This window comes from Cannabis sativa, chromosome 5, assembly GCF_029168945.1.
Source record: "Cannabis sativa cultivar Pink pepper isolate KNU-18-1 chromosome 5, ASM2916894v1, whole genome shotgun sequence".
Taxonomy (NCBI): domain Eukaryota; kingdom Viridiplantae; phylum Streptophyta; class Magnoliopsida; order Rosales; family Cannabaceae; genus Cannabis; species Cannabis sativa.
Window position 1 is genome coordinate 52,471,272 of NC_083605.1, and position 72,089 is coordinate 52,543,360.

Consider the following 72,089-nt stretch of genomic DNA (forward strand, 5'->3'; position numbering starts at 1 on the left):
AACAAGATTAGTAGTGCTTCTAAACATATGGAAATAAAGTATCTCACTATTAGAGACTTGGTCTAGAAAGGAGACACTGTGATAGAATATTGAAAGACCAAGTTGGTGTTTGTAGATCCTCTAACCAAAGGATTAAGTGTCATATTGTTTGATAAATATATTTTTAATATGAGCATTTTATAATCTTTTGTTCCTTTGGGTTAGTGGGAATTTCTTGTTTTATCTTTTTGAGATTACATTTATATGTACTTTACTTGTTGATGTTATGAACTACTTTGTGGGCCAATAATTTTTATTATTGGATGTTTATGCTTTCAGTTAGGCTTTGTTATATTCTCGAGAATAATTGAATTGAAAGCATGTAGTTCATATCTTGTTGTAATCATTGTATTTTAAGTATATTTACTAAAAGACAATGATATTTTGTTGGCTTAATTTTTTAAGCAAGTTTAGTGACACTTACTTATTTATTAAGTAGTGTATGTTTAATTTCACTGGCTTATTTATTAAGCATCACGGTATCAGTGAAATTGAGGACTGATAAGGATATTATGTTATTTTAAATTGATCACATGTTGAACATAATTCCTTACCACACTACTAGACTTATTGACCATGTCGATTTAATACTTTGGTATTTTGTGATTATGAATGTCTTTTGTTGAGTTAAAAACAATATGACTGTCATAGTTCATTATCAAAGGTTAAATTGGACCGGTATGTTGAGATGCTATCAGAGAACTATCATTTTTTAAAGTGGCCACAAATGTTTTCCTGTTGTTCAACCCATGAGTCGTTTTCAAACAAAATTATTTTAATATAATATATATGTATTAAAATCAATGTAGCCCAAGTGGGAGAATGTTAGACTTTGTATTTAGGCTTACATTAAGTTTTATTAGTTTTATTAAAACTTGGGTTGATTGGATAGTTCTTTGCTGTGTTAGCCCATATTGTTGGAAATCACTTGTTAATGGGCTTAGCATCTGTGTGTAAAGTCTAGGTGAAGCAGAAGTGTGGGCTTTTCTAGTTGATTGAAGCCTTTGATGAGCAGGCCCAGCCCAACTAGGGTTTTGTAGCTAAGTCCCCTCCCTAACTCTATAAATACATATTGTCTCATCACAATTGTATACCTTTTGATAATCAGATAAATAAACTGCTTCTGATTTAGAGATCTAGGGAGGAAGACTTAGTTGATAGTATTGTACTATCAAAGTGGAGTAACTGCTGTGGATCAAACTGAGATAATTGCTATGGATTAATCAGGTACGCATACCTAATTATTATATATTATTATTGTGTTCTATGTTATATACAAATTGATCTTGGGTTTATATTAATTTATCTAACAACACATACATACATACACACATATATACATAATCCCACATACACATACATATACATACATACATATATTTATACACATATATACATTTATACCCACATAAATATACATACACATACATACATATACACAACTATACACTATTAAACACATACGTACACAAATCCATACATATAAACATTAAAAAAAATTAAAATTAAAAAATTAAAAATACCTTAAATAAATTAGAGGAGGTGGAGTTTGGTGGTCTGCGGTGGTGGCTGGCGTAGCTCTGCCATCGTCGATGGTGGTGGTGGTGGTCTTTTTGAAGAAGAAAAGAGAGGGATTGACAGAATGAGATAGAGATTGAGAGAGATTGATAGAGAAAGAGAGAGACTGAGATGGAATCGGAGAGGGATTGAGAGAGGGCTTGAGAGGGTTTTTTTTTAGAGATGCAAAAATGAAAATGGGGAAGAAGGGGGCTTCGTGCTCGACCTGATAGATATATACACTTTTACCGGCGCATCGGCGCAATTGGATGCGCCAGTAAAAGTTTTTTTAAAATTTTGACCCAAGTCAAAACGTGCGTTTCATTTACAACTTTTACCGGCGCACAATTGTGCCGATAAAAGTATCCCCACTTGCCACATCAAAATTCACACGTTTAATTTAATACTTTTGCCTGCGCAATTGTGTGCCTGTAAAAGTATCCCCACCTACTAAGGAAATTCACGCGGGAAGTTTCCCTCTCTTTTTTTGGGACTTTTACCGGCGCATGGATGCGCTGGTAAAAGTATATAAGCGCCAGAATAAATGAAATGAAAGGCAGCAAACTCGCGCCTTTTGGCGCTTCATTTTTTACTTTTACTGGCGCATATTCATTATTGCGCCGGCAAAACTTATTAACGCCGGTAAAAGTAAAGCCTAAATGCAAGTGGGATTTCAATTTTTGCTTTATGTCGACAACTTTTACCGACGTATTTGACGAACTGCGCCGGTAAAAAGGCCTATTCTTGTAGTGAAGACCTTTTAGCAATTAATAATTATAAATATTTTTTTATATAAATCCCTACTAAAATTATTTTAATAGTTAAGCCATTTAATTATAATATTTACAATAAAATTTTATTTTTTTTAACAAAAATTAGACTTTTTTTTTTTACACAAATTAGAATTCTCTTCTTGTAAAATAAATTTTCAAATAATTAATTATTTTTAAATGATATTGAATTATTATTTTTTTATTAATAGAAGAACTAAGTATGAGTTTTTCTATTCGAGTTTGAGGTTACTTCGTTTTTTGGGGCAGCTTGACTTTGCTTTTTGAATAAACGACTCCTTATCAAGAAAAAAAAAGATGAAGGAGTTTAGCCATTTTTTAGAATATACATTCAACTTATTTTACTTTTTACTTTTTTAATATTTTAATAAAATAAATTAAATAATTAAGTGTAATAATTTTAAATTAAAGTTATAAGTATAATAAAATTTTACTTATGAAATTATATGTGTATAATTTTAAATTATAAAGAGTTGCTATAAAAATTTTAATAATTTAAGGACAAAAAATATTGCTAAAAGATCCTTATTTAATAATAGATTAAGAAAAAATAATTAATAATTATAATTAATTTAAGGGAAAAAAATAGAAAAATACAAAAAAGGAAAAAAAATTACAAAAATACTTTGAGCCGGCCCATTAAACATTTATACAGTCCACATACAAATATTTACAAAAATACCACATGCACTAAGCCTTCAGCTATACAGAGCGAACCATGAAGATGAAAATACCGCGATCGTTTCAAAACCGCAAAACAACTAAAATGAAACCAAAACGAGGAAAATACAACTATTAATTCTGGCGAAATCAACTGGAAAAGAAGACCTGCAATGATCTAAACAGAAAATGACAAAAAAAAATCAGAAAAACTATGAAGAAACTGAAATTACACATTTATTTTCTGTTTTATTCGATCAAAATAACTCCCCCTAATATCGAAATCTATATTCATGAAATGTAGATCTGTAACAACAAGATCTGAAGCTCCCACAAAATCCAAAAAAATGTATGATGTGAAAAATTTAAAAAAAAACCTCATGAATAATACATCTACGTTATATACAGTTGCATTTTGATTGATTACTGGTTTCCAATATAAATATATTTTTTTAGAAACACAATAAGAAGAGTAAATTCGAATTAAGGTACAACTAGTTACGTATAAGTTTGTTTATTTTTTGTTTTGGTTGCCTTATAGTTGCATTATCGTTTTATGATAGTTTATATATTATGCAGGAATTTAATTTGACGGGGACTAAGAAATAGTAGTTATACATAGTAAGTTTTGTGCAAATAGTTGCATATTAGTTTTATAATGAAATAACATATGCAAGTAGCAAAACTATAATAAAACTACAAAACAACTGTATACAAACAAAAATATAGGAAAAATTCTTTGAACATCAACATCCATGATAAATCTCATTGTTACCCATTGATGATATAAAAATAGACAGGAAACAACTAGATAAAAAACATATTAAAAAAAATACATACAGAAGGTGTTTACACTATTAAAAAACTATGAAAAAACTATTACAAAATGAGAAATCAATAAACACGAAACCCACAAAAGTTGAATATGAAAAAATTTCAAAAATGGGGGAAAACCAAAAAGAAACCGAAAACAAACCTGCGATCGAAGAGGAGCACCATCCTAATCAATTTTTTTAGCAGGAGCATGAGAAATTTTTTCATGGGCAGTAACCTTTGATTTCTTTTTAGGAGGAGCTCGCTCACGTTTCGACAATTGAGGAGCAAAATCGGAGTCATCGTCTTGAACAACAGGACGTTTGCCCTTATTGCTATTAGCTACAGATTTCAATCCCATTTTAGAACTTTTCTTTGGCACAGGGGAAGGAGAAGAGTTCAGCTATGGAGGTTTTATTTTAAAAAAAAAATTGAAAAGAAATTGAAAAATAATAAAAAAAAAAAGAAGAGAAAAAGAGAGGGAAATGATGTAAGGTATGATTGATATAAGTCATCAATGGAGGTTACAAGATATTTTAAAAAAAAATGAAAAGAAATAAAAAATCAAAGGAAAAAATGAAAAAAAGAGAGAGAAGTGATTGATGGTTGATTGAAGAGGGATGGGGGAGATGCACGTGGGGAAGTGTGCATGTGGTATATATGTAATAAAATAAAGAGAAAAATTAAATATGTTTAGGTAACCGTGTGTAAGTATATATGTAATAAAAGTTCCATTTTGTATTTTTTGTGTAAAAATTTCTTAATTTAATTTTAAAATATAATTAATCTTAATTAAAGCTTTATAAGGAAATAAATTATTAGGTGATTATTAGGTTATAAGTTAATTATTATTTATTTTTATTTAATTTCCAAATAAATCACAACCATTCAATAATAATCTAAGGGCTAAAAAAATGTAACCATGATGGTTACATGTTTATAATGTAACCATTGGAACCTCCTCCATATATGTACTCACCTTCAGATTTACAATAAAATATATATGTATCCATTACTAAAATAAATAAACTAGTATATATATTTATATATATTTAAATTTATGTGTATGTGTCTATGTGAATAAGAATAATTTTTCTCGTGTCTTCCATTATAAAACAAATAAAATGCACCAACTCAATATATTACTAGAAAAGATTAAGAAATTAGAAGTTGGTGTCTTTTTTTAATACTACTAGAAAATGAATATATTTAATATATTATAATTTTTTAAAAATATATACAATTAAGTGCTAATTGGATTGGATCAGTTACTTTTTGAGGTCAAATAACATCCAATCCGCACAAGTGCGGATTTTAGATTTTTCAATCCAATCCAATCCGCGCAAGTGCGGATATCCACATTTTGCGGATTGGTTTTGGATTGGATTGTGCAGATTGAATTGGATCGGATACTTTATGAACAGCCCTACCATCGAAATCTTCTTTATTGATTGAGTAAAAATAGGTACAATCGAGTTGAGATTGATTCTCTGATGAGTTCTCACCCAAGAATCTTCTTCTTTTACAGAAGATTTTTCATACAAACCTAAACCTATTCTCTCTCTTTTCTCTGTACTCTCTCTACCTCTCAATCTTCTCTCTCTCTCTCTCTCTCTCTCTCTCTCTCTCTATATATATATATATATATATATATATATATATCTCGAAACTCAATCTAATCGTCGTACTTAAAATGATAAGTGTTGGAGATATTTATAGGCTTAGGATCAAGATCTTAAAGTTGATGGCTGTAAGAAATTAGGTTGTTAAGTTAGTTAGGAAATAACTAACTTAGTTAACTCTCCTTTGAGCAAGTTCTCCACGTCAGCATAAGTAAGAGTGCATCTGGGAGCAGATATGAGGGCTTCTAGAAACACAGACCGAGGCACTCACTGAGGGAACTTCTCAGATAAGAAAGAGCCAGCTAGAGTCGACTATACGAGACTCCCTTCCAAGAGGAACAACTAGCCATCCAGAACTCCCTTCTGGAGGAGGATTAACTTTCCTAAAATCTACACCCAAAGTGGACATAATAGTCATTCGGGAACTCCCTTTCGGATGGCAATTATCATTCTACGAGATTTTTTCCAGAATGAAAGTTAGCTGTCCGAGAACGTACTTCTAGGAGACAGACAAATTTGTAGGAAAAACTTTTGAAGCATTTCGTTTAGATGAACTACACCACAAATTCCACCTAGTTACTTGAAATTAAAAGTATGATGATGAAAAAGAAAGAATGCAACCATTATGGTTGGTGTTCCACTAACTTTTGAGATAGATAAAGTTCAAGCAATGCTTGAACTTGTTTACTATTAAGACTTTAGTCCCAACATCAACATGATTATCTTCTCTTCTGACCATCTCCAAATCAACCAGCCCTTCTTCTATCTTCTCTCTAATCTATTAAAGCCTTATATCTATATGTGTGCTCTTTTCATGATAAATCAGATTCTTACAAAGATGGATGCATGACTGGCTATTCGAACACACAGTCACTCCCCTTTAGATTTGTTTCAATTCATAAAGAATGCCCCGAAGCCATAATCTTAGTTTCCATGAATTCTGCTTTCGTGGTGGAAAGAGCAACCACAGAATGTAATTGGGCCTTCCATCTTATACAGTTTCAGTTAGTGAAGAAAATATAAGAAGTGGTTGATTTTCTAATATCTCAGTTTGACACATAATTAGCATCCAGGAATCCTTTTAACTACAATTCTCCTTTTGCTTTCTCATAGGTCAGAACATAATCCCAAGTTCCCTTCAAGTACCTTAATAACTATTTGAGGGCCTTCTAGTTCAGTGCCTGGATCAGACATGAACCGGCTTAGGATGCTTAGAGCATGAGCGATATCTGGTCTGGTGCTCACCATCACATGCATTAAAAATCTTAAGACCATAGCATAGGGTACATCCTTCATTTCCCCCTTTTCCTTCAAACTATTAGGGTATTGGTCGTTTGACAAAATGAACTGTCCCCCTAACAGAACAGATGTACTCTTTATGTCTTCAATGTTGAACTTCTAAATAACTTTCTTGATGTACCTGGTGTTGGGTTTTATGCCCTAAATAAAACTCTATTTCAATGTAATCCGTTTTATTTAACATCAATAAAGAAACATAAGTATTTTTCATTCATTTGTGTATGTTTTGGTTCATCTTATCAATTGCTTGTCTATTTGATTTATAAATTCATTTCAAACCCTTTTCACATACTTGATCATGTTTATTGTGTTGTCAACACATTGGAAAGTAAACATGACTATGTGAATAAAGATTCCTAGATTTATCAGACACAGGGTTTTACTGATATGATAATCTACAACAGAGTTTACTTGCATTTGGAGAAATGCTATGTTCTTTCCAGAGCATTGGTTAAAGTAAAGCTCAGGTTGGGTGCATGGAGTATGCATCGGAAGGGACCGATATTGAACTTTGACATAGATTTATTAAACTTACCGTAATATCTATTCAAGTCAATATCGCCTAGTTGATCCTAGATCAAATGATCTAAATCCTGATATGATTAGGTTCAATCTCAAGAGTGTTAGTCGTGTTCTTTGATTTGTTAGTTAAGCCTACTTTTGGGTCAGGGTGATACGTACATTTTGGGAACGCGGTAGTGCAATTGAGTGGGAGCGCTAACATAAATATGGAATCTATAGCTTCTATCTGGCGAATAGAAAGTAAAGGATGATTTCATTCGAGCTTGACCAAATGAAAAATAAATGGTGGAGTACTCATTTCACATAGCTGAAATATCATTTATACGGGGTTAAGTGTTTTAAGGATAAAATATATTGTAGGGTTTTACGGTAATCTAATCCCTTTACAGTGTAGATCATTCATATAGAGGATCATTGATCAAATTAGGATTATAACAATGGATAACTAATGATGTGTCTATATGGTGGAACATATAGAGCGTTCTATATATTGAGAGTGCAATTCTAAGTTCTATGCGTGGATTCAACGAAGAATTAATAAGTTAGTGAATTTAGGTTATAAATTCTTGATCTGCTTATTGGAAGCTCGGTTATATAGACCCATGGTCGCCCCACTAGTTGAGACTGTTGGAAATTTATTTTACCAGGATCTTAGATCTACTCACAAGTATGTTGATTAACACCCTAAATATGAACTTTCTAAAACGATGAAATAAACACGTATAAAGTTTAAGAAACCTTACATTGGGTGCAGCAGAATAAATGACTCTTTCCGTTCAGATCTCTAACCCTTGTATCCTTTCTGTAGCAGAGTATTATCAAGATCTGAACCTGGATCTCTTTCTCTGAATCTTTGATGCTGAAACTCCTTCTTGCTGAAAGTCTTTCTTCACGATCTTCCTCACTATGGTTGAGGTATCACTTGCTGTGTGTGGGCACTACTCATACACTAAGAATTTCGAAATTTAAGAGGAAAGAAAGGGAGAGGGAGTGGTCAGCCAGATAGGGAGAGAGAAGGCTCAGGTTTTTCTCTGAATCAGAAGTGTCAGAAGAAAGTGTTATTTTCCTGAAGCCTTCACTATCTATTTATAACATTCCACTAGGGTTAGGTTTGAATTATTTGGCATTAAAATAATGAAAATATCAGTTTAAATTGCCTACAAAAGTGGCCGGTCATGCTTAGTGGATTTGGGCCTCACTTTTTGCAATTTTGTAGTTTTACCTTTTCTGCATCTGATTTTCTCAAAAACGCAAATTTTCTAATTCAACCATTTAAATGGCAATTCTAACTATTTAATAACTATAAATAATTATTAAATAATATTGTCATTTTTCATATTTATTAATTGAACCATACAAAGTATCATAATTGACAAATATGCCCCTAAAACTCTTTCTTTACAATTTCGCCCTTACTTAGTGAAAATTTCACAAATAGACATAGTCTAATTTGAGAATTATAATTGATTAATCAAAACCAATTACATGAGTCTTACAAGCAATATTATCTCAACTAGTGCGGGGACCATGGGTCTATATAACCGAGCTTCCAATAAGTAGATCAAGAATTTATTACTAAAATTCACTAACTTATTAATTCTTCGTTGAATCCACACATAGAACTTAGAATTGCACTCTTAGTAAATAGAATGCTCTATATGTTCCACCATATAGACGCATCATTAGTTTTTCATTGTTATAATCCTAATGTGATCAAAGATCCTCTATATGAATGATCTACACTGTAAAGGGATTAGATTACCGTTACACCCTACAATGTATTTTATCCTTAAAACACTTGACCCCGTATAAATGATATTTCAGCTTATGTGAAATGAGTACTCCACCATTTATGTTCGTTTGGTCAAGCTTGAAGGAGGTCATCCTTTGCTTACTATTCGCCAGATAGAAGCTATAGATTCCATGTTTATGCTAGCGCTCCCACTCAATTGCACTACCGTGTTTCCAAAATGTATGTATCACCCTGACCTAAAAGTAGGCTTAACTAACAAATCAAAGAACACGAACAGCCTTTCAAGATTGAGCCTAATCATAACAGGATTAAGATCATTTGATCTAGGATCAACTAGGCGATATTGACTTGAATAGATATTACGGTAAGTTTCATAAATCTAAGTCAAAGTTCAATATTGGTCCCTTCCGATGCATACTCCATGCATCCAACCTGAGCTTTACTTTAACCAATGCTCTGGAAAGAACATAGCAATTCTCCAAATGCATGTAAACTCTGTTGTAGATTATCATATCAGTAAAACCCTATGTCTGATAAATCTAGGAAAGTTTATTCACATAGTCATGTTTACTTTCCAATGTGTTGATGGGACAATAAACAGGATCAAGTATGTGAAAAGGGTTTCAGATGAATTTATACATTATGTACATATAATCATGAAATGAATCATGTGAACCATGCAACATTAAATATTTTTTCTGATCTATATTGATAAGTAAATCTGATTATATTGAAATGAGTTTTATTTAGGGCATAAAACCCAACAAACTCCCACTTGCACTAATATAAAACAAAAAAGTGCGTTTCAAATAATCTCAACACCTCGATATACAAATTAAGTGTAGTAGTAGTAAACTCCTCGTAATAGGATCTGAAAGGTTGAATTAAACACAACCTTTTCTCCACCATTACTCTTCCTTAATCACAAAATCATTGATAATGTGAAATTCCTCTCTATATGTCTACTCTCTTGGGATACTGGATTCTATACCTTTGGCAACTACTTTTGGTTAATCAGGAAATAACACTAGTAGTTTAAGGCAATTTGCAATGGTGCCAAAAATGTATAGAACTTTCCTTAGACTGAATAAGTACCTTTCCTGCAACTTTTAACATTCAGTCCCTTTCTGAAAGACCTAGAGACTTTAGATACGTTTTTACACTTCTCCGAAATCACTATTCCACCCCCAGAGTAACCACCATCTTATCAGAAAGATTTTCTAGCGCAAAGGCAAATTTCGAAATCTAATATGGTGTAGTCTAAGAGTTTTAAACACACTCTTATAGACTAACATATAGTTCCTCTTCTTAATCTTAGGATTTACTTGATTGTCTTCCAATGTTCTTCTCCTAGATTAATCTGATACCTACTCATTACTCCCACTCAACAGCAGGTGTCTGGTCTAAGGCATACAAAAGCATATCTAAGACCTCTCGCTGTTGATTTAAGAAATTCTTTCATGGCTTTATCTTTTCTGGAATAGTTAAGACTTTTCCTTAGATAAATAAAATCTATACCTAAGAAGTTGTGAAGCTTCCATAGATTGCCATTAGAAAGAAAATGCTTCAGCATCTTACTAAAGTAAGTTGCTTGCATTAGAGTAAGTAATTACCAGGTACACCACAAGCCATAGGTTTAGATAAACTCAAACCTATAATACTAGGAACAGGAAGTTTTGTTAAGACCATTGAATGGACTTATTAACTAAAATTTCCTTTTATGTCCTTGTACTAGAAAACTTTAGGTTATTCCATGTGAATGGATTAAACCATAGTTCTATTGGCTTTTCTTCTTAGTTTCTTATCTTGACAATCCATTACTTGTTTAAACTTACACTGATTTTAATCACTAGTGTCTTCCAAGTCATAAGAAGGTGAGTTCCTAGAAACTCTCCCACTACGACAAGGTACCGTGAATTATGTCTAAGAAAACTAAATGGTATTGATCTCTTCGGTTGTGACTAGACAACAGAGGAAGTGGGATCATCATATGTCAAATAAGATGATAGAACACTTTTGGAATCAAGAATTAAATATCTCCTTTATTTTCAGAATTAGTCATTATCTTAGAAAAGTAGTATTTGTTTAAATAAACACTTTCTTATCTATTGACTATGGGATGGTCCACCCCTAATCACTTAGAATAGCTAACAAACCATGGTTAATAGTTCTAGCTTTTCTTAAGATTTTGATTAGGTCATCCATGAATCTAGTAATGATTTACATTAAGTATACAACCATTAAATCATTCTGAAATTGTATTACCATAGAAGGATTTAGGCAACGACTAGTAACTAATCATCAATATGCAACTTGAAATTTCTGGGGAGGTAAGTTTGGATATAATTCAAAAATCAATTTAATGATCTTTGAACTGCATATCTACTAACTATTTCTCCACCCCTATCAGTTCGCAAGATCTTTAACCACTTACCTTAATTGTTTTAACCATTGCTAGAAATTAATGAAATTTTTAAACATTTCAAATTTCTTGCTAAAAGGTATAATCTAGAGTTATCGTTTTAAGAATACAACGAAAAACTCATATCCACCCCTGAATGTACATCCATCTGCGAATGAGATGAACTACTTTCAGTGGATATAGGCGCATTAACTCTTTGCACAGATTGATCTTGTCAAATCCACTATGAACAAGATACAAATGCCATAGATTAAAAAAAATTTGGTAGTGTCTTTTGATGACATAGGTTTAGTTACATCAAAGAGTTCTTAGAATACTGCAAGTGGATCTTGGTCACAGAATACCTAACTCATATTCCATACAGTTTTAATCCATTAATAGAAGATGGATATTAAACACTTGAGAAAGTGTAACTATATTGTATTCTGGAATTAGAAATATAAGAAAATTTCTATTTGGAATCTAAAGTTAAAGTCAAAGACTTAAATTTATACCAAATATAATGAGTAATTCTATCTTGGACCACCACTACTAATTTAATTCTAAGTCTGATTTGCCCATACAAGAAGGAGATTTCTAAGATTGAGGATTTATATCAATTAGGAATAGAATTTTGGGATTATAATCATATGCGTCATTTAATTTCTTAAGAGAAAATATATAATGACATGAAATGATTTATAGACCATTCATCCAATGATATGATATTGAGCTAATTCGAAATGAATAAGCTAAGAGGAATTAGGATAATTTCGTTTAAAAAAAGAATCCAACGATGCTTCGATTAGCGAAAGTCAAAGTAATCTTATTTATACAATCTTCTTGTTTCATATCGTAAAAATACTAGTCTAAGGTGTCATCAATTGATGAACAGCGAGATGTCGCATATACAATATTTATCTTTTGAGATCTAAAACTATTATGTATGTCTAATGGTGAAAATCCACTAGGGATTTATCTCATTAGATAAACAAGCCAAGTTAGACCAACAATGAAGATTCGAAATTAAACTACAACTTAATAACAGAAAATAACATGGTTCAATATAAATTCATACACAATTCAGAAATTATAAACATATAGCAAGTAGGAATGACAAGTGAAAATACTAAAACTTACAATCCTAAATAATTTCCAAGATTTTTCAACAAACTGATACAGTGTCCCGTTTAGGCGAGAGTCAAAGCATCATCCATTGAATAGAGTTGTCAGCCCATCTAAAATGAAAACCATTCTAGCAACCTTTTATTCGATCAAGATTGGAATGCAGCGTTGTCCCGTTTAGGCGAGAGTCAAGGCAATTCTATCTTAAGAGCTTCCACCACTGTTTCATAATTTGCAAGTCAAGTATGGTCGCCACCATTAGGGTGATCTATACCATACAAAAAACTTACAAACTACTTATCATTCAAGATTAAACGTTGCGAAATTGCTAATGAACGTTCCTCCATTAGGGAGGATTACTCACTAAAACAAACGCGGTGTAAAACCCACAATGGAGATTTAATGTCTTTTAATTAAAAAGCTCATTATTTAAAAAGAGTTGTATTTTCTTTGATTCTCTTTATTTATTCTAATTATTTTTAATATATATTTATTTAATTAAAATTTCCAATTTAGAATGAAAAATTCTAAATATAAATTTTAATTTAATATTTATAAATTTTACTTAGATGGATATGAAAATAACATGAATTATTTCCATCTTAGTAATAATTTCCAATAAATATTTAGAAAAATATTCAATTTAAGTTGTTACAAAATTAATTTAAATTAATTTACAACTCAAATTTAATTTTCTATAAATATATATTGCAATTTACATTCCAGTACTTTAATTGCATTATTTTTACAAAAATATGGTGCTGTCATTTATATATCGAAATGTACCGTTTTTTATACCGTTATCAATTTAATTCATTTTTTTTTAAAAAAAAACTGAATGGGACGTGTGATGTGTGATGACGTCATCACATCACGTCCTGCACGTCTTCCATTTTGCAGTGATCAACTGTTCACGCGCCACTTTTTTTGCATGTGTAATTCAAATTATGGACGGTTTTAGAGGATTGTAATCATTATTTTTTTTTTTATTTTTGTATTGTATTTTACCATTTTTATGGTTTTTTAAGTGTTTGTATAAATAGGTAAAGTTTGTTTTATAAATATTCATTTTGAGCTTTCGTTTCTCTATTTTCGTTTTATACAGAGTATATGGGTTAGGGTTTCTTCTTCTTGGGGTGGTTTATTTTCGTGTTAGCAAGAGAGTTTGAGTGCATCATTTTCGTTTATTGCCTTGTTATTATCATCTGTAAACCTAAAAAATGGTTAAAACTCGTTCTTCAATTTCTCCTTCGCATTACATGAGTAGGCTGCTGATAAGAAGAAAATGGAAAATGTCTCTGATGATGGAGATCGTGATGATTCTGATCGTTCTGGTGGTTCTGGTGGATCATCGGATGGTAGCCGTGGCTCGGCATTGCAAAAGAGAAAAAGAGTTGTTGATAAAGTGAAGAAAGAAGATGTTCGAAATGTGAAAAAGATGAAGCAAGTTGCTGAAGATTTGCCTGAGGATTATGATAGTGAAGACTTGGAGGTTGAAGTTCGTAATGATTTGAAGGTATTTTTATGATTTTTAATTTTTTATTTGGTTGTATTGGGTTTACGATTTTTAGGGATTTAATTTATTTTTAGATTTTATAGTTTATTGTTTTATGTTTTTAAATGTTTTTGATGTTTGTTTGTAATATTTTTTTTGGTTTATATGGTAGTCGGTTTTTATTTGTGGTTTTTTGGGTGTTGTTTTTGTTTTGTTATTTTTCATGATGTTTGTAATCTATTTTGTTGATTATAGGTTTGATTATTTGTTTTTAGGTTACTGTTTATGTGTTTTTTTTGGTTTATTTGTTAATTTGTTTCGATTTTGTTTATTTAGGTTATGTTTAAGTTTATTTTGTTTTATTTCTGTATGTTTATGGATTATTTTTGTGTTTTAGATTTTTGATGGGTATTTTTCTTGTTTACTATGGAAAGTTTTGGTTTACAAATATATTTTCTGTTTTTGTTTATTATAGGGTTTGATTATTTGTTTTTAGGTTATTGTTATTGGTTTTTTAGTTTATTTGTTAATTTTTTTTCGATTTTGTTTATTTAGGTTTATGTTTAAGCTTACTGGTTTATCTTTGTATGTTTATGGTTTATTATAGTTTTTTAGGTATTGATGTGTATTTTTTTTTGTTTACAGTGGAAAGTTTTGGTTTACAAATTTAAATGATTATTGTATACTGTGAAGTTGTTTATTGATGTTTATTTTTAGTTTAATGTGTGGATTTCTTTGTATATCATTTTTTTTTACAGGAATGGGATTTATATTTCAAGCCTGGTGAAAAGATTCAGGGAAAAGTGATGTTATTCCCTAATCAGGATAACATTGTTGTCAAAAATATTAATTCCAAGTTGACTAAAGATCAACGTAAGTTGTTTCGTGGTACTTGTTTTGGTTATTTTTTGGATAGCCATCCTGTTGGTTTTTAGTCTCAACTAGTTCATAATGCCTTACATAGGGAGGTATATCAGAAAAATAAAAAAGAAATGTGGTTTAAGTTTGGTGATGAGAATTTCAGATTCAGTTTAGCTGAGTTTGCTGTTGTTTTGTTTACGGTTTCTTTGTGTGTTGGTGATGTCGATTTGAGTAAGTATACACACAGAGAAAATGCTTTTGTTGATCGATATTTTTGTGATCAGACAGTGACTGTTAGTGCTGTTGAGCATAGGTTTATGTATAGTGATTTCAAGTCAGATGAGTATCTTTGTGAAGATGGTAATTTTTGTACCTTGTTACTAATTGTTTGATTAGTAGCGTTTACTCAAAAAAAGTTCCTGTTGAGATTTTGAACATAATTGGGGTTAATGAGTATGGTAGTTTTCCATGGGGTATACCAGTGTTTGAATTAACTTTGCACAAATTAAAGATTGGTTTGAGGGGTGTTATGAAGGGAAAAGGTGTTGCTAAGCCTCTTGCTAAGGTTAAAGGGAAACATTTGGAAAAGGGTCCTCGATCTTATAAACTTCCTGGTTTACCTTTTGCATTTTTGGTTTGGTTGTATGAAACCATTCCTTTGTGCTTGAAGGCAAAGTTTTGTTCCTATGATTCTGGTAAACCATATAGGTTTTGTAGATGGAAGAGTATTGGAAATCCAAATTCAAGTGAAGTTGAGAAGAAAGTTCTATCTTCAAATAAGGTATTTTTTATATTTTGTAAATTGTTTATTTGTTATTTTTATTATATTTTGTAAACTAATTATTTTTTTTTGTTTTGCTAGCTGAAAGGAAAACATATTGCCTGCGAAAATGAAAGGAATGGTTTATTGGTCCTTACTGGAATGGAGTTTATTGGCCGAGAAGAGTCAGATGATGACTTTGATGATGTTCCATTCTCAAAGTTTAATGTTGATAGAGTTGGATCTTCTGGTGTACAGAAGGAGTTTACTTGTGGGTTTGATGTCGATGGTGTGATGCGTAAGATGAAGGAGTTTATTTCTAGGCAAAAGAAGACTGATGAGTCTATTGAAGTATTGAATAATGTGTTGGAGGGTAGATTCAAGGAGTTGCAGTTAAGTCTTCAGTCATATATTGACTCAAAGATCAGTGAAGGCTTGGTTTTTTTTATGGAATTGAAGTTTAATGAGTTGAAGGAAGCTATTGAAAATGCAAAAATTTCTAAAGATGGAAATGATAGTCCTGATGAGAGCGATGGCAAGGTTTGTTTTTTGATTATGTTTATTTATTAGTTTATTAGATGTTTCTTTGTTTTTTCATATGTTATTTTGATTTTCTTGGTTTTTTTTTTTGTTGCAAGAATGATGATTTAAATGATGTTGAAGTTTTTGATGTGAAAAGTCAAGATGCAATTGAAACTGTTGGACTCGATGAGAATATTCAATATACTCAGGTTATTTTTGTTTTGTAAACTAGTATATTGTTTTTTGTTTATTGAATATTTTTTGTTTTTTGAATATTTTTTCTTTATGTTATTAATGTTTTTATTGTTTAATGGGGTTTTTTTTTTGTAGGTTTTTAATGATGATGCTCCTTCATTTGATATTATGAGTTTTATTTCTAGTAAACCTGATTGGTTTACTGAAGAAAAAAAGAATACTGATAAATTGAATGATGAAGAACAGGTTGTTGATGATCATGGCCTATTTAAGGATGCTGTTAAAAAATCTAAGGAGGATGAAGATGATGGTGGAGATGACCAGGTAAGTTTATTTATTTTTTAGGTTTTTCATTATTTAGATGATTTGTTACTATGTTGTTTTTTGTCTCTGTCAAATGTTCTTTATGTTTGTTTTGTATATTTAGAGGGTTTGGGGGGTGGTGATGCTGTTAAAGCTATTGGTTCAGATGGGACAAATAAAGACAATGTTGAGGGAAAGAATACTGAAGAAGCAAAAGATGTTGCAGATGGGAGTAATAAAGATAATGTTGAGGGCAGAGCAGTTGATGTAGATGCAAGTGTAAATGATGTTGAAAGTGTTGCTAGTAAGGGAAAGTTGTTTGATAGTCAAGGCACTAAGGATAGTATCACTGTGTCTGCTTTGGAGATTATAAATGAAAAGATTGATGCCTATGAGGGAAGCATTAAAAAGGTTTGTCATTTTTTGTTTACTGTATACTTTTTTTTTATTTAGTTTATTTTATATTTTGAATCATTTTGTCATGTTTAATTATTTTTATTTTTTGTTTTTAGGATAAGTCTTTAAATAAATTAGAGGCAACAAATGCTGATGTTTTATCTACCTATGGGTTGGACAAGGTTTGTTTACTTTTTTTTTTTTATTCTTGTTTATGTTCTGAGTATTGATTTTTGGTTTACTATGTTTACATATATTTTGTTTTTTTTTTCATGATATTTTAAGACTGATGTTGTTGGTGTTGAGAAGAAGCATGGTTCTCAAGAAAGCTTTTCTGTATCTACCATGGAGGTTGTTAATGATCATTTGGTTTCCTATGAAGACAGTTTGAAAAAGGTTTCTTTTTATTTTGTTTATGTTATTTGGTAGTTTGTTTTTTTTTTTCTTTTCACTTACTTGTTTTTTTTTATTTGTTTGTAATTGTTTTGAATGTTAGGGAAAGTCTATAAAATTGGAGGAAGTAACTCCTACAGTTGGAAATAGAGAGAGGAAACCTAGTTCTGTATACAACAGTCCGTATACCACAGAATTTGGTTCAGGTAGTATTGGTAAACCAAAAGGTGGACGTCCTGGATCATGTGCTTTTGGATTTGGCTTTTTCAATGTGATTGATGATGTGCAAGTTAAATCTTTTGATCAGTGGTTTAAGATTGGGTTTAATGATAAAAACAAAGTGAAGAAGTTTAAAGAATGTCATAGGAAGCTTAAGGTTCCATTGGATTTTGTGGTTTGTCAAATTGATGATAAGATGTGGTTCTATGATTTGCTTACTGTTGGGAAGAACTTGTCATGCTCGGTTAGTGTGTTATTATATATTTTTTTTTGTTTATTGTATACTTTTTCTGTATATTTGTTTATAACTTTGGATTGTTTTATGTTTATTGCAGCATATTGATGTTTGTTTCTACTATTTGAGAAAGAAGTTAAAGTATGACCAGTCTGTGAAAATTTCTGGTAATACTACTGATTGCTTCTTTGCTTCTCAAATTTTTGATTTATATAATGAGTTTGTTGCAAGTGGTAAAAATGTTGATTCGATTAAGAAGGATTCTAAGGCAGCTGCATACATAGCGGGTTTTTATATGTTATGCAATAAACCCTGGGCTGAGCTTGATTTCGTACTAATGCCTGTTAACGTGATTGTTCTTGCTCATTGGATATTGTGTATTCTTGACATTAAGATGAGATGCTTAAAAGTGTTAAATTCTATGAGGTTTGGGAGGTACAAGAACAACTCAGAGAGTTTTGTTCGTGCATTTGCTGTAATAATTCCTATCTTACTGTCACATGTTAATTTCTATGAGGGGAGAAAAGATATTGACAGGAGTAGTAAGCACTGGCAAGGTAAAAAAGATACTGATGCGTTTGATATTGTCGTGGTTGATAATTTGCCACAACAAGAGGATAGGTAACTATCTTTGTTTTTTTTTTTTATATTTATGATTCTATGTTATTGTTTATTTTTTGTTATCTGACAATTGCTATGTGTAACACCCTAACTAACTTAGGCGTATTACGTGATTTTTAAACGTACTGTGCAGCTCGTTGCTAATCAACGAGGTTTATGGAAAAACGTGATTAATTAAAATTTTGCTTTTTAATTAAACTTATAAACCATATTACAAAAGACTCGGGATCCCGATTATAAAATCATTTACAAAAGTTTAACTGTTTAACCATTACATAAAAATAAAAGTCGTCTAACGACCAGTTACAAAAATTCAGCCTTGCTGTCCCGAGGATCGTACGCTCCACGCCTAACCGCCCCGACATGTACAATCTCATAAGCTCGCTCACGGTCCATCAGCTATAGCCTTGCCTTTACCTACACATAAACGTAAACTGTGAGTCGACAGACTCAGTAAGAAAAGCATAATAATATCATACATAATTCTAACTGTCGTGTCCAACACGATACTGAGTCCCGCTACTGCCATGTCCAACATGGTGCGAGCCACTTACCGCCATGTCGAACATGGTACGCGAGTTACGAACGTTCATAGGGACGGTACTATTGACACGTAACAACCTCGATCGGTCGAGCCCGGTCATACTCCATTGCTGGTCATACTCCGGCTGTACCGACGTGTTACTATATCCTCCGATCGGTCGAGCCGGTCATACTCCTCGGCTTCGTCGGTCATACTCACTGTCACCGACGGGATACATCAATAGCATGGAACCACCAACCAAGTGTCGACGATCGGTCAAGCCGGTCATACTCCATGTTTGGTCATACTCCGGCACGACTGACAGCGTGACGGGGTTGGATGGTTCGAAGCCAACATACAACTAATGTAATCTAATGGGCTTCCTACATGCACGCTAAACATGTAATCTACATATGCATCTTGTTATACTAATCTTACACGGATTCCGATTTCAGTGTCTTAGTCCAACTTGTGGACCGGCGAAGCCGAGCGGCGGATTGCGGCTCCTAAACCATAAAAATCACAACGCTATAAGTGACACGCTAAATCACTTCCCGGGGACTAAAACTAGAAACTAAAAGTTTCCCTATCGATAAAAAGCATGGCAATACCCCTAAAAACATAAAAACGAGGAAAACTAGGGTTTCTGAAAATTCCCCCCAAGTAGACCAGGTTGCCCAACCGAATTCCGGTTACGGGAATTCTTGGACACCCATCCGGAATTCCGGTTACAACCGAATTCCGGAATTAGGTTCACGGGAATTTTTCAAAAATTCCTAATTCAACCAAATCAAACCCAATTGGTTCCAAACCTTCCGCACCTGCTCACAAATACCCCAAAGAACAAATCTAAGGCATCAAACTAACCCAGAATTCACAGATACACAACTTGCCATTAAAGCTCAAGCTTTGAGTTCTAAACTCAAGCTTGAGCAATTCCCACAAACATGCGTTCAAACCTAGTTAATTCTACTCAAAAATGCATGAATAAACCTCTGAAATCAAATAAAATCATACACAACAACCCATCAACAGACTCAATCAATTCTCTTTGAAAACCATATTTTGAGCTAAAACTTCCAAATTTGAGCAAAGCAATTAACATTCTTTTCTAACAACCTAAATAATCACAAATCAACATACTTAAATCTCAGAAACAACAACAATATTCCAGCAGCAACAACATCAAAGATTCAAGCATGCAACAACCATTTTCATCATAAATTTCAAGAAAAACAAAGTAAGAAACTAAAGCCAAGAAATACCTCAATGAAAATCACTTTGATCTTGCTAAACCACTAGAATTAACCAAGCAAAACCCAGCCCTTGCACAGCCAAGCTTTGGCCGAAAAGAGAGAGAGAGAGAGCTTTGAGTGTTTTGAAAATTTCTTTTAATTTTGACTAAGTGTTGAATTTTTGTGAAAAAGGAATATAAGCCACAAATCACATTTTATTTCAGCCAACAAATTAAAATAAAATAACCATTTAATCCATTTAATAAATCACATAAGACAAAACAATAATGGGGCAAAAAGACCATTTTGCCCCTCCACCATAAAATCACATAAATCATACTAAAGGGGTATTTTTGGGAAATTCTAAATTCCCGGCCATTCCCGACATTCCCAATGTCTAAAACCCGTCCCAAACTAATAACATGCTAAGTTGTGATTTCTACTGAGCCAAACGCCGAGTTCCAAAATACCGGACACCGGAAATGCAAAATATGCAAGCTACTGAATAACATAAATAACAGTATAATAAATTATTTAAATAGCTATAAATAATTTCATAATTAATCATAAACAACTGCTAATTTCCAAATTAACTAAGCGGGCTTTACAACTATCCCCCCCTTAAAAGGATTTCGTCCCCGAAATCTAACCTGAATAACTCTGGATATTGAGCTCTCATATCTGTCTCTAGCTCCCAGGTGGCTTCTTCCACCTTACTGTTTCTCCAGAGAACCTTGACCAATGCTATGGTCTTATTCCGAAGGACTTTATCCTTTCTATCCAGGATCTGCACTGGTTGTTCCTCATATGTCATATCTGGTTGTAGCTGAAGGCTCATAGCGAGTATATGAGAGGGGCGAAACGTATTTTCTCAACATCGAGACATGGAATACGTTGTGCACCGCCGATAAGGCCGGAGGCAATGCTAACCGATATGCCACTTGACCTATCTTCTCGAGAATCTCGAAAGTTCACAGTAAATCTAGGGCATAACTTGCCTCTTTTCCCGAAACGTTTAATCCCACTTCATCGGAGATACTCGCAAAAACACATGTTCCACACTTCGAACTCAACGTCTCCGCGTTTCGGATGACGTAACTCTTAATCTCTTTCTGTGAGGCAAGCATTCTAGCTTTTATCTTCTCTATCGCCTCATTGGTCCCGAATCGACTGCTGGACCTAGGTATTTCCTCTCTCTTTGTCTCATCCCGGTGGATAGGGGATGCATTTCCTAGTACAACGGTTCATAGGGAGCCATCCCTATCGTACTCGATAACCGTTGTTGTAAGAAAATTCTATCAACGGTAGATACTTACTCCATGAGCCTTCAAAGTCCATAACACAGGCTCTCAACATATCCTCCAATATGCGAATTGTCCTTTCGGGCCCGACCATCCGTCCGAGGATGGAATGCTCTTGAATTTTAGCTTTGTACCCATTGCCGTTGCAAACTTTGCCAAAATTTGGAGGTGAACTTCGGATCCCCGTCCGAAACTATAGACTTCGGTACTCGTGAAGTCTCACTATCTCTCTCGACATATAACTCGCCTAACCGATCCTTTGTAAATGTTGTTCTACTTAGAAAATGAGCGAATTTCGTAAATCGATCCACCACTACCCGGATGGAATCAAACAAACCCATGGTCCTAGGTAACCCGACCACAAAATCCATCGTAATATCCTCCCATTTCCATTCTCGGTAGGGTTAGAGGCCGCAACAACCCGCCGGTCTCGATGTTCAGCCTTAATGCGACACGTGAGGCATCTCGATACGAATTCTACCAAATTCTTCTTCATACCGCTCCACCAGAAGTACGGTTTCAAATCTTGGTACATCTTGGTGGTGCCGGGATGTAGAGAATATGGGGTAGAATGAGCCTCTTCAAAGATCTCATTTCTAAGTTCCACACTGTTCGGAACACAAACTCTGGCTTTATACAAAAGCATTCCTTTATCTCGACACTCGAAAGGTCCTTGGCTTGACCACCCAATACCTCATCTCGGATTTTCACTAACTCCGGATCTGTCATACGAGCGACTTTTATTCTTTCCAACAGATCGGATTGCGGCGTCAAGTTGTGAAGGCGGACCTACCACAAACTCAATCTTGGATCTAACCATATCCTCTGCTAGGTGAGGTGAGATGCGAACCATACTAGCTACTTGCCGGGACCACTTTACGCTTGGGGCATCGGCCTTACATTGGCTTTTCGGGATGATAGAGGATCTCACAATCGTAGTCCTTCACTAGTTCCAACCAACGCCTTTGTCTCATGTTCAAATCTTTTACGAGTAAAGAAATACTTGAGACTTTTATGGTCGGTATAGATCTCACACTTCTCCCCATAAAGGTAATGCCGCCAAATCTTCAGTGCAAAAACCACTGCGGCCAATTCTAGATCATGAGTCGGGTATCGCTGTTCATAATCCTTTAATTGACGGGAGGCATAAGCGATAAACCGATCGACCTGCATCAATACACACCCCAAACCCTGTTTGGATGCGTCGCAGTAGACTACGAACTTCTCCTTGTCCGAAGGCAAAGCTTGCTTAGGACGGAAATAATCAACCTCTCGCTTTAGCTCTGAAAGCTAGCTTCGCATTTATCCGACCAAATAAATCTACGATGTTTCTTTGTAAGCTCGGTTAGGGGCATTGAGATTTTGGAGAACCCTCCACGAACCTACGGTAGTATTGCCCTAATCCCAAGAAGCTTCGATCTCCGTCACCTGTCTTCGGTCTCGGCCAATCCCTGACGGATTCAATCTTCCCGGGATCCACCTTGATCCCATCTTTACTCACAATGTGCCCTAGGAAGGACACCTGAGATAGCCAGAACTCACATTTCTTGAACTTGGCGTAAAGCTTATGTTCTCGAAGTCGTTGCAGTACCATTTGAAGATGTAACTCATGCTCCTCTTCTGATTGAGAGTACACGAGGATGTCGTCGATAAACACAATCACACAGATATCGAGGAAATCCTTGAATACTCTATTCATCAGGTCCATGAATCTTGCGGGAGCATTGGTTAGTCCGAATGACATAACCGAAACTCGTAATGTCCATACCTAGTGCGGAAAGCCGTCTTCGGAATGTCCTCCTCTCGAATTTTCAACTGATGATAACCCGAACGGAGATCAATCTTGGAAAAGACCGTCTTCCCCTGAAGCTGATCGAACAAGTCATCGATCCTAGGTAATGGATATTTATTCTTCACCGTCAGCTTGTTCAATAACCTGTAGTCGATGCACATCCTCATAGATCCATCCTTCTTCTTGACGAACAAAACCGGGGCTCCCCAGGGTGACACACTGGGCCGAATGAACCCTATGTCAAGCAACCCTTGGAGCTGAATCTTTAATTCCTTAAGTTCAGCTGGAGCCATCCTATATGGGGCTTTGGAAACCGGTTCCACCCCCGGTGCCAAGTCAATCACGAAATCAATCTCCGTGAGGTGGTAACCACAGAGTTCTTCGGGAAAAACGTCCAAAAATTCCCGAACCAACTGCGATGTCCTACGGCCCAATGGTGTCTGGCCGAGTGGTGTCCACCACCACGGCCAGAAACCCTAAGCAACCGCCGTGCAACAATTCTCTCGCTGACATAGCCGAGATCACTGGGATCCGAGATCCCTGAACCGAACCAACAAATACAAATGGTTCTTCACTTTCCGGTTGGAAGACCACCATCTTCCTTTTACAGTCAATGCTCGCCGAATATTTAGATAGGAAATCCATTCCTAGAATAATATCAAATTCGACTAAACTCATCTCTATCAGATCAGCGCTTAACTCTCTACCATCTATCCTGATCGGCATAGACCTAATCCACCTATTGGAGATAACCAATTCTCCGAGTAACGGGGTTCCAAACCCTGATTCATATCTATCAAAGGATCTACCCAATTTACTAAAGACTCTGGCCGCCACATAAGAATGTGTAGCCCCCGAATCAAACGACGCGAATATAGCGAGTTGTTAATAGAAAGGCGACCCTGTGACTGCGGTGGTGGCATCGCATCGGCTGCGTGATAGCGAACACCTGGGCCAGGTGGGTATCGCTGGAGCTCGCGGTGCCTCTGGTCGGAGCTGGGGACATTCCCTCTTGAAGTGTCCGGGCATGCCAAAATGAAAGCATCCCTGACCTTTGCACTCGCCCCGATGGTGCCTCTTGCAGCTAGGGAACTCGGGATAGGAGAATCGGGTCTCAGTACCACCAGGACGACTCCCTCTGTTCTGGTTCCCCCGGAACCTCTTGTTCTGACTCGAGCCACCGAATGCAGTGGGTGCCCTCTTCCTCTGATCAATGGCCGAACCACTACTCCCCCTGCTATAGCCTGATGCAGGAGGGGTAGGAGCCCCGCCACTAACCGGAGTACTCGCTGATTCTGACATGCACCCCACTGCGCCCTCAGCTCGCAGTGCCTTCTCCACCATCTGAGCATAGGTGGTGTTGTCGTCTGTGGTGATCATCAGGTCATGCCTGATCTTGGGGTTCAACCCGTCTAGATACTTCTCCTTCTTGCTGAAGTCGGTCGGCACAATTCCCGAGGCTAACCTCGCCAACCGATCAAACTGAGTAGTATACTCAGTGACGCTCATGTTCTCCCGCTGGGTCAGGTGAACGAACTCTTTCCTCTTGGCGCTTCTGACCGCCTCATTATAGTATTTCGCATTAAAGAGTTCCTGGAACCTCTCCCAGGTCATGGTGGTGACGTCATGGATCTGAGACACCATGTCCCACCATACCAGAGCGTCCTCCTGGAACTGAAATGTGGCGCACACCACTCTGTCGTTACCGGTGACACCCATAAAATTCAGTATCTTGGTGATCACCGTCAGCCACTGCTCGGCTTTCATTACATCCGGACCTCCCAGGAATACCAGAGGTGCTTGCTTCCGGAACCGCTCATACAATGGTTCCAATCTATGGGCCGCCACCACTATCTCGGCCGGGGCAGCAGGGGCAGGTGCCACTGGAACTACGGGCACAGGAACTGGAGGAGCACCCTGCTCTCTCAACCTCTGAATCTCGAGGTCTTGTTCTTCGATCCGGGCTTGCATTTCCGCAAACCGCAACTCCCAATTCGGGGCTCCCTGATCGGCTGGGGGAGCCTAGGCAGCCTGTGGCGGGTTCTCATCACCCCGACCACGAGCCCTGCCTCGGGGACCCCTACCTCGGCCCCTAGCAGGTGGGGGAAACTGAGCTCCCTGTCCTTTATTCGACCCCACGGAGTTGCCCTGACTCCTGGTAGTCCGCCTGGCGTCCATCTGATTAGAACCACCTGCGAAACCAAGAGTTGGCATATCAGGTCGTATTCAAGGCGAGCTTACTAATGCCGCTTAATTTGGAAATTAGAAACGAAACATGCGCCTATTCTACTATCAGGCTACTAACATGCTTCCTAACAGGCTTTTCTTTTTCATAACTGAATAAAATAAACTACTAAAGCAATAAAGGCTTACTGAACCGTGAACCGAGCTAACTGCTGATGATGATTGTACATGTCGTGACGATCTTCGGAAGACAACACGCGGCTCTGATACCAAATTGTAACACCCTAACTAACTTAGGCGTATTACGTGATTTTTAAACGTACTGTGCAGGTCGTTGCTAATCAACGAGGTTTATGGAAAAACGTGATTAATTAAAATTTTGCTTTTTAATTAAACTTATAAACCATATTACAAAAGACTCGGGATCCCGATTATAAAATCATTTACAAAAGTTTAACTGTTTAACCATTACATAAAAATAAAAGTCGTCTAACGACCAGTTACAAAAATTCAGCCTTCATCCCGAGGATCGTACGCTCCAGGCCTAACCGCCCCGACATGTACAATCTCATAAGCTCGCTCACGGTCCATCAGTTAGCCTTGCCTTTACCTACACATAAACGTAAACTGTGAGTCGACAGACTCAGTAAGAAAAGCATAATAATATCATACATAATTCTAACTGCCGTGTCCAACACGATACTGAGTCCCGCTACTGCCATGTCCAACATGGTACTGAGCCACTTCTTGCCATGTCCAACATGGTACCGAGTTCCGAACGTTCATAGGGACGGTACTATTGACACGTAACAACGATCGGTCGAACGGTCATACTCATTTTGGTCATACTCCGGCTGTGCCGAAGTGTTACTATATCCTCCGATCGGTCGAGCCGGTCATACTCCGCCGCTGGTCATACTCCACTGTCTGTACCGACGGGATACGTCAATAGCACGGAACCACCAACCAAGTGTCGGCTGATCGGTCAAACCGGTCATACTCCGCCGCTGGTCATACTCCATGTACCGACGTGACGGGGTTGGATGGTTCGAAGCCAACATACAACTAATGTAATCTAATAGGCTTCCTACATGCACGCTAAACATGTAATCTACATATGCATACCGTTATACTAATCTTACACGGATTCCGATTTCAGGTGTGCCGTCAACCTGATCGGAATGAAGCCGAGCGGATTACATCGGCTCCTAAACCATAAAAATCACAACGCTATAAGTGACACGCTAAATCACTTCCCGGGGACTAAAACTAGAAACTAAAAGTTTCCCTATCGATAAAAAGCATGGCAATACCCCTAAAAACATAAAAACAAGGAAAACTAGGGTTTCTGAAAATTCCCCAACCCAGAGTGACGGTTGCCCAACCGAATTCCGGTTACGGGAATTATCGGACACCCATCCGAATTCCGGTTACTGCACAACCGAATTCCGGTTCCTCAGAATTTTTCAAAAATTCCTAACTCAACCAAATCAAACCCAATTGGTTCCAAACCTTCCAGACCTGCTCTAAATACCCCAAAGAACAAATCTAAGGAATCAAACTAACCCAGAATTCACAGATACACAACTTGCCATTAAAGCTCAAGCTTTGAGTTCTAAACTCAAGCTTGAGCAATTCCCACAAACATGCATTCAAACCTAGTTAATTCTACTCAAATATGCATGAATAAACCTTTGAAATCAAATAAAATCATACACAACAACCCAGCAACAGATTCAATCAATTCTCTTTGAAAACCATATTTTGAGCTAAAACTTCCAAATTTGAGCAAAGCAATTAACATTCATTTCTAACAACCTAAATAATCACAAATCAACATACTTAAATCTCAGAAACAACAACAATATTCCAGCAGCAACAACATCAAAGATTCAAGCATGCAACAACCATTTTCATCATAAATTTCAAGAAAAACAAAGTAAGAAACTAAAGCCAAGAAATACCTCAATAAAAATCACTTTGATCTTGCTAAACCACTAGAATTAACCAAGCACAACCCAGCCCTTGCACAGCCAAGCTTTGGCCGAAAAGAGAGAGAGAGAGAGAGCTTTGAGTGTTTTGAAAATTTCTTTTAATTTTGACTAAGTGTTGAATTTTTGTGAAAAAGGAATATAAGCCACAAATCACATTTTATTTCAGCCAACAAATTAAAATAAAATAACCATTTAATCCATTTAATAAATCACATAAGACAAAACACTAATGGGGCAAAAAGACCATTTTGCCCCTCCACCATAAAATCACATAAATCATACTAAAGGGGTATTTTTGGGAAATTTTAAATTCCCGGCCATTCCCGACATTCCCAATGTCTAAAACCCGTCCCAAACTAATAACATGCTAAGTTGTGATTTCTACTGAGCCAAACGCCGAGTTCCAAAATACCGGACACCGGAAATGCAAAATATGCAAGCTACTGAATAACATAAATAACAGTATAATAAATTATTTAAATAGCTATAAATAATTTCATAATTAATCATAAACAACTGCTAATTTCCAAATTAACTAAGCGGGCTTTACACTATGGGTTTATTTTTGTGATGTAGTGATTGTGGTGTTTTTATCATAAAGGATGCTCATTTCTTTATGCATGGATTGATTGATAAGATTCCTAAGAAGTTGGACATTGCATTCACTCGTAAGAAGTTGTGTGTTGCTCTGTTTGTTCATGCAAAGAAGAAGGAGTTGGGTGGGTACGAGTCTACTTCGGAGCATCCAGGAAGGATGCCATAGATTTCTGTAATAGAACAACATGTTGGAAACTTAGTTTACATTTTTTTGAACTTTATGTGTATTTTTATGTCATGTTGTTTTGTTTTTAGGTTTATGTTTGTGTTTGTTTAAGAAACTGTTTGGAACAGTAATATTTTAGGAGACTCTTGCCTATTTTAATTTTGAAGTAACCTTTTGGTTTACTGGCACAGTATGTTTGCAGTTTTTATGTTATCTATTTCTGTGAGACAATATGTTAATTTTTTGGATTTAGAAATTAGTTTTAGTGTTCTGGCTTTTTTTATGTGATTTTTGTTTAATTTTGTTTGATCTTATAAACCAATGACATTTCTGTATACCATTCTAAGTGGTATAAACCAATGTGATGGTTTATTAACCTTTAAAATGGTTGTAAATAAATTACAGTTAGTAACTGTACATATATTTGGTAACTTGTTATTTTTAACATATTATTTCATATAGAGGAGGCAAAAAAAAAAAAACTTACTTGAATCTAAGCGAATTGTAATCATTTTATTAAAAGTTTGTATTAATACATTGAAAAGCTTTATCAACTAACAATTATCATTGTAAATTGTTTTTGTATACTGTCTATTTAGTAACCATGTTTGATGGTTACCAACATTTATTTATTTTACCTCAGGATCTTATGATCTTTTTCTTTTTCTTGGTGGTTTTAGTACTGGGTCATTTTTACATGATCTTTTGTTGTGTCCTCTTTGGCGACATTGACCGCATACCACTTGTGCTTTTGCTTCAAGTCCATTTTTGTATCGTTGTTTCTTTGGTCTTCCGACAGCTCTCTTATGTTTAGGTGGGAGGACTACAATATTTCTTATTAAATCTGGTATATTCCATGATGTTGCCTCACCTAATGCGAGTATACTGTCTTCATATGTTGCCGTAAAAGCTTCTTTCGTGTAGTAGTATGAGCAATATTTGTAGCAAGACAGGTTCCTTTTGCTTAGTACAGCCATTGCATGAGAGCAAGGCATTTCATCATATTCAAATCGTTGGCAGCTGCATGTTTTATTCTCCAAGTTTACTATGTGAGATCTGTTGTTGTCGTGTACTTGGTATACCAGAAGGTTTGATGTTTCAACCTGTATTAATCAAGTAAACGATTATTAAGTTTACAACAGAGTAAATATGTTTGTAAGCAATTTTTATTTTTCTGTATACATAATTACCTTGTACTTTAAACTCATATCTCTTTGTTTCTTTAATGTTTTTTCAGGTATTTTTGCCAGTGTTGTTGTAGTTTTTTGGGCTCTATTCTTGTTTTCCCAATACCATCTTTGCACCAATGAATGTAGGCATTCTAGTAGAGTTGCGATGGGTAGGTCTCTTACTGCTTTCAAGGCTGCATTGACTGATTCGACAATATTTGATGTCATTGTTTTGTATCTCCTGTTCATGCCATATAGTCTTGTCCACTTTTCGACACCAATTTCATTCACCAAGTAATCTCTTATTCTTACATCTATATTGTCCAAGTCTTGCATGCTCTTTTCAAAATCTTCTATGTTGTAAGCTTTAGATGCACTATTAAATGCAATCTTGAGCTCTATCACCTCCTTTTTTGAATTTCATTTTTATATTCTTCATCAAATGGTAACAACATACCCCATGCATTATATCTTGAAAGGTCTCTTTTACTGCTTTTAGTATACTCTCATGTCTATCTGATACGATGCATTGACCTTCTCTTTCGCCATAAGTTTCCTTTATTTTGTGAAGAAACCATTCCCAAGAGCTGTCATTTTCGGAATCTACTACTGCAAATGCAAGTGGGAATATATGTCTATTTGCATTTTGTGCACTTGCTATCAACAAAGTGCCTCCATGTTGGTTTGTCAAAAAGGTTCCATCTGTGACTATTATTGGTGTACAGTGTTGCCAACCTTTTATTGAAGCACCTACTGCAAAGTATAGATATTTGAATTTGTTATCTTCATCTGTTACTAGGTCTGTGATTGTTCCTGTTTCAAAAGTAACCAATTAGTTTATAGTATATATACCTATATAGCATATTAGTACTTTATGTTGACGAAGTATTTTATTACCTTGGTTTGATATTTGCATCATGTATAAAATTGATTGTATCTCACTGTATGATTCTTGTGGGCAGCGACGAGCATCCACAATTGCCTTTTCTCTAGCTCTCCATGCTTTTTGGTAAGATATAGAGACACTGTAATCATCTGCCATGTCATCCACAATTTCTGTTGGAGTGTAATCTCTTTTTGGGTTTACAAACTTGTTTTTTATAACCTTTCCAACCAGGTTGCTTGTAGCTTAAGGATGATCTCCAGAAGTGATGTCCAATGAACATGTATGAGTATGCTCTATTTTTCTTATGATAAACATGTCAGTCTTTCCATGTTTTGATGCTAAGAATGTCCAGTTGCAGTTATCATCAATACAGACTAGTTTATAATCTAGTTTTGATGATCTTTTTACCTTGAAAGGTTGATTGTATCTTATTGAGTGAAGGCTTACTGCTTGTTGGAGGGTTTCCTTGTTTGCAAAAACTTGGCCAATGTGTATTTCAGCAACTTGAGGATTTAAAATTATTTGATTTTCTTCGGAGCTTTCTTCCATCGATTTTTGAGTTTGTTCAATCACATAATCTGCCATCTTTGTTGCATATTCTGTTCTTGTTGGTAGCAGTTGCCTTGTTTGTAAACTAGTTTCCCCATTGTAGGTATAGTTTACTCTATCATTGTGTTCATTGTCGGTTGTGGATGTTGAGATGTTAACACAGATAGGATATTTGGTCTCATCATCATTTTTCCTTCGTATTTGTTCATAAAACTTGCATCCACTATCGTCTTTGATTCTTATTGGTGGTATGCCTTCAGTTACTTGAAATTGAAGATCAATCGTATATTTGTTTCTGTCCAAATTCAAAGCTTCGTATACTATGTGAGAAAGCTCATAATGTGAACAATTAGTTGGAATTAGTATACCTTCGACTTCATAATCAACGTATGTTGTTTTGTCAACCCAAGTTCCATTGTAAAAAAGAATCACTATTCTAACATCCATATTCCTGCGTGATTTGTTTAGTTTAATCATGTTAAGTATTGTATACAGTAAACATTATGTATATACAAAAATAATAAACATGTAATAGGTGTGATGTTCATAAACTAAATTTTATATTTATTATAGTAAGGTTTATATGCAGTTTTACGAATTAGATGACTATATGTTGAACTATAATGTTGGAGCGATTACAATTACGAAGGTTTATAGTGTACTGTATTTTTTAAAGTACTTAGTATTGATTAGTTTACTATCAGTTATGATTACAACTGGTAAACTATCTGATTAGTACTGATTAATTGTCAAATAATCATGTTTAACAAAATTAACAAACATGATGGATTTTTAGGTATTTTCAGGAATTGGAAGGTGTAATGTGTTATAAGCAGTAGTATGTATCGTAATGTATAATAGGTACCTTATTCAGATTTAGTTTTCGATGTTGTAGTTGACGGACTTCTTCTTCTTCCTCGAAGCAACGATTTCTTGTTTTCGTTTTTTGTTTGTTGTGATCAGCTCATAGGTTTATTGATCGATTGAATTGTAGGTCGAATTAGAGAGACGATGATTTGCTTGTTGTATACAGCAACAGTTTTGAGAGATATGATGATCGATTCTCTAATTTTCAGATTCGTCGAGGTCTCTATTTTCCGTCAATGGTGTTTTTTCGTTCAAGGTTGGTTTGGTTTCTGTTTTTCGATTTCGTGTATTATGCCTATAGTATTTATAGCTTTCTGTTTTAAACAGTAGAACCATGCGCAAAGATGGCCGAGAAATATGGAATTGTGGGCGCGTCTCCTTCATCGCCGGTGGTTCCAAAATTATTGAAGCTAATCACGGTAAGCTTGATGACATGTCACGGCATACCCATGGATTGTTTTTATTTAACGTTTTTTCTGTAATATTAATGTATATAATGTATATATATATAAAAATTTCCCAAAAATTAAAGTATTTAAGGACACAATTTTCGAAAATGCATGTTAAAATAAAAAATTAATCCTGGAAAAATTATTCTAATTTAATGTTGGCTCAAAATTAATTAATAAAATTAATTTACAACAAAAAATATAATTTTCCTATTTAATTAAATATATAAGAAAAATTTCAAATATTTAAGTATGATGATAAAAATCAACTTAAATATTAATTTTCTATTTAATTAAATACACTAGAAAAATACTTCAAGCAAAAATATCACCTATCTAGATTTTCCTTTGACTAATTAATTCAATTTCTAATAATATACTTTAATTCAATTTATTTTAAATTAATCAATAAATGAAAAAATCATTGATTTTAGTTGATCCAAGAATTAATTAAAATAAATAATTAATTTACAACTTAATCTATTTTTCAAGATAAATTCAAAATCATCTTGCATTATGAAATGCAATGTCAAAAATTGATTAATAAAATAAAGAAAAATATATTTTACTTCATTTATTTTAATTAATCATTAAATGAAAAAATCATTGATTTAAGTTGGTCCAAAATTAAAATAAATAATTTACAACTTTAATCTATTTTTCAAATAAAATTCGAAATTCTAGCATTTAGGAAATGCAATTTTGAAATTTGATTAATAAAATAAAGAAAAAAAATATATATTTTGAAAATTATTTAAATTTAGTTGAAAAAATAAATTTCAACTAAAAATAATTTTCTATTTAATTAAGTGTCATGAAAAAGAAATATTTAAGTATCATGATGAAAATCAACTTAGATATTTAATTTTCAAATTAATTAAATGTATTAAATTCAAGAAATAAATAATTAAGTGTAGAGAAGGCTTAATTATTAATCTCTAATTTAATACTAGGAAAAAATATACTTAAAATAAATTGTACCAAAATTAATTATTTAAATAATTAATTTAACAATGTATAATATTTTCCTATTTAATATTAGAAATAATAAGTAGTCTAGAAATAACTATTTAGAAAATATCTTATTTGACTAAGTATCTTTCCACAAAATTTGAAAAAATATCTAATTTAAGTTGTATTAGAAAAAATCTAGAACTTAAATATTTTTAAATTTAAATTTAATTAAATATCAAAAATTAAGTTGTAACCACTTAATTTAAAATATTCCATTTTAAGTTAATATTCGAAAAGATATTAACTTAAAAAATATCTAAAGAATCTTAATAACCAATGCCTAAAATTCCTCAACTTAATTTTGAAATTTGAAATTCAAATGATATTGAGATTTAAGTTGATTAGTTATAGATAACTAAATATCAACTTAAATAGGAATATTTAATGAAAAATTTAAATTAAGCTTCAGAAAAAATCTAGATGGTTATAATTCTATATTTAATTAAATACAAGAAAATACATATAGTTTAGCTTAGAATAAAAATTCTTTAGACTATATTTTTCTTAAATTAATTTCAAAATAAATGAAATTAATTATGTTGCTAATCAATTTATTAGGTTAAACTAGTTTAATTAACCTAGTACAGTTATTCAAATCACGCAAATGAGCCTTCACAATTGGGGTGGTTCATGTGAGGGGGTGCTGGGTTCATCTGTGTATGACCTAGCAACATGATAGGATCCATCCAAGTGTGTGCCTGTGTGAGCCTATATGTTTAATTTTGTTATAGATGCATATAGGTTGTTGTTGCTAAATAAAATATCATAGTTTTTGATAGATTTTATTTTGGCCCATTTAGTTTTTGGGCCTATTCAATTAATAACAGTTGTTCATTTTAAGGTTAAATTCCTCTCTTTTGGGCCTTGTGTGAGAGTTGGGGGCCATAGAAGTGGGTACGACATACTGAACCCAGCTCCCCCTCACATGAACTACCCCAATTGTGAAGGCCCATTTGCCTGATTTGGATAACTGTACTAGGTTAATTAAATTAGTTTAACCTAATAAAATTGATTAGCAACATAATTAATTTCATTTATTTTGGAATTAATTTAAGAAAAACATAGTTTAATGAATTATATTCGAAGCTAAACTATATGTATTTTCTTGTATTTAATTAAATATAGAATTATAACCAACTAGATTCTTTCTGAAGCTTAATTTAAATTTTTCATTAAATATTCCTATTTAAGTTAAAAATTAGTTATCTCTAACTAATCAACCTAAATCTTAATATCTTTTGAATTTCAAATTTCAAAATTAAGTTGAGAAATTTTAGGAATTGGTTATTAAGATTCTTTAGATATTTTTTAAGTTGATATTTTTTCAAATATTAACTTAAAATGGAATATTTTCAAATTAAGTGGTTACAACTTAATTTTATATTTATTTAAATCTAATTTGAAAGATACTTTGAAGTTGATTTTTTAGATTCTTCTAAACAACTTAAACAAGATATTTTCAAATTTGTTCCATTATTTTCGAATTTATTTTTTGAATTTAAATAATAATTGAAATTTAATTAAAGTTGATTTTTTATTTAAACCAACTTTAATTTGTAATTTTTCATTATTATAATACAGAATAAATGATTAAATAAAATACATATTTTAAAATAATGAGCTTTAATCAAGAGACATTCGATCTCCATTGTTGGTTTTACATAACTTTTGTTTTAGTGAGTAATCCTCCCTAATGGAGGAACGTTCATTAGCAAGTTAGCACCGTTTAATCTCGAAAGATAAGTAGCTTTGTAAGTGTTTTATATGGTATGGATCACCTTAATGGTGGCGACTGTATTTGACTTACAAAATATGAAACAATGGTGGAAGCTCATAAGATAGAATTTCCTTGACTCTCGCCTAAACGGGACAACGCTGAAATCCAATCTTGATCGAATAAAAGGTTGCTAGAATGATTATCATTGTAGATGAATTGACAACTCTATTCAATGGATGATGCTTTGACTCTCGCCTAAACGGGACACTGTATCAGTTTGTTGAAAACCTTGGAAAATGAACTATGTTAGATTTAGTATTTTTATAACATATGTGATTATTTGTTATTTTCTGAATTATGTATGAATTTATTTGAACCAAAACCTTACTTTTGTTTTATTGATGTATTGTAGTGCCAATATGAATAACCCTCACCCCGATCCACTCCTAGTTAATATCTTAGCAAAAGAACTCTATAGTGGGAAAATGCATCCTGGTAGTTGCATAAACTCGCACCTGTTGATGATGAATCTGAAGTTCCAAAAGGCAAATCTACTAGGAATTGATTTATCAAGAGAACAATGGTTACAATTCATTCTTAATAGTCTTCCTCCGGAGTATAATGAATTTGTTGTTTCTTACATGATCAATAATTTTAACTCCTCCGACATGGACAAGCTCGAAGCAGAATTACGAGCCCATGAACGGAATCTGATTGCAATGGGACCTCCTGGGTTTGCAAATCTTAATCAAAGGAAAAGGATTAAGCATGAAGGCTCTTGCAAAGCTGCTTCTTCAAGTACAATTATCAGACATAATCTTCTATGTTCGAATTGTAATGAAAAGGGACATCAAGAAGAACGATGTCCCCGGCTTCTAAACAATTCAAACGAAGGTAATGCTTTTGTCTTTGAATCAGGTGTTTTAGAGAACGACAAATCCACTTGGATTGTTGATTCTGGGTCTACTAACCATGTATGTTCTTCATTGCAGGTGCTTGAAACTTGGGAAAATATGCTTCCAGAAGAGTTAAAGCTTAAAGTTAGGAATGGCGAGTTAGTGTCGGTCAAAGCTAGAGGAAAAGCCCGCATCAAGTTTAAACAAAGATTTTTAATTTTAGAAAATGTTTTATTTATTCCAAACTTTAGTAGAAACTTGATTAGTGTCTCATGTTTGCAAACACAATCTTATATATTGAATTTTTTGAGTTCTTATTGTTCAATTTCTCGTAATGGATTTCAAATATGTGTTGCTTCCATGGAACAAGGACTTTATGTTTTAAGACCAAATACACAAATCTCACTAAGTAGTGAACTTTTCAATGTAGCTAAACCTAGAAACCTCAAAAGAAAAGAGATTGATAATGATGATCAAACTTATCTATGGCATTTACGTTTAAGTCATATAGGGTTGGATAGACTCAAAAGGCTAACCAAAGACGGTCCATTGAAAAATGTCGTCTTAGGTGAATTGCCAGTATGCAAGTCCTGCCTATAAGGAAAAATCACCAAACGTTCTTTCTCTACAAAGGGAGAACGTGCCAAACAACCCCTAGGGTTAGTGCATTCAGATGTTTGCGGACCTCTGAATGTCAAAGCCCGAGGTGCTTATGAGTATTTTGTCACTTTCATTGACGATTACTCTAGATATAGTTTTATTTATCTAATGCAAAAGAAATCGAAAACATTTGAAAAGTTTCAAGAATTTCATGCTTTGGCTCAAAACCAATTAGGTAAAACATTAAAGATCTTGCGAACTGATAGGGGTGGAGAATATATGGATATGCAGTTCAAAGATCATTTAATTGAACTTGGAATTGAATCCCAATACACTGCCCCAGGCACTCCACAGCAAAATGGAGTTGCAGAAAGAAGAAATCGCACTCTTTTGGAAATCGTTAGGTCTATGCTGAGTTATTCAACTCTGTCTACGTCCTTTTGGGGATATGCTATACAGATGGAAAATGTTGTTCCATCTAAAGCAGTCCCTAAGACACCCATCGAACTATGGAATGGTCGTACACCTAGTTTACGCCACTACAGAATTTGGGGGTGCCCTGCTCATGTATTGAGAAAGAAAGAAGGCAAACTTGAATCACGAACTGAAGTTTGCATGTTTGTCGGAAATTCTAAAGAGACTAGGGGTGGACTGTTTTATAGTCACAAGGATAATAAAGTGTTTTTTTTCTACAAATGCTACTTTTCTTGAAGAAAACTATATTAAAGACAACAAACCGAAAATTTAAGTTGTTATTGAGGAAATGCTTTCAGATATAACTCCTTCCAATGTTCCGTCCTCTTCCACTCAAGAAGAGGATAATCCCACTCCCTCAGTCGAGCCAACTGAGAAAACTACTACCAAAGTTCCTGTTCAGAAGATCACCGCTCCTCGTCGTAGTGGGAGGGTTTCAACAAAACCAGCTCGTTATGGCTTGGATGGTGAAATTATGTAACGTCCCCGCTTCAAGCCTCCATTGGGTCGTTACACCCACGGAATGAATGGCTCTTATACACGAGTACGCCACTCTGGCTGCTTCCTGGATTGATGACTGGTCCTACAGACCAACACGAGTGTTTCCAACGTGCTTTGTCCTCACTCGCACGCTTCTTGGGAAAACTTCCCAGGAGGTCACCCATCCTTAAATTACTCCAGGCCAAGCACGCTTAACTGTGGAGTTCTTTCGTGATGGGCTACCGAAAAACAAGATGCACCTTGTTGATATAGGTAGTACCAATCAATATATTTAAGCCCTCTTCAACAGTGTAGTCCCATACCTACACAGTCTCAGAATCATCCCACTTGACCTTCCCCAGGCGGTGTAGGATTGCACAGCTTACCCGGTATTTCTCCTTACGGATCACGGGAATACTGACTGTGACAGTCAGTAGTCCTGTGATCCGTAAGGAGAAATACCGGGTAAGCTGTACAATCTCACACCGCCTGGGGAAGGTCAAGTGGGATGATTTTGAGACTGTGTAGGTATGGGACTATACAGTTGAAGAGAGCTTAAATGGATTGATTGGTACTACCTATGTCAACAAGGTGCATCTTGTTTTTCGGTAGCCCATCTCGAAAGAACTCCACAGTTAAGCGTGCTTGGCCTGGAGCAATTTCAAGGATGGGTAACCTCCTGGGAAGTTTGCCTAGGAAGCGTGTGAGTGAGGACAAAGCACGCTGGAAATACTCGTGTTGGTCTGTAGGGTCAGTCATCAGTCCATGAAGCAGCCAAAGTGACGTACTCGTGTATAAGAGCCATTCATTCCGTGGGTGTAAGGACCCAATGGAGGCTTGAAGCAGGGACGTTATAAATGGTATCAGAGCCTTGACCCAGCCGGAAGTGTGGTCGACGAGGACGTCGGACCCCGTAAGGGGGGGTGATTGTGACAGTCAGTAGTCCTGTGATCCGTAAGGAGAAATACCGGGTAAGCTGTACAATCTCACACCGCCTGGGGAAGGTCAAGTGGGATGATTCTGAGACTGTGTAGGTATGGGACTATACAGTTGAAGAGAGCTTAAATGGATTGATTGGTACTACCTATGTCAACAAGGTGCATCTTGTTTTTCGGTAGCCCATCTCGAAAGAACTCCACAGTTAAGCGTGCTTGGCCTGGAGCAATTTCAAGGATGGGTGACCTCCTGGGAAGTTTGCCCAGGAAGCGTGTGAGTGAGGACAAAGCACGCTGGAAATACTCGTGTTGGTCTGTAGGGTCAGTCATCAGTCCATGAAGCAGCCAAAGTGACGTACTCGTGTATAAGAGCCATTCATTCTGTGGGTGTAAGGACCCAATGGAGGCTTGAAGCGGGGACGTTACAAATTAATATGGTCGTTGGTGACGGTATTGATGACGACCCATTAACCCATAAACAGGCAATGGCTAGTCCGCAACGGAAATGATGGTCAGCCGGCATGGATTCAGAAATGGATTCCATGAAAAAGAACAAAGTCTGGGATTATGTAGACGCACCTGATGACTATCATCCAATCGAATGTAAGTGGGTTTACAAGAAGAAAAGAGGCACTGGAGGCGAAGTCGAAACTTTTAAAGCTAGACTTGTAAGGGTTATACCCAAAGAGAAGGTGTGGACTATGAGGAAACTTTTTGTCTTGTTGCCATGCTCAAATCCATCCAAATTCTTCTCTCCATAGCTGCTGCTTTCGATTATGAAATCTGGAAAATGGATGTCAAGACTGCCTTCCTTAATGGGGTACTTGAAATAACCATCTATATGGAGCAACCAGAAGGCTATGTTCTTCCAAGGCAGGAAAAGAAAGTTTGCAAATTAAATAAGTCTATCTATGGACTTAAGCAAGCTTCTCGCTCATGGAACAAAAGGTTTGATGAAATCATCAAGCCTACGACTTTCTTCTTTACCAACTCAAGGAACACCAAGTAGTAGTATTCCTGGTCCTTTATGTTGACGACATTTTGAATATTGGAAACAATATCAAGAAAATGACTAACATCAAGGATTGGCTTAACACTCAATTCGATATGAAAGATTTTGATGAGGCAGCCTATGTTCTTGGTATTTAGATTATCAGAAACCGGAAGAACAGATCTCTTGCTCTCTCTCAAACAACCTATATTGACAAAGTTTTAGAGAGATTCTCCATGAACAACACCAATGGGGCGAACATGCCTTCTAGATATGGTATTCGTCTATCTAAGGAACAGTCCCCCACTGATCCTCAAGAGATAGAGGACCTGGCAAAAATTCCTTATGCTTTTGCAGTTGGAAGTCTAATGTATGCAATGTTATGCGCTAGACCTGATATCTGCTATGCAGTTGGAATCGTGAGCAGGTATCAGTCAAATCCAGGACAGGAACATTGGAATGCAGTTAAGTATATTCTGAAGTACTTAAAGAGTACAAGAAATCTTGTATTAGTCTATAAGGGTGGTGCTTTAAATCCCATAGGCTATACTAATTCAGATTTCCAGGCATGTCTTGAAGATAGGAAATCTACATCTGGGATGGTGTTTACTCTTGGGGGTGGAGCAGTGGTTTGGAGAAGTGCTAAACAAACCGCGATATCGGAGTCGACGATGGAAGCAAAATACATAGCTGCAGTAGAAGCTGCTAAAGAGCTTGTCTGGCTAAGAAAGTTCTTCACCAGTATCGGTGTCGTGCCTAGAATGGAAAACCCTCTGGTCCTACTTTGTGATAATAATGGAGCAATAACCAATAGTAAGGAACCTCGAAGTCACAAGAGAAGCAAACACATATAAAGGAATTATCACATCATCAGAGAATATGTGGAAAGAGGGGATGTACTGGTTGAGAAAGTGGACACAGAAGACAATTTAGCTGATCCATTCACCAAAGTCTTGGCAGTAACTGGATTTGAAAAGCACCGTCAGAATTTAGGATTAATTGATATGTGCTGATTAGTTTTATATTAGTGCAAGTGGGAGTTTTTTGGGTTTTATGCCCTAAATAAAACTCCATTTCAATGTAATCCATTTTATATAACATCAATAAAGAAACAGAAGTATTTTTCATTCATTTGTGTATGTTTTGGTTCATCTTACCAATTGCTTGTCCATTTGATTTATAAATTCATTTCAAACCCTTTTCACATACTTGATCCTGTTTATTGTGTTGTCAACACATTAGAAAGTAAACATGACTATGTGAATAAAGATTCCTAGATTTATCAGACACAGGGTTTTACTGATATGATAATCTACAAAAGAGTTTACTTGCATTTCGAGAAATGCTATGTTCTTTCCAGAGCATTGGTTAAAGTAAAGCTCAGGTTGGGTGCATGGAGTATGCATCGGAAGGGACCGATATTGAACTTTGACATAGATTTATTAAACTTACCGTAATATCTATTCAAGTCAATATCGCCTAGTTGATCCTAGATCAAATGATCTAAATCCTGATATGATTAGGTTCAATCTCAAGAGTGTTAGTCGTGTTCTTTGATTTGTTAGTTAAGCCTACTTTTGGGTCAGGGTGATACGTACATTTTGGGAACGCGGTAGTGCAATTGAGTGGGAGCGCTAACATAAATATGGAATCTATAGCTTCTATCTAGCGAATGGAAAGTAAAGGATGATTTCCTTCGAGCTTGACCAAACGAAAATAAATGGTGGAGTACTCATTTCACATAGCTGAAATATCATTTATACGGGGTTAAGTGTTTTAAGGATAAAATACATTGTAGGGTTTTACGGTAATCTAATCCCCTTACAGTGTAGATCATTCATATAGAGGATCATTGATCAAATTAGGATTATAACAATGGATAACTAATGACGTGTCTATATGGTGGAACATATAGAGCGTTCTATATACTGAGAGTGCAATTCTAAGTTCTATGTGTGGATTCAACGAAGAATTAATATATCAGTGAATTTAGGTTATAAATTCTTGATCTGCTTATCGGAAGCTCAGTTATATAGACCCATGGTCCCCCCACTAGTTGAGACAATATTACTTGTAAGACTCATTTAACTGGTTTTGATTAATCAGTTATAATTCTCAAATTAGACTATGTCTATTTGTGAATTTTTCACTAAGTAAGGGCGAAATTGTAAAGAAAGAGTTTTTAGGGCATATTTGTTAATTAAGATACTTTGTATGGTTCCATTAATAAATATGATAAATAACAATATTATTTAATAATTATTTATAGTTATTAAATAGTTAGAATTGGCATTTAAATGGTTGAAATTGAAAATTGGTATTTTTGAGAAAATGAGATGCAAAAATGATAAAACTGCAAAAATTGCAAAAGTGAAGCCCAAATCCATAATGCCATGGCCGGCCACTTTTGTAGGGATTATCATCTGATATTTTCATTATTTTAATGCCAAATAATTCAAACCTAACCCTATGTGGTATGCTATAAATAGATAGTGAAGGCTTCAGGAAATACAACTTTCACATCTTGTTTCCTTCAGAGAAAAACTTGAGCATTCTCTCTCTATACCTAGCCGCCACCTTCACTCTCTTCTTCTCTCTTGTAAATTTTGAACCTCTTAGTGATAGAGTAGTGCCCACACACAGCAAGTGATACCTCAATCATAGTGAGGAAGATCGTGAAGAAAGACATTCAACAAGAAGGAGATTCAACACTAAAGAAAGGAGAGAAAGAGATCCAGGTTCAGATCTTGATAATACTCTGCGACAGAAAGGATACAAGGGTTAGAGATCTGAACGGAAGGAGACATTTTATTCCGCTACACCCAATGTAAGGTTTCTCATACTTTATATGTGTTTAATTTATAATCGTTTTAGAAGTTCATTTTTAGGGTGTTAATCAACATACTTGTGAGTAGATCTAAGATCCTGGTAAAATAATTTCCAACACCTGGACTGCTTAAGGCTAATGGTCCTTTCCTTCCAATTCCTTGAAACGTCAATACCAAGTATCTTTTGAACTGGTCGAAGCTCCTTCATGTCAAATTCTCTTTTAAGCTTGGCTTTGATACTTTTGATCACAAGTTTATCCTTGCTCATGATGAGAAGATCAACCACGTAGAGCAATAAGAACACAACTATAGATTTCTCTAGATTCTTAAAATACAAGCAGTGATCATCTGCTCATCGTTTGAACCCAATTTTTTATTGTTGGGTTTTGTACCATAAATAAAACCCATTTCAATATTATTAGATTTACAAATTCTATAATCATGATTATATGTTCAAAAGTTTAATTCCCAGGATTTGTCAGTTCACTTGATTTAGACTGACATGATAATCAGCGATAAGGTGTACTTACACCTTGGATAAGTGTTATGTCATTTCCAGGGCATTGGCAAAGTTTACCAGTATTGGATGTATAGAGTATACATTGGAAGGGACCGATATTGATCTTGGATAAGATATCATAAACTTACCGTTATATCTTTCTAAGTCAATATCAATGGTTGATCTTAGGTTTATGGATCTTAATCCTGATATGGTTAGGTTCAACTTAGTTGTATTATTTATGTTCTTCAATTTGTTCGTTAAAGTCGACCAATTAGATCTTCTCGTGACATACAGATTAAGGACATGGTAGTTAAATTGAGTTGGAGCACTGGTAATAGATATGGAATCTATAGCTTCTATAGATATTTAGAAGTGAAACGATGATTTTCTTTGAACTTGGCTGAATAGAGATAAATGATTAAGGCCTCATTTCAGTAATTATATTAGTTTACTGAAGTATCATTTATAGGTAGCTAAGTGTTTTAAGGATAAAATACATTAAAGTTAGAACGGTAAATTTGTCCCTATTCAGTGTAGATCATCTATAGAGAATCTTTGACTATTAGGATTGTAACAATGGATAATCATAACGTATCTATATCGTGGTACATATAGAGCATTCTATATAATTGAGAGTGTTATTCAATTCCAAATCTATAGTGGCGCATGGCGGAATTAATAAATTGAGAATTTACTTAGTGAATTCTAGATCTACTTATTGAAAGCTCGGTTATATAGGCCCATGGTCCCCTCACTAGTTGAGATAATACTGCTTGCAGACTCAGTTAATTGATTTTCATTAATCAATTATAGTTCTTAAATTAGACTATGTCTTATTTAAGAATTTTCATTATAAGCAAGAGCTTAATTGCGAAGAAAAGAGGTTTTGAGGTCAATTTGTTAATTAAGAGACTTTACATGGTGTAATTAATAAATTACACAAATGATAATTTTATTTGATAATTAATTATAATTATTAAATAAATAGTTTTGGCATTTATAGGCTTCAATTGGAAATTATGATATTATTGAAAAGAAGAATAAGTGGTTGAAATAAAGTGGCAAAAATCTAACTACAGTTTGCTCCTTTAAAGTGTACAGCCAACAAGTGATTTTTGCCCAATATTTTATTCTTTTTAAATCAATATAATTCAGCCCTAAGCCCTAGTTGAAACACTATAAAAGGAACATGATTCTCTCATCTCATCCTCTTGACAATATGTCAACTATTGTTAACTTAACTATTTAACCAACTTAGATGAGAGAGTTTCTTCCTTAGTGATTTTAGCCTCCTTCATTGTTCTTCATATTCAAAACCCATAATGAATGTGTGCCATGCCCACGCATAGCAAGTCAAGTACTCAATCATAGTGAGTAAGACGGTGGTAACCAAACCCGAAGGAGAGAAAGAGATTGTTGGGTTTTGTGCCCTAAATAAAATCCATTTCAATATAATCAGATTTACTTATTAATAAAGATCAGAAATAACATTTTATGTTGCATGGTTCACATGATTTATTTCATGATTATATATATAATGTATGAATTCCATTTAAGTCCAGAACATATGAATTTGTTAATGATTATAGTGTTGTCAGCACAGTGGAATATAATCTTAATTATATGTTCGAAAGTTTGTTCCCTGATTTGTCAGAACACTGGATTTAGACTGACATGGTATAATCAGCGATAGGTATTCTTACACCTTGGAAAAGTGTTATGTCATTTCCAAGACATTGGCAAAGTTTACCAGTATCGGATGTATGGAGTATACATCGGAAGGGACCGATATTGAAATTTGATTAGATATATTAGAATTTACCGTAATATCTATTCAATTCAATATCACCTGTTGATCCTAGATCAAATGATCTTAATCCTGATATGATTAGGTTCAATCTCAAGAGTGTTATTCGTGTTCTTTGATTTGTTAGTTAAGCCTACTTTTGGGTCAGGGTGATACGTACATTTTGGGAACACGGTAGTGTAATTGAGTGGGAGCGATAACATAAATATGGAATCTATAGCTTCTATCTGGCAAATAGAAAGTAAAGGATGGTTTCCTTCGAGCTTAACCAAACGAAAATAAATGGTGGAGTACTCATTTCACTTAGCTGAAATATCATTTATACAAGGTTAAGTGTTTTAAGGATAAAATACATTGTTGGGTGTTACGGTAATTTAATCCCTTTACAGTGTAAATCATCTATATAGAGGATCATTGATCAAATTAGGATTATAACAATGGATAACTAATGACGTATCTATATCGTGGAACATATAGAGCGTTCTATACGACTGAGAGTGAAATTCCAAGTTCTAAGAGTGGATTCAATAAGGAATTAATAAGTTAGGAAATTCGCTTGGTAAATTCGGTTCGACTTATTGGAAGCTCGGTTATATAGACTCATGGTGCCCATACTAGTTGAGACCATACTTCTTGTAAGACTCAGTTAATTGATTTTAAATAATCAATTATAATTCTAAAAGTTAGGCTATGTCTACTTTATGAATTTTCACTAAGCAAGGGCGAAATTGTAAAGAAAAGAGATTCTAGATTTATTTATTAATTAAGATATTTTATATGTCTAAATTAATAAATATATTAAATGACAATATTATTTAATAATTATTCTTAAGTTATTAAATAATTAGAATTGGCATTTGAATGGTTAAATTGGAAAATTGGCATTTTTGAGAAAATGGGAAAGTTGCAAAGTGACGCCCAATTTCCTTATATGGGCCGCCCACTATGCATAGGCTTTTACCATTTTATTTTTCCATTATTTTAATGCCATACAATTCTAACCTAAACCTAGAGGGCATTCTATAAATAGGAAGTAATGGCTTCAGGAAACAACACACAATTGCATCTCATTCTTTTCAGAGTGAATTCCTGAGCCACCACTTTCCTCTCTCTTTTCTACTCTTCAATATTTCAAAATCCTTGAGTGAATGAGTAGTACCCACACACATCAAGTGGTACCTCAATCATAGTATGTAAGACTATGGAAAATCAGCATCAAAGAAGGAGAGAAAGAGATCCAGATTCAGATCTTGATTATGCTCTGCTACAGAAAGGAATCAAGGGCTAGAGATCTGAATGGAAGGAGTCATTATATTCCGCTGCACCCAATGTAAGGTTTTCTTAAACTCTTATGTGTTTATTTTCATTGTTTTAGAATTCATATTAGGATGTTAATCAAACATACTTGGTAGTAAATCTAGATCCTGGTAAAATATTTCCAACAACTGGCACCAGAGCCATGGTAATGATTTACTTTCATGTAATATGAATTAAAAAGATGTTTTATATATTTTGTGTTGATTTGGATGGTTTCATGTTGGTTTATGTGCTTATGTGATGAATGTATATGTTGTACAAATTTTTTCCATAAAAAATATTTTTTCTTTTTTTGAAAATATTTTATTTGGATTCCCTGTGAAAAATTAAGAAATTTTTGTTTTTATGGAACTTAATTGCGATGAAAAACGAAGAAGATATGAATTTTGGAACATTGCAAATCATGGCTGCTGCATGCACCCTATCCTGGCAGTCCCCTACAAATTGCGAATTTTGTGGGTTTTTCCCCAAAAATCCAATTTTTTATGGGATTGTTTCCCAAAATCTGATATTTCTAATTTTAGATTTTTCCAATTTGAAATATTTCCAATTTTAAATATTCCTAAATTTGAAATATTTCATTTTTAAATATTTCTTATTATGGTTAGATTTAAAAATTTGTTAACTTCTTTAATATTTATATATTATTTAATTATAAGATAAGAAATTTTGATATTTAACATATTTTAAATTAAGAGATAATTTTGTCTTTTTATTTAAAATATTATATTAAAATTATCTTATATGACAAATTAAATAATTAATAAATTTGAAATTAACATAGATATTTTTATAAATACACTTACCATAATATTTTCAAATTCAAAATTTGTTATTTTGTTAAATATTTAATTATTTATAAATTATAAGTTTAAAAATGATATTTTTCTATATATATCATTTTTTTCCTTATCGGAAATTTATAAATCATATCTTAAATATTTAAATAACTTAGATATTTTGTAGAAATTTGACTATTGCTTAATTTAGATATTTTAACATATAATTATGCTAATTATTATTTATTTATTATTTTATTCCTAAAATAATGATTATCTAACCAAATCTATTTTAAAATTGGTTTATTTTAATTTCATTAAATTATAAGATTTGAAAGTGATATTGAAAATTCTTTCTTTCAAATCATTGATCTTATTAGATATTTAATTTAATTTAATTCAAATAAACCTAGATATTTTAAAATTAGTTTCCTTTATTTTGAGATTTTAAGGTTTGTTTTAACAACCCTAAATTTTCAAAATCTAGTTGGTTAGTTTAAGAATAAAAATTTAATTATATTAATATCTTATTTCACATTTGTTACATGGACAATGTTTGTTTAATTTTATATTGCTTATTCAAAAGTTTTTTTAACAAACCTATTATTTATTTGATCTAAATTGCTATGATTAACTTGTTGACAGATCCAATGATCTGATTTTAATCATAGTCCAATTGTCAATAGATCTTATAAATAATTTGTAACAGGTAAATTTTGTACTTCTTTCATCTGTGTAAACCTAGTAACATGATAGGGCCCATCCAAATCATTTGACCTGTGTGAGCCTATATGTTTGCTATTGGGCTTAGATGCATATAGGAAGCCCATTTAAGTTTTTTTTACTAAGTAAATGGACTAGGTTGCTAAAATAAAATTTGACATAAGTAATTTTATTTAGGCCGAATTAGATTTGGGCTTATTCAATGAATAACAATTGTTTATTTAAAGGTTAAATTCCTCTCTTTTGGGCCTTGTGTGAGAGTTGGGGGCTAATAGAAGTGGGTACGACATACTGAACCCAGCTCTTCCTCACATTAACTACCCCAATTGTGAAGGCCCATTTGCCTTATTTAAATATTAGTCTAACCTAATTAAAATTGAATTAGCAACATAATTAACTTTTAAAATATATGAAATTTATTATTCATTTTAATATTTTAAAGTTAATTTTAGAAAAACACTTAGTTTATGATATATATTCTAGATAGTTATTTCTATACTAGTTATTATTTCTAATATTAAATAGGAAAATATCATTGATTGTGAAATTAATTGTTTAATAATTAATTTTGGTACAATCTAAGTGTAGTATATTTTTCTAGTATTAAACTAGAATTAATAATTAAGTTTCCTCTATACTTAATTATTTATTTCTTGAATTTAATACATTTAATGAAATTGAAAATTTCAATATCTGTGTTGATTCTCATCATGATACTTAAATATTGTTATTTTTATGTAATTTAATAAAAGTGGAAAATTATTTTAAGTTTGGAATCTTATTTCAGAATAACTTAAATTTGAATAATTTTCAAGATATATTTTATTTTATTTTATTAATCTTTTTTCCCAAAATTTCAAAATTGCATTTCTTTAATGCAAAAATTTCGAATTTTAATTTGAAAAATTGATTAAAGTTGAAAATTATTTATTTTAATTTTGGACCAACTTAAATCAATGATTTTTTCATTTAATGATTAATTAAAATAAATGAACTAAAATATATTATAATTAGAAATTAAATTAATTAGTCAATGAAAGTCTAGATAGATATTATCTGTTTTGCTTGAAGTATTTTTCTAGTGTATTTAGTTAAATAGAAAATTAATATTTAAGTTGATTTTCATCATGATACTTAACTATTTGAAATTTTCCTTTAGTATTTAATTAAATAGGAAAATTATATTTTTTGTTGTAAATTAATTTTATTAATTAATTTTGGGCCAACACAAAATTAAGATAATTTTTCCAGAATTTATTTTTATTTTGTTTTAAAGCATTTTTGAAAGTAGTATTCTTATACACTTCATTTTTCGAAATACAATATATATTTATAGAAAATTATATTTGAGTTGTAAATTAATTAATTTTGAAACAACTTAAATTGAATAATTTTCTAAATATTTATTGGAAATTATCACTAAGATGGAAATAATTCACGTTATTTTCATATCCATCTAAGTATAATTTATAAATATTAAATTAAAATTTATATTTAGAATTTTTTATTCTAAATTGGAAATTTTACTTAATAAATATATATTTAAAATAAATTGATTAAAATAAATATTAGAAGAAAATACAACTTTTATTAAATAATGAGCTTTATTATTATTAGGACATTCGATCTTCATTGTTGGTTTTACATAGCTATTGTTTTAGTGAGTAATCCTCCCTAATGGAGGAATGTTTATTAGCAGGTTAGCACCGTTTAATCTCGAAAGATAAGTAATCTTGTAAGTTTTTTATATAGTATTGATCACCCTAATGGTGGCGACTATATAAGACTTGCAATAATATGAAACAATGGTGGAAGCTCATAAGATAGAATAGCCTTGACTCTCGCCTAAACGAGACAACGCGGATTCCAATCTTGATCGAATAAAAGGTTGCTAGAATGTTTATCATTTTAGATGAGCTGACAACTCTATTCAATGGATGGTAGCTTTGACTCTCGCCTAAACAGGACACTGATATCAGTTTGTTGAAGACTTTGGAAATTATTTAGGATTGTATGTTTTAGTATTTTCACTTGTCATTCTTGCTTGCTTTATGTGATTAATAATTTATGAATTGTGTATGAATTTATATTGAACCATGTTATTTTCTGTTATTAAATTGTAGTTTAATTTCGAATCTTCATTGTTGGTCTAACTTGGTTTGATTTTTTAATGAGATAACTCCCTAATGGATTTTCACCATTAGACTAACATAATAGTGTTAGATCTCGAAAGATAATGTAACGCCCTAAATAATTAGGCACGCTACCCAAGATACCTATGAAATACTAATCCCCTAAACAAGATTACTAATGAGATTAGCGCAGAATTTAAACTTTTGCAATAAACAGAATGAAAATAAAACTTGTAATAATTTAAACTTTACAACAGTCGGGATCCCAAAAATATTTACAAACTTTATTACAAGTCTCTTTCAGTTAGCCGGCCTAAGCGGCAAAATAGAGTTTCAAAAATTCAACACTGGTAGACCCTTAACCCGCTTGGTTTGATATGGCCCGGACATGTACATTCTTCGTCCAGCTCCTGCACTCATGGCTGATCAACGACAGTCTTACCCTTTCCTGCACAGTAGAGCACACGTGAGCCAAGCCCAGCAAGACAGTATAAATCTTAACAAATATAATATGCTCATCATGCTATTTAAACAGTAATGCCATTCATATATGTCTGTATGTCACAGACCTGCATGTCACACTCACATGCCTATTTATGTCTACATGGCGTAGGCTTATGTGTTGCGCTCACACATCTATTTATATCTACGTGGCGTAGACCTACGTGTTGCTCTCACACGTCTAATTACAATAAGGCATTAGAATAGTTCATCTCAGTTCTGGTTACCGAGTCCAACTTGATTATGCCTTGACGCATAACCCTTAATCTCAATATGTAACACATAATTATTGGTGTCACTGCAATATTTGTCTATTTGCTATAGACCTGCATGTTACGCTTACATGCGTATTTATGTCTACGTGGAGTAGACCTACGTGTTGCACTCACACGTCTATATACAATAAGGCCTCAGTAGGGTTTACCTCAGTTTTGGTTACCGAGCCTACCCTAGTTATGCCTTGCTCGCATAACCCTATTCATGAACATACGTAATCCATGTATTACGTTCTTTCGGTGGTTTATCCTGGTGATATATACCAAGTCTAACCCAGTTATGTCTTATACACATAATTCTTAACATACATGCGTGTATTCAATATTTACTACAACATATATAATCTTAGGGTAATAACCCTAACTTGCATACTATGTAATCACTCATATGATACATTTCTATATACCCAGATAATATTTACTAAGAGTGTCAACCCTAACTCACGCTTTCACTGGATTCATAATATTCTAGGGTAATAACCCTAGACCGCATTAAAATTAAATTCAAGGTACCAGCTTACCGAGTCTAGTTTAATTATACCTTAAGGGCATAATTCATAATCTCAATATATACATATATCCCACATGGCATGGTATTTACACAACATATATCACTAGAGTAATAACCCTAGGCTATTAAACCGCTCATATTAGGGTAATAACCCTAATCCCGGTTACAATTACTCACATATATCATATTCAACATAAGCGCCACCGCGCATACTCTACGTGCAAACTACTGTCTTACCTGTTGTCCCGCAATAACAGAGATTCCAAACCCCTGGGTACTCCTGATCAGGTGCCGGTAATCCTAGTCACACAATCCGGGATTTCACAAATAGGGTTAATCCCCAATTTCACTTTCAAAAAATATAAACATGGCATTCAAAACACAGATAATCAAATAGAGCTCCAAATGAGCTTTCCAACGATATAAAGAACGTCCCAAACGGAGTCCCGAGTCAAAAGTTATGGCCAAAACAAAATTGGGAAAAATAAAATTTATCACTGCCAAACCCATGTTAGGTTTTATGCCCTAAATAAAACTCCATTTCAATGTAATCTATTTTATTCAACATCAATAAAGAAACAGAAGTATTTTTCATTCATTTGTGTATGTTTTGGTTCACTTTATCAATTGCTTGTCTATTTGATTTATAAATTCATCTTAAACCCTTCTCACATAATTGATCATGTTTATTGTGCTGTCATCACATTGGAAAGTAAACATGACTATGTGAATAAAGTTTCCTAGATTTATCAGACACAAGGTTTTACTGATATGATAATCTACAATAAGAGTTTACTTGTATTTGGAGAAATACTATGTTCTTTCCAGAACATTGGTTAAAGTATAGCTCAGGTTGGATGCATGGAGTATGCATCGGAAGGGACCGATATTGAACTTTGACTTAGATTTAATTAAACTTACTGTAAAATCTATTCAAGTCAATATCGCCAAGTTGATCCTAGATCAAATGATCTTAATCCTGTTATGATTAGGCTCAATCTTGAAAGGCTATTCGTGTTCTTTGATTTGTTAGTTAAGCCTACTTTTAGGTCAGGGTGATACATACATTTTGGGAACACGGTAGTGCAATTGAGTGGGAGCGCTAGCATAAACATGGAATCTATAGCTTCTATCTGGCGAATAGTAAGCAAAGGATGATCTCCTTCGAGCTTGACCAAACGAAAATAAATGGTGGAGATCTCATTTCACATAAGCTGAAATATCATTTATATGGGGTCAAGTGTTTTAAGGATAAAATACATAGTAGGGTGTTACGGTAATCTAATCCATTTACAGTGTAGATCATTCATATAGAGGATCATTGATCAAATTAGGATTATAACAATGGATAACTAATGATGTGTCTATATGGTGGAACATATAGAGCATTCTATATACTGAGAGTGCAATTCTAAGTTCTATGCGTGGATTCAACGAAGAATTAATAAGTTAGTGAATTTTAGTGCTAAATTCTTGATCTACTTATTGGAAGCTCGGTTATATAGACCCATGGTCCCCGCACTAGTTGTGATAATATTGTTTGTAAGACTCATGTAATTGGTTTTGATTAATGAATTATAATTCACAAATTAGACTATGTCTATTTGTGAAATTTTCACTAAGTAAGGGCGAAATTGTAAAGAAAGAGTTAATAGGGGCATATTTGTTAATTATGATACTTTGTATGGTTCAATTAATAAATATGATAAATGACAATATTATTTAATAATTATTTATAGTTATTAAATAGTTAGAATTGGCATTTAAATGGTTGAATTAGGAAATTGGCATTTTTGAGAAAATCAGATACAAAAGGTGTTAAAATTGCAAAATTGCAAAAAGCAAGGCCCAATCCACTAAGCCATGGCCGGCCACCCTTGTAGGCTTTTTAAGTTGATATTTTCATTATTTTAATGCCAAATAATTCAACATAACCCTAGTGGAATGCTATAAATAGATAGTGAAGGCTTCAGGAAAATTACACTTTTCTTCTGACACTTTCTGAATCAGAAAAACCTGAGCCTCCTATCTCTCTTCCCTAGCCGCCACTCACTCTCTCTCTTCTTCCTTTGATTTTCGAACTTACCTAGTGATTAGAGTAGTGCCCACACACAACAAGCAATACCTCAATCATAGTGAGGAAGATCGTGAAGAAAGATCATCAGCAAAGGAGATTCAGCATCAAGGATTCAGAGAAAGAGATCCAGGTTCAGATCTTGACAATACTCTGCTACAGAAAGGATAGAAGGGCTAGAGATCTGAACGGAAGGAGTCATTTAATTCCGCTGCACCCAATGTAAGGTTTCTTAAACTTTATATGTGTTTAATTTATCGTTTTAGAAAGTTCTTATTTAGGATGTTAATAAACATACTTGTCAGTAGATCTAAGATCCTGGTAAAATAAATTCCAGCAACTAGCCTCAGAGCCATGGTAATTGATTTACTTGGAAGAAATTTGGACTTTAAAACGATTGTTTGTTTGTTTTTGGATGGTATCATGTTGTATTGAGTGTTATTTGATGATTGATTGATGTTTGTGAATTTTCGTAAAAAATAATTACGATTCTGTTTCTGGAATTATTTTTATTGGATAGTATGGAAAAAACTAAGCAAGTTACCTTTTTTACAGAACTCAATTTCGATTTAATTTGAATTAGTTATGATTTTTTGAAGATTCGAAAAAATCGGGGCTGTGCTGAAATTTTCCTGCGATCGCAAAAACTGTCCGTACAACTCACAATTTTTTCGTTTTTCTTCGTTTTTTAATGCTTTTTCATAGAATTAACTTCCGATTTTTTGTGTAGTTCTGTATTTATACTATTACTATTCCTAATTCAATTCTAATTATCATTTTCAATTAATTTAATATTTTTTAAATTTAATTCAAGATATTAGTGTAATTTGAATTTGAAAATAGTTAGTATCTATCTTTTTGCTTAATAATCTATCTTATTTTAAAATTTGATTATATCTTATCTTATTTTTAAATTTAAGGTCAGATTTAAAGTATTTTAAATTAAATTTGTTTTTAATAATTTGACCTTATTTAAATTTAAAATAAGATAACTATAATCATGTAATTTTTAAATGATATAAGATATTTTGCTATTTTTTTAAATTTTGTTATTTTATTTATTTAAATTACATTTAAAATTTTGAAAAGATATTCATTTATCTTTTCTAATTTTTTATTTAATTTTTATTTATAAAATAACATTTAAATTTTAAAAGTAGTTAGCAAATTTTTTGAAATGATATTTAGGTTGGTTGAAACCTAATTTTTCAAAATTTTAGGTTTAATTTTAAATTTAAATATTTAATTAAATTTCGAATTTTTTTAATTTTTTTTTTAAATTTTCAAAAAAAAAAATTATTTATTTAATTAATTATTTTCGAAATTAATTATTTAATTTAAAATTAAATAAATCCTACATCCAACTATCCAACTAACCTTGTTGCAGGAGTATGTGTTTTAGCTTACGTGTAAGTTTTTCAAAACCTATTATTACTTGATTGCAAATAGCCATGGTTACTTTTTGCCAGATCTAATGATCTGATGGCTCCCTTGGTCAAGATAATAATTTGTAATAGGTATATTTACAAACTTCTTTTATCTGTGTATGACCTAGCAACATGATAGGACCCATCCAAAGTGAGCCTGTGTCAGCCTATGTGTTTAATTTTATTATAGATGCATATAGGTTGTTGTTGCTAAAATAAATTATCATAGTTATTGATAGAATTCATTTAGGCCCATTTAGATTTTGGCTCTATTCAATTAATAACAGTTGTTCTTATTAAGGTTAAATTCCTCTCTTTTGGGCCTTGTGTGAGAGTTGGGAGCCATAGAAGTGGGTACGACATACTGAACCCAACACCCCCTCACATGAACCACCCCAATTGTGAAGGCCCATTTGCCTGATTTGAATGACTGTACTAGGTTAATTACACTAGTTTAACCTAATTAAAATTGATTAGCAACATAATTAATTTCATTTATTTTGAAATTAATTTAGAAAATCATAGTTTAAAGAATTTTATATTCTAAGCTAAACTATATGTATTTTCTTGTATTTAATTAAATTTAGAATTATAACCATCTAGATTCTTTCTGAAGCTTAATTTAAATTTTTCATTAAATATTCCTATTTAAGTTGATATTTAGTGATTTACAACTAACCAACTTAAATCTGAATATCTTTTGGATTTAAAATTTCAAAATTAAGTTGAGAAATTTTAGGTATTGGTTATTAAGATTCTTTAGATATTTTTTAAGTTAATATCTTTTCGAATATTATGATTATACAAAATACATATTTTTTTCAATAATGAGCTTTTAATCAAAAGATATTCGATCTCCATTGCTGGTCTTACAATAGTTAAACTTTTTCAATATAACCTCGAGACGCTAGACTTCGTCCCCCTATGGATGGTTATTCGTTGAACACTTTTAACACCGTAAGATTTCATTTGATAAGTGTTTTGTGAGTTTTCATCTCTATTTAGACTCTCCCCTACGGTGACTACTTAGAGATAAACTCATAAAACATGAAACAATGGTGGAAGCTTATAAAATGAGAATAACCTTGACTCTCGCCTACCGGGACAACGTTGGATTCTCATTTTGATCGAATAAAAGATTGCTAAAATGTTTAATTTTAGATGAGCTGACAACTCTATTCAACTAATGTTATCTTTGACTCTCGCATACCGGGACACTGTATTTCATTATGTTGGAAACCTTGGAAAATAAACTATGTTAGATTTAGTATTTCTATAACATATGTCATTACTTGTTATTTTCTGAACTTGTGTATGAATTTTGAACCAAAACCTTACTTCTGTTTTATTGATGTGTTGTAGTGTCTATAATCCCCTTCTCATTCCACTCCTAATTTATCTTAGCAATTGAACTTGAAGTTATAAACTCCTTGTCAGAGTAATACTTCACATATGCTCATGATGGACTTTAAATTCCGTAAAGCGAGTAAGCGGGAATTGTTCACTCTGAAGAGCAAATAGTTCATAACTCCATAAATCCTACTACTTCAAGCTTAGTTGAGAAGATAAGAGAAAGTGATTCCACTTCCTCAAGTTATACTTCACAACAAAATGAACTAGCAAGAACAACAATTAACAAACGAATAAGCAGTAATGCTTTAGTCTTCGAATCATGTGTGTTAGAGAATGATAAATCCATTTGGATTCTTGATTCTGGGTCTACAAACCATGTAAGTTGTTCATTGCAATTGCTTGAGAATTGGAATTATTTGAAATCCGGAAGGTTGAAACTTAAAGTTGGTAATGGCGAAATGGTTTCGGTTAGAGCTAGAGGAAAAGCCAAACTCAAGTTTCAAAACAGAATTTTGGAATTAGACAATGTCTTATACATTCCGAATTTCAGTAGAAACTTGGTTTTTGTTTCATGCTTACAATTGCAACAATACAAATTAGATTTTTCGGATTCTGGTTCTACCATTTCTCGAAATGACATTCAAATTTGTGTTGCATCCATGGAACAGGGGCTTTATGTTCTTAGACCAGAAACACCATTTGCCCTACATAACGAACTTTTTAAAGTAGCTAAACCTAGAAACCACAAAAAGCAAAAGATCGTTGATGATAATGAAAAATATCTATGGCATTTACGTTTAGGTCATATAGGCTTTGATAGACTCAATAGGCTAACCAAAGACGGTCCATTGAAAAATGTCGTCTTAGGTAAATTGCCACTATGCGAGTCCTGCCTAGAAGGAAAAATGACTAAGCGTTCTTTCTCTGCAAAGGGAGAGCGTGCCAAAATCCCTCTAGGGTTAGTGCATTCCGACGTCTGTGGACCTTTGAATGTCAAAGCCCGAGGTGGTTATGAGTACTTTGTCACTTTCATTGACGATTACTCTAGATATGGACATATTTACCTTATGCATAAGAAATCTGAAACATTTGCAAAGTTTCTAGAATTTCATGCTTTGGCCCAAAACAAATTAGGTAAATCATTAAAGATCTTGCGAACTGATAGGGGTGGAGAATATATGGATATGCAGTTCAAAGATCATTTAATTGAACTTGGAATTGAATCCCAATTAACCGCCCCTAGCACTCCACAACAAAATGGAGTTGCAGAAAGACGGAATCGCACGCTTTTGGAAATGGTTAGGTCTATGCTTAGTTTTTCAACTCTACCTACGTCCTTCTGCGGATATGCAATTCAGATGGCAACCGACATTTTAAATGTTGTTCCCTCTAAATCAATCCCTAAGATACCTTTAGAAATTTGGAATTGTCGTACACCTAGTTTACGCCATTACAGAATCTGGGGGTGCCCTGCTCATGTCTTAAGAAAGAAAGACGACAAACTTGAGTTACAAACTAAAGTTTGCATGTTTGTCGGTAATTCTAAAGAGACTAGGGGTTGACTATTTTATAGTCGCAAGGATGATAAAGTGTTTGTTTCTACAAATGCCACTTTCCTTGAAGATGACTATATTAAGAATTTCAAATCACAAAGTAAAGTAGTGTTGGAGGAAATGCTTTCAGATATAAGTCCTTCCAATGTTCCGTTCTCTTCCACACGTGAAGAGGACAATCCCACTCCCTCAGTTGATTAAACTGAGAAATCTACTACTAAAGTTTCTGTTCAGAAGACAACCGTACCTCGTCGTAGTGGGAGGGTTTCAACAAAACCTGCTCGTTATGGCATGGATGGTGAAATCAATATGGTCATAGGTGACGATATTGATGACGATCCATTAACCTATAAACAGGCAATGGCTAGTCCGCAACGGAAACAATGGTCAGCCGGCATGGATTCAGAAATGGATTCCATGAAAAAGAACAAAGTCTGGGAATATGTAGACGCACCTGACGACTATCATCCGATAGGATGCAAGTGGGTTTACAAGAAGAAAAGAGGTGCTGGAGGCGATGTCGAAACTTTTAAAGCTAGACTTGTAGCCAAGGGTTATACCCAAAGAGAAGGCGTGGACTATGAGGGAACTTTTAGTCCTGTTGCCATGCTCAAATCCATCTGAATTCTTCTCTCCATAGCTGCTGCTTTCGATTATGAAATCTGGCAAATGGATGTCAAGACTGCCTTCCTTAATGGGGTACTTGAAGAAACCATCTATATGGAGCAACCAGAAGGTTATGTTCTTCCTGGGCAGGAAAAGAAAGTTTGCAAATTAAATAGGTCTATCTATGGACTTAAGCAAGCTTCTCGCTCATGGAACAAAAGGTTTGATGAAAACATCAAGACCTACGGCTTTCTTCAGAATGAAGATGAACCTTGTGTTTACCAACTCAAGGAAGACCAAGTAGTAGTATTCCTGGTCCTTTATGTTGATGAAATTTTGATTATTGGAAACAATGTCAAGAAAATGACTCACATCAAGGAATGGCCCAACACTCAATTCGATATGAAAGATTTGGGTGAAGCAACCTATGTTCTTGGTATTCAGATTATCAGAAACCGGAAGAACAGATCTCTTGCTCTCTCTCAAACAACCTACATAGACAAAGTCTTAGAGAGATTCTCCATGAACAACACCAATGGGGCAAACATGCCTTCTAGATATGGTATTCGTCTATCTAAGGAACAGTCTCCGACTGATCCTCAAGAGATAGAGGACATGGCGAAAATTCCCTATGCCTCTGCGGCTTGGAAGTCTAATGTATGCAATGTTATGCACTAGACACGACATCTGTTATGCTGTTGGAATCGTGAGCAGGTATCAGTCTAATCCAGGACAAGAACATTGGAATGCAGTTAAGTATATTCTGAAATACTTAAAGAGTACAAGGAATCTTGTGTTAGTCTACAAGGGTGGTGCTTTAAATCCCATAGGCTACACTGATTCAGATTTCCAAGCAAGTCTTGAAGACAGGAAATCTACATCTGGGATGGTGTTTACTCTTGGGGGTGGAGCAGTGGTTTGGAGAAGTGCTAAACAAACCGCGATATCGGACTCAACTATGGAAGCTGAATACATAGCAGCATCGTAGTCGCTAAAGAACTTGTCCGGCTAAGAAAGTTCTTCACCAAAGATAAAGGTGTTGTTCCTAGAATGGAAAAGCCTCTGGTACTACTCTGTGATAACAATGGAGCAATAGCAAACAATAAAGAACCTCGAAGCCACAAGAGAAGCAAACACATTGAAAGGAAGTATCAGATTATTAGAGAATACGTGGCAAGAGGGGATGTACTAGTTGAGAATGTTGACACAGAGGACAACCTAGCTGATCCATTTACCAAAGTCCTGGCCGTGACAGCCTTTGAAAAGTACCGTCAGAATTTAGGATTAATTGATATGTACTAATTAGTTTTATATTAGTGAAAGTGGGAGTTTGTTAGGTTTTATGCCCTAAATAAAACTCCACTTCAATGTAATCTATTTTATTCAACATCAATAAAGAAACAGAAGTATTTTTCATTCATTTGTCTATGTTTTGGTTCACTTTATCAATTGCTTGTCTATTTGATTTATAAATTCATGTTAAACCCTTTTCACATACTTAATCATGTTTATTGTGCTGTCATCACATTGGAAAGTAAACATGACTATGTGAATAAAGTTTCCTAGATTTATCAGCCACAGGATTTTACTGATATGATAATCTACAACAAGAGTTTACTTGTATTTGGAGAAATACTATGTTCTTTCCAGAACATTTGTTAAAGTAAAGCTCAGGTTGGATGCATGGAGTATGCATCGGAAGGGACCGATATTGAACTTTAACTTAGATTTAATTAAACTTACCGTAAAATCTATTCAAGTCAATATCGCCAAGTTGATCCTAGATCAAATGATCTTAATCCTTTTATGATTAGGCTCAATCTTGAAAGGCTACTCGTGTTCTTTGATTTGTTAGTTAAGCCTACTTTTAGGTCAGGGTGATACGTACATTTTGGGAACACGGTAGTGCAATTGAGTGGGAGCGCTAGCATAAATATGGAATCTATAGCTTCTATCTAGCGAATAGTAAGCAAAGGATGATCTCCTTCGAGCTTGACCAAACGAAAATAAATGGTGGAGATCTCATTTCACATAAGCTGAAATATCATTTATACGGGGTCAAGTGTTTTAAGGATAAATGCATAGTAGGGTGTTACGGTAATCTAATCCCTTTACAGTGTAGATCATTCATATAGAGGATCATTGATCAAATTAGGATTATAACAATGGATAACTAATGATGTGTCTATATGGTGGAACATATAGAGCATTCTATATACTGAGAGTGCAATTCTAAGTTCTATGCGTGGATTCAACGAAGAATTAATAAGTTAGTGAATTTTAGTGCTAAATTCTTGATCTACTTATTGGAAGCTCGGTTATATAGACCCATGGTCCCCGCACTAGTTGAGATAATATTGTTTGTAAGACTCATGTAATTGGTTTTGATTAATCAATTATAATTCACAAATTAGACTATGTCTATTTGTGAAATTTTCACTAAGGGCGAAATTGTAAAGAAAGAGTTAATAGGGGCATATTTGTTAATTATGATACTTTGTATGGTTCAATTAATAAATATGATAAATGACAATATTATTTAATAATTATTTATAGTTATTAAATAGTTAGAATTGGCATTTAAATGGTCGAATTAGGAAATTGGCATTTTTGAGAAAATCAGATACAAAAGGTGTTAAAATTGCAAAATTGCAAAAAGCAAGGCCCAATCCACTAAGCCATGGCCGGCCACCCTTGTAGGCTTTTTAAGTTGATATTTTCATTATTTTAATGCCAAATAATTCAAACCTAACCCTAGTGGAATGCTATAAATAGATAGTGAAGGCTTCAAGAAAATTACACTTTTCTTCTGACACTTTCTGAATCAGAAAAACCTGAGCCTCCTATCTCTCTTCCCTAGCCGCCACTCACTCTCTCTCTTCTTCCTTTGATTTTCGAACTTACCCTAGTGATTAGAGTAGTGCCCACACACAGCAAGCAATACCTCAATCATAGTGAGGAAGATCATGAAGAAAGATCATCAGCAAAGGAGATTCAGCGTCAAGGATTCAGAGAAAGAGATCCAGGTTCAGATCTTGATAATACTCTGCTACAGAAAGGATACAAGGGTTAGAGATCTGAACGGAAGGAGTCATTTAATTCCGCTGCACCCAATGTAAGGTTTCTTAAACTTTATATGTGTTTAATTTATCGTTTTAGAAAGTTCTTATTTAGGATGTTAATAAACATACTTGTGAGTAGATCTAAGATCCTGGTAAAATAAATTCCAACAACCCAGTCGCGACGTCCAAAAATCTCGTCGCGAGGACTGGGTTCAGAACACTCAAAAACTCCATTTTTAAGGTCTAAACATGCCATATTTTCCATAATTCGAGCCTCAACCAAAACATATCCAAAATTAACTTCTTACAGATAAAAAATTACCACAATAGAGAGCTAATAACATCAATTCCAACATTAATCAACAACATCAAACCAAAGCTCCAAAGCTTGAGAAAAAACACAACAAAATTCCATACCCAAAATCTTGAGCATTAAAGCATGCTTTTAACCTCATATTTCAGCATCAAAAACCTAAGGTAAAACTTGAATTCACATATACAAAATTCAATCTAAGCTTTCCAACAATCATATCATGCATTAGAGTTCCTAATAAATAAGAAACTTAACCAAAACATCATAAATCCAACCCAATTCATAAACATGCATTTCAAGAACCTAATCCATGTCTTCACATATATTTTACAGCAATGAAACTCAAAATAAAAATGGTAGAAACACTACCTCAATCTTCTCACAAACTCAAGCTCCAAGATCCCCACAAACCAAGCTTAATTCCAACCTATTTTCTTAACAATTTGAAAACAAAAGGATAAAGAGAGAGAGGAGGGTTCAGGTGAGATAGAGAAGAGACCAGAAAATTAATTTGATTTTCTCCAAAAAATCACTTTTAATCAATGTAAATCAAATATGGTCAAATGACCATTTTGCCCCCATGGCTTAAATTCACACATACACCCTCACAAGGGTAACTTAGTCATTTCATGCATAAATAATTCACAATTAATTTCAGATTATCACTCATCAAATAAAATGCCAATTAAATCAATCCAATTCACATTTCGGGGCCGAACCCGGTTCGGCCCGAAATTCCCGGTTGTGACTATACCGCGCCAACCTGTCAGAACACACTTGAAAAGACAACACGGGCATACTATATAATAATATAGTTCTATTAAGCACGTAATTAAATTAATTTCATCAATTTACCCTTCTCGGGTCATAATTACCAAAATGCCCCTGGCTCACCAACGGGGTCTTTAACATATTAAATTTCATATAAAATCACATATATTGAACTGTATAATAATATAATTCCTCAATTATACATAATTATCTAGTTAGGGTTTTGCTAATCCTTTTCTTAATTCCGGGTATTATAGATAAGTATTGTAAATGCAACATCGAGCTATTCATCAATTGATGACACCTTAGACTAGTATTTACAATATGAAACAAGAAGATTGTATAAATAAGATTACTTTGACTCTCGCTAATCGAAGCATCGTTGAATTCTTATTTAAATACGAAATTATCGTAATTCCTCTTACCTTATTCATTTCGAATTAGCTCAATAACATATCATTGGATGAATGGTCTATAAATCATTTCATGTCATTCTATATTTTCTCTTAAGAAATTAAATGACACATATGATTATATTCCCGAAATTCTATCCCAAAATGATATAAATCCTCAATCTTAGAAATCTCCTACTTGTATGGGCAAATCAAACTTAGAGTTAAATTAGTAGTGGTGGTCCAAGAAAGAATTACTCATTATACAGTTACACTTTCACAAGTGTTTAATAACCATTTTCTTTCAATGGATTCAAACTGTATGAGTTTAGTATTCTGTGACCAGAATCCACTTGCACTATTCTAAGAACTCTTTAATGTAACTAAACCTAAGTCATCAAAAGACACAACAATATTTTATAAATCTATGGCATTTGTATCTTGTTCATAGTGGTTTTGACAAGATCAAATCTCTGCAAAGAGTTAATATGCCTATATCCACTGAAAGTAAGTTCATCTCATTCGCAGATGGATGTACATTCAGGGGTAGATATGAGTTTTCGTTGTATTCTTAAAACGATCACTCTAGATTTTACCTTATGCAAAAGAAATTTGAAATGTTTGAAAAATTTCATGAATTTCTAGCAATGGTGGAAAACCATTAACGTAAGTGGTTAAAGATCTTGCGAACTGATAGGGGTGGAGAAAAAGTTAGTAGATATGCAGTTCAAGGATCATTAATTTTATTTTTGAATTATATCCAAACTTACCTTCCCAGAAATTCAATTTGCATATTGATAGTTAGTTACTAGTCGTTGCCTAAATCCTTCTATGGTAATATAATGTCAGAATGATGCAATGGTTGTATAGTTAATGTAAATCATTACTAGATTCATGGATGACCTAATCGAAATCTTAATAAAAGCTAGAACTGTTAACCTGGTTTGCATATTTGTTAGCTATTCTAAGTGATTAGGGGTGGAACATCCCATAGTCAATAGATAAGTTAAACAAACACTACTTTTCTAAGAAAATGACTAAGTGTGAAAATAAAGTAGCAAATAAGGGAGATTATTTTTTTTTTCTTCATTCCAAAAGTTTACTATCATTTTATTCTACATATGATGATCCCATTGACTCTGTTGTCTTAACGCAACCGAAGAGGTCAATACCATTTAGTTTTCTTAGACATAATTCACGGTACCTTATCGTAGTGGGAGAGTTTCTAGGAACTCACCTTCTTATGACTTGGAAGACACTAGTGATGAAAATCCATTGTGAGTTTAAACAAGTAATGGATTGTCAAGATAAGAAACTAAGAAGAAAGCCAAGAGAAGTATGGTTTAATCCATTCACATGGAGTAACCTAAAGTTTTCTATTACAAGGACATAAAAGGAAATTTTCGTTAATAAGTCTATTCAATGAACTTAACAAAACTTCCTGTTCCTAGTATTATAGGTTTGAGTTTATCTAAACCTATGGCTCATGGTATACTTGGTTAATTACTTACTCTAATGCAAGCAACTTACTTTAGTAAGATGCTGAAGCATTTTCTTTCCAATGGCAATCTATAGAAGCTTCACAACTTCTTAGACATAGATTTTATTTATCTAAGGAAAAGTCTCAACTATTCCAGAAAAGATAAAGCCATGAAAAAATTTCTTAAATCAACTGAGAGGTCTCAGATATGCTTTAGTATGCCTTAGACCAGACACCTGCTATTGAGTGAGAGTAATGAGTAGGTATCAGATTAATCCAGGAGAGGAACATTGGAAGACAATCAAGTAAATCTTAAGATTAAGAAGAGGAACTATATGTTAGTCAATAAGGGTGAGTTTAAAACTCTTAGACTACACCACATCAGATTTCAAGACTTGCCTTTGTGCTAGAAAGTCTGCAAATAAAATGGTGATTACTCTGGGGGTGGAGTAGTGATTTTGGAGAAGTGTAAAAACCTATCTGAATTCTCTTAGTCTACCAGAAAGAGACTGAATGTTAAAGTTGCAAAAAAGGTACTTATTCAGTCTAAGGAAAGTTCTATACATTTGTGGCACTGTTCCAACTTGCCTTAACTACTAGTGTTTTGGGTTTTGTGCCCTAAATAAAACACATTACAATCTGATTAGTAATCAATATAAGAAATTTGAAGTGATTTATGTTTGCATGAATTTTACGTGCTAATGGTTTAATATGTTTATTACATTTACACACAAAATCAGTTAAGTCCACATCATATGTTTATTCACAATTACAGTATCGTCAACACAGTGGAATGTGATTGTGATCATATGAATCAAAAGACTAAGTCCCTATTTCATCAGTGTTTTGGATTTACACTAATGTGATAATCAGCGATGATGTGTACTTACACTTGGAGTAAGTGTTATGTTCTTTCCAGGACATTAGTAAAGTATGCTAGTTTCGAATGTATGGAGTATGTTGGAAATTATTTTACCAGGATCTTAGATCTACTCACAAGTATGTTGATGAACACCCTAAATATGAACTTTCTAAAACGATGAAATAAACACATATACAGTTTAGGAAACCTTACATTGGGTGCAGCGGAATATAATGACTCCATCCGTTCAGATATCTAGCCCTTGATTCCTTTCTGTAGCAGAGCATTATCAATATCTGAACCTGGATCTCTTTCTCTGATTCTTTAGTGCTGAAACTCCTTCTTGCTGAAAGTCTTTCTTCACGATCTTCCTCACTATGGTTGAGGTATCACTTGCTGTGTGTGGGCACTACTCTCACACTAAGAATTTCGAAATTGAAGAGGGAAGGAGAAAGAGAAGGGTCGGCCAAAGACAGGGAGAGAGAAGGCTCAGTTTTTTCTGAATTAGAAGTGTAATTTTCCTGAAGCCTTCACTATCTATTTATAGCATTCCACTAGGGTTAGGTTTGAATTATTTGGCATTAAAATAATGAAAATATCACTTTAAATTCCCTACAAAAGTGGCCGACCATGCTTAGTGGATTTGGGCCTCACTTTTTGCAATTTTGCAGTTTTATCTTTTCTGCATCTGATTTTCTCAAAAACGCCAATTTTCAAATTCAACCATTTAAATGCCAATTCTAACTATTTAATAACTATAAATAATTATTAAATAATATTTTCATTTATCATATTTATTAATTGAACCATACAAAGTATCATAATTAACAAATATGCCCGTAAAACTCTTTCTTTACAATTTCGCCCTTACTTAGTGAAAAATTCACAAATAGACATAGTCTAACTTGAGAATTATAATTGATTAATCAAAACCAATTACATGAGTCTTACAAGCAATATTATCTCAACTAGTGCGGGGACCATGGGTCTATATAACCGAGCTTCCAATAAGTAGATCAAGAATTTATCACTAAAATTCACTAGCTTATTAATTCTTCGTTGAATCCACGCATAGAACTTAGAATTGCACTCTCATTATATAGAATGCTCTATATGTTCCACCATATAGACACATCATTAGTTATCCATTGTTATAATCCTAATTTGATCAATGATCCTCTTTATGAATGATCTACACTGTAAAGGGATTAGATTACCGTTACACCCTACAATGTATTTAATCCTTAAAACACTTAACCCCGTATAAATGATATTTCAGCTTATGTGAAATGAGATCTCCACCATTTATTTTCGTTTGGTCAAGCTCGAAGGAGATCATCCTTTACTTACTATTCGCCAGATAGAAGCTATAGATTCCATGTTTATGTTAGCGCTCCCACTCAATTGCACTACCGTGTTCCCAAAATGTACGTATCACCCTGACCTAAAAGTAGGCTTAACTAACAAATCAAAGAACACGAATAGCGTCTTCAGATTGAGCCTAATCATAACCGGATTAAGATCATTTGATCTAGGATCAACTAGGCGATATTGACTTGAATAGATATTACGGTAAGTTTAATAAATCTAAGTCAAAGTTCAATATCGGTCCCTTCCGATGCATACTCCATGCATCCAACCTGAACTTTACTTTAACCAATGCTCTGGAAAGAACATAGCATTTCTCCAAATGCAAGTAAACTCTGTTGTAGATTATCATATCAGTAAACACCTATGTCTGATAAATCTAGGAAACTTTATTCACATAGTCATGTTTACTTTCCAATGCGTTGACAGCACAATAAACAGGATCAAGTATGTGAAAAGGGTTTCAGATAAATTTATACATTATGTACATATATTCATGAAATAAATCATGTGAACCATGCAACATTAAATGTTATTTTTGATCTATATTAATAAGTAAATCTGATTATATTGAAATGAGTTTTATTCAGGACATAAAACCCAACAGAGTATACATTGGACTAGACCGATATTGCAACTTAGTTAAGATATTATAAACTTACCGTTATATCTTTCCAAGTCAATATCAGTAGTTGATCTTAAGATTAAAAGAATCTAAATCCTCATATGCTTAGGCTCAACTCAGGAGTGATATTCATGTTCTTTGATTCATTAGTTAAGCCTACTTTTGGGTCAGGGTGATACGTATATTTTGGGAACATGATAGTATGATTGAGTGGGAGTGCTGAACATAAATATGGAATCTATAGCTTCTACTGGTGTATAGAAGTTAAGTGATGATTCCCTTCGAGCTTAGCTAAATAGAAGTAAATGGATGAGCTCTTGTTTAAGTGACTAATTCTTAGATCACTAAACATCATTTACAGGTAGCTAAGTGTTTTAAGGGGCAAAATACATTGAGGGGTGAGAACGGTAAAATTATCCCATCTCGATGTAAATCATCTATATAGAGGATCTTTGATCACAATAAGATTATAACAATGGTTAAATGAGATAGCATATCTATATCGTGGAACATATAATATTTTCTATATAAGTCTGAGAGTGAAATTCTAAGTTCTAAGAGTGGATTCAACGAAGAATTAATAAGTAGGAATTTACATAGTAAATTCGGTTCACTTATTGGAAGCTCAGCATATAGATCCATGGTCCCCATTCTAGTTGAGACTATACCGCTTGTAAGACTCAATAATTGATTTGTGATTAATCAATTATAATTCTAAAGTTAGACTATGTCTAATTTGTGAATTTTCACTAAGCAGGGGTGAAATTGTAAAGAAAAGAGATTCTAGGTTTATTTATTTATTAATAGACTTTATATGTGTTATTAATAATTAAATTAAAAGACAATATTATTTAATAATCTATTTTAGTTATTAAATAATTAGTTTTGGCATTTAAATGGTTAGAATTGGAAAATTGGCGTTTTTGAGAAAATAGACATAAAATTTGTGAAAACTGCAAAATCAAAGTAAGGCCCATTAACACCTATGGCCGACCACTTGGGATGGTTTTTCAAGTTGATATTTTCATTATTTTAATGCCAAATAATTACTAACCTAAACCTATTAGTTGCCTATAAATAGAAAGTGATGGCTCAGTCAAATAACAAGTTTTTAAAATGCCTATTGTCAGAAAATCAATTTTTCAGAAAACTGAGCCTTCCGTCTTTCTCTCTATAGCTGAAATCAACCCTCTCTCTTTTCTTCTTCTAAATTTCGAAACCCTCAGTGATAGAGTAGTGCCCACACACAGCAAGTGGTACCTCAATCATAGATTGGAAGACTGTAAAGGATCACACACAAAGAGAAGGACATTCGGGCTCAGATCTTGATAATACTCTGCGACAGAAAGGATACAAGGGTTAGAGATCTGAGTGGAAGGAGACATTATTTCGCTGCCATCAATTTAAGGTTTTCTTAACTTTATATGTGTTTATTTATCGTTTTAGAAAGTTCATATTTAGGGTGTTAAACAACATACTTGTGAGTAGATCTAAGATCCTGGTAAAATAAATTCCAACATAGTGTTACTTCCTGAATAACCAAAAAGTAGTTGCCAACAGTATAGAATCCAGTATCCCAAGAGAGTAGCATATAGAGAGGAATTTCACATTATCAAGGATTTTGTGATTAAGGAAGAGTAATGGTGGAGAAGAGGTTGTGTTGAACCTGTCAGATCCTATTACGAGGAGTTTACTACTATTACTCTTGATTTTTATATCAAGGTGTTGAGATTATTTGATATGCACATTTTGTTTTATATTAGTGCAAGTGGGAGTTTGTTGGGTTTTGTGCCCTAAATAAAATTTATTTCAATATAATCAGATTTACTTATTAATAAAGATCAGAAATAATATTTTATGTTCCATGGTTCACATGATTTATTTCATGATTATATATACAATGTATGAATTCCATTTAAGTGCAGAACATATGAATTTGTTAATGATTATAGTATTGTCAGCACAGTGGAATATAATCTTAATTAAATGTTCGAAAGTTTATTCCCTGATTTGTCAGAACACTGGATTTAGACTGACATGGTATAATCAGCGATAGGTATTCTTACAGCTTGGAAAAGTGTTATGTCCTTTCCAGGATATTGGCAAAGTTTACCAGTATCGGATGTACGGAGTATACATCGGAAGGGACCGATATTGAACTTTGATTAGATATATTAGAATTTACCGTAATATCTATTCAATTCAATATCACCTGTTGATCCTAGATCAAATGATCTTAATCCTGATATGATTAGGTTCAATCTCAAGAGTGTTATTCGTGTTCTTTGATTTGTTAGTGAAGCCTACTTTTGGGTCAGGGTGATACGTACATTTTGGGAACACGGTAGTGCAATTGAGGGGGAGCGATAACATAAATATGGAATCTATAGCTTCTATCTGGCAAATAGAAAGTAATGGATGATTTCCTTCAAGCTTAACCAAACGGAAATAAATGGTGGAGTACTCATTTCACTTAGCTGAAATATCATTTATACAGGGTTAAGTGTTTTAAGGATAAAATACATTGTAGGGTGTTACGGTAATTTAATCCCTTTACAGTGTAAATCATCTATGTAGAGGATCATTGATCAAATTAGGATTATAACAATGGATAACTAATGACGTATCTATATCGTGGAACATATAGAGCGTTCTATATGACTGAGAGTGCAATTCCAAGTTCTAAGAGTGGATTCAATAAGGAATTAATAAGTTAGGGAATTTACTTGGTAAATTCGGTTCGACTTATTGGAAGCTCGGTTATATAGACCCATGGTCCCCATACTAGTTTATACCATACTTCTTGTAAGACTCAGTTAATTGATTTTAATTAATCAATTATAATGCTAAAAGTTAGACTATGTCTACTTTATGAATTTTCACTAAGCAAGGGCGAAATTGTAAAGAAAAGAGATTCTAGGTTTATTTATTAATTAAGATATTCTATATGTCTAAATTAATAAATATATTAAATGAAAATATTATTTAATAATTATTCTTAAGTTATTAAATAATTAGAATTGTCATTTGAATGGTTAAATTGGAAAATTGGCATGTTTGAGAAAATGGGAAAGTTGCAAAGTGAGACCTAATTTCCTTATATGGGCCGCCCACTATGCATAGGCTTTTACCATTTTATTTTTCCATTATTTTAATGCCATACAATTCTAACCTAAACCTAGAGGACATTCTATAAATAGAAAGTAATGGCTTCAGGAAACAACACACAATTGCATCTCATTCTTTTCAGAGTGAATTCCTGAGCCACCACTTTCCTCTCTCTTTTCTTCTCTTCAATATTTCGAAATCCTTGAGTGAATGAGTAGTGCCCACACACATCAAGTGGTACCTCAATCATAGTATGTAAGACTATAGAAAATCAGCATCAAAGAAGGAGAGAAAGAGATCCAGATTCAGATCTTTGTTATGCTCTGCTACAGAAAGGAATCAAGGGCTAGAGATCTGAATGGAAGGAGTCATTATATTTCACTGCACCCACTGTAAGGTTTTCTTAAACTCTTATGTGTTTATTTTCATTGTTTTAGAATTCATATTAGGATGTTAATCAAACATACTTGGTAGTAAATCTAGATCCTGGTAAAATATTTCCAACATAGATCCAGGTTCAGATCTTGATAATGCTCTGCTACAGAAAGGAATCAAGGGCTAGAGATCTTGAACGGAAGGAGTTATTATATTCCGCTGCAATCAATGTGAGGTTTTCTTAAACCCTTATGTGTTTATTATCATTGTTTTAGAGAATTCATATTTAGGATGTTAATTCAACATACTTGTTACTAAATCTAGATCCTTGTAAAATATTCTCAAAAACTAGTCTCAGAGCCATGTAATGATATACTTTCATGAAATATGGATTTAAAACAATGAATATGGTTTGTGTTGATTTGGATATGTTCATGTTACTTTATGTGTTATTTGATGAATGTATGTGATTTACGAAAATTTTCCATGAAAATAATTTTATTTTCATTCTGAAAAATATTTTATTTGGATTCCTTGTGAAAAATTAAGCAAGTTTAATTTTTATGAAACTCAAATCCGATAAAAATTGAGAAAGTTGTGGTTGTTTGAAAATCCGGGTGCATATGCCTCAATTGCACGCACGAGTCACTCGGACAAGGTGACGTGCGCGCGCGCATGAAGGGGACAATCCCTATCTGAAGCTTCAGTCTGTTGGAATATGTTGTTCTCACATTCCATAAATATATCCACAACGCATGTTGTTCTCACATGCACCAATCATGTCTCATATCGCACATTATACTCACATACGATAATCAACTATACACTCATGTTGATCAGACATGAGGTAAACTGCCCTGCCTTGTGTTATTCTCACACTTGGCATCCAACAGGGTAATTAATTACCATAAGTTGTACTCACCCATGATAATGTTATAACCTGCAAGTGTTATGCTCACACAAGCAGCAAGACCCTAATATTATTCTCATGCTAATGATGCTCACAAAATATAAGGAAATCACAACACTATCAAATTAAATAACAAACCAACCCAAGTTGTATGCATAACATACACCCTGTGTACAGATGTCCACTCTTCTTACCTCAGTTGCTAAGACCACACTTGCTACCTCGAGCACCTCAACGAATTTCCTTGTTGGGAACAAGATCCTAGACATTCATTAACACAACAATACACTCAAAATACATTCAAGTATGAATCTCTAAACTCATACAGAAACTTACGTAAAAATACGTAACACATAGGTCCATTTCACTTGCATGACACACCATACATAAGCATATATTATTTTGATTCACACAAACATATTGCATGGACTCAAACAAACATTCTTAACGTAAAATTCATACAACACATTTTTACGTAAAATTTACTAAAATACTATTTATTCTTATTAAAGTCCAAATAAATAGTTAATTAATCACCAATAATTATAATAAATACCTACAGCAACTAATAAATAATAAAACCTATTCCTTTTGATATCATAGACAGTAAATGGTATTTCAAAAATACATTTTACAATTTTAACAACACTTATCTATTTTTCATAATTAACTTAAGCATTAATTAAGTAAATTCATGAAAAATACCAAAATTGATTAAAAACCGAATCTAACTCTTCTAATACACTTTATAATCTGTAATAAGTAATAAATAATTTTCTTTGAATTTTCTAAGCAACCTAGGTATTTTTCATAATTAAAATAAGAAATAACATCAATAATTCATGAAAAATACATAATCGCCTGAAAATTCAATCTATCAATTTTATAACTGTTCATATATCATAGTCCATCATATAAAATAAATCTAAATTTTTCTGAGCAACCTAAGTATTTTTCATAATTAATTTAATAAATAACACAAATAATTCATGAAAAATACAAAATTAACCGAAATTCGAATCTACCAATTTTGC

At 33.5% G+C, this 72,089-nt stretch overlaps 3 protein-coding genes across 3 annotated transcripts; 2 read left to right on the forward strand and 1 right to left on the reverse strand.

The window, feature by feature from the left end:
• The first annotated feature begins 13,855 nt into the window (after window positions 1-13,855).
• On the forward strand, window positions 13,856-15,048 carry LOC133037655 (uncharacterized). The gene is made up of 2 exons (XM_061115044.1): window positions 13,856-14,098; window positions 14,836-15,048. Exons 1-2 carry the CDS (start codon window positions 13,868-13,870, stop codon window positions 15,010-15,012), a joined length of 408 nt encoding a protein of 135 aa, XP_060971027.1. The 5' UTR covers window positions 13,856-13,867; the 3' UTR covers window positions 15,013-15,048.
• A 1,228-nt stretch (window positions 15,049-16,276) lies between these two features.
• Window positions 16,277-17,562, forward strand: LOC115715737 (uncharacterized). Its single transcript, XM_061115045.1, has 5 exons — window positions 16,277-16,429; window positions 16,551-16,739; window positions 16,845-17,129; window positions 17,231-17,296; window positions 17,400-17,562. Exons 1-5 carry the CDS (start codon window positions 16,277-16,279, stop codon window positions 17,541-17,543), a joined length of 837 nt encoding a protein of 278 aa, XP_060971028.1. The 3' UTR covers window positions 17,544-17,562.
• Window positions 17,563-29,021: 11,459 nt separating this feature from the next.
• Window positions 29,022-30,585, reverse strand: LOC133038388 (uncharacterized). Its single transcript, XM_061116520.1, has 4 exons — window positions 30,441-30,585; window positions 30,001-30,356; window positions 29,565-29,951; window positions 29,022-29,477 (listed from the first exon to the last, which is right to left on the reverse strand). The coding sequence occupies exons 1-4, from the start codon at window positions 30,583-30,585 to the stop codon at window positions 29,022-29,024; spliced, it is 1,344 nt and encodes a 447-aa protein (XP_060972503.1).
• Between the last annotated feature and the right edge of the window lie 41,504 nt (window positions 30,586-72,089).

Bases quoted from the DNA above. Each gene is read 5' to 3' on its own strand.
- LOC133037655 (XM_061115044.1), top strand. From the start codon at position 13,868: ATGGAAAATGTCTCTGATGATGGAGATCGTGATGATTCTGATCGTTCT. The intron at 14,099-14,835 runs GTATTTTTATGA...TTTTTTTTACAG, and splicing joins AAGTTCGTAATGATTTGAAG to GAATGGGATTTATATTTCAA.
- LOC115715737 (XM_061115045.1), top strand. From the start codon at position 16,277: ATGTTTCTTTGTTTTTTCATATGTTATTTTGATTTTCTTGGTTTTTTT. The intron at 16,740-16,844 runs GTAAGTTTATTT...GTATATTTAGAG, and splicing joins ATGATGGTGGAGATGACCAG to GGTTTGGGGGGTGGTGATGC. The intron at 17,130-17,230 runs GTTTGTCATTTT...TTTTGTTTTTAG, and splicing joins ATGAGGGAAGCATTAAAAAG to GATAAGTCTTTAAATAAATT.
- LOC133038388 (XM_061116520.1), bottom strand. From the start codon at position 30,585: ATGGCAGATGATTACAGTGTCTCTATATCTTACCAAAAAGCATGGAGA. The intron at 29,952-30,000 runs GTATGTTGTTAC...AATTCAAAAAAG, and splicing joins TTCAAGATATAATGCATGGG to GAGGTGATAGAGCTCAAGAT. The intron at 29,478-29,564 runs GTAATTATGTAT...TGATTAATACAG, and splicing joins ATATGAGTTTAAAGTACAAG to GTTGAAACATCAAACCTTCT.